General features: G+C 43.2%; 1 long non-coding RNA gene across 2 annotated transcripts; it reads left to right on the top strand.

The window, feature by feature from the left end:
• Window positions 1-19,221: 19,221 nt before the first annotated feature.
• LOC120374327 lies at window positions 19,222-48,522 on the top strand. Of its 2 annotated transcripts, none has more exons than XR_005586008.1 (4): window positions 19,222-19,447; window positions 21,155-21,323; window positions 44,538-44,612; window positions 47,192-48,522. It is a non-coding gene; the product is annotated as an uncharacterized LOC120374327 (long non-coding RNA). The 2 variants fall into 2 exon arrangements; XR_005586007.1 differs by lacking the exon at window positions 19,222-19,447 and adding an exon at window positions 19,765-20,053.
• Window positions 48,523-72,089: the final 23,567 nt, after the last annotated feature.

Here is a 72,089-nt window from a genome sequence, read left to right as displayed (position 1 = left end):
GCAAATAATCATTACCTCAAGTTTGCTCAGCTCAGGCAGCAATGAATGATTAAATGGACTTAAAGAGAGCTAAGCTCAGCGTGACTGAGAAGCCTGGATTGTGATGCTATTGAGTGGGTCAGTCTGGTTCTTATTTTTGTTCTGTGCTTGTACAGTGTCTAGCACAATGAGTCCTTGGCCAGGGTTCCTAAGCACTCTTATTATCATATAAATACATAATAGTCAAAATGTCAGACCTGTTCAGATACTTAAACATAACTTGATCACTGAGCTGAAACTTAATGGGGGGGTGATACTTTCAGTGGTCTAGGGCTTAATTATGGTAAATCCCAGGGGTGTGTTAACAACAGTATTCTATTCTCATTTGTGCTTAGACAGAAGGTTGCAGCCTCCTCTTTCAAATGTAGGACCTTGCCAGAATCATCCATGCTTTTGTTATGCTAAAGGTGGCTTCCTATAATGCACTCTAGAGGACTTCACCTTACAACCATCTAGAAAATTCTGCATGTACGGTGTGCAGCTTCCTACCAGCTGTGTTTCTTGCCAGAAGCAATTCACACCTCTGTAGTGTGCTCTGCACAGGTTTGCAATGCACTGACTAGATACACTTTAAAGAGTTTGTAGCCCAGAAAGCCTGTCTTAATGGGTTGCATCTTAGTTATCTCAGAAATTGCCTTTCTCCTTACATTGTACCAGGGCTAGCACTGGTCATTTTTTTCCAACTAGAGAACACTGCTCACCAGAGCCTGAAATGGAATTCAAACAACATGAGTGTTGCCACTTCTCTGCTGTTAGCAAAAATCCATGTAAGCCCTAGCAAAGGCTTGTAGTGCTGGTCCACGGACAGTACAATGCACTGCTGCTGTCAGTTACTTCGTTAGCTCAAGCAGCAGGTGTGTGCAGTGGAGCTAAACTCTCCAATGCTATGATGAAACTTGTGGGTGTCAACATGATGCCACATGATGGATTGTTTTTGTTTTTCTCAGGTTTTTATTTAAAAAAAAAGTCAAAAATTATGCACCAAAATCCATGTTAAAATGACATTAAGGTTGCAAAAGTTGAGCACTCAAAAGTTAGGAAGCTCTAGCATTGAGCTTGCCCATGCAACCCCAATTTGGCCCCTTTGTCCATAAGTCCTCGGTGATCACATGTGCTTCCCCCCAGCACAGGTCGTCTAACCACTTACATAAAGACAAGTGGAAATTCAGGCCCGCTGTCAGTGAATTGAGGCAATAGGGTTGCATAGGTCAGAGCTGGGCCTGGGATCTCATCACATCCCTCCACGCATGCTGTTGCTTTCACATGTTGACAAATCCTGGTTTTAAAAACAAAACCAATAGTCCAACACACACCCCAAGCACTGGCATTCACAAGGCAAAAAACAGATCCCTCAAGCTGGTTTTTTGAAGAATGGCAGAAGACACACAGCAGACATTTGTCTCCCATTTACTTTTTCTGAAAGCAACCTGCTTCATTCATTCATCATTCCACCGACAGAGAATGCCTGTTTCCAGTGCTATCTAAGTGTAAGATGCCACTGCTTGGTTGGCTCAGCCTCCTTGCAGCACTCTACTATGAATCACTGGAAAGATGAAAAAAATTCAGCAGTGCTGCTTCTGAGATACAGCTGCAGCCATCCGGAGAATCTGTACAATTTTTCAGGCTCGGCATATAGTCCATTTAGAAATTAAAAAAAAAAAAGATTGTTCATTTGTTTCATTACAACAATTTAATAAGAACACCCATCCAAAAAATAGGAAAATGTCATGTGGGCAATTAAAGCTCTCTAGCATGAACGAGATGCATTAAGTTGCAAATTTTAAATGGGAATGATCTTGAGGAAGAAATACATATTGAAGGGATTATTGTGCCATGTGGCTTTTTTTTCCCCCCCTGCTTAGATTTGATCACACACAAGGCTGGGGCCTGGCAAGATAACTAGCAGAGCTGCAGTGCAATGGACTTTTTGGAAGCAGTCTGTTCTCAGCTGCTCAGGGCACAGACACCTTTCTCACAAGTTCAGTGCTTACTGTCCGCGTCGCTTCTGCGCCTAACCAGAGATTAGATTCTAATCACACGTGTACAGGTATAAATCAGGCATAGCTTTGCTGAAGCCAGGGGATTTAATCTTTACAGCAGGCAAATAATATTAGAAGGGCTAACACGGATCTTGAAGAGCCAGTAGCTAAAGCTGTAAAAATAAACAAGCCACTCAAAGCCAGTTCTTTATTTGAGGTAGGTGGGGTAGAGATGTGACGGTGGCATTTTGCTCAAAAATAAAGCTTTGGTTCAAGGAGTGACATGTGCCAGCTGCTTCAGAACAGTGACTTAGTTCTCGGATCCACTCTATCTGGTCATTTACAGGCACTCCAATCCTAGTTCCCTATTCAGTGATCATCTGCATAATGGAAGCGGGGGATTAACGAGAGGCAGAATGCTGGGCATCGATAAATAGCATTGAGGCTAGTTTAAAGAAGATCAGAATATTGCCTCCAAGTAGAAACTACGCACTAATATGTCCACATTCTGATTCCGGTGAGAGACAGATTTTTGTGAGTTGAGGTGACATTCCCAGAACAAAAACCAGCACAATTCTTCATTTATTTTCCTATGTCATTTTCTCCCACTCTGGTCCTTTCCTCTGTGTTTTTCTGGAGGGGCACATGTCTCAACTTTCAGCATGTGAATAGACCTGCTGATTACCCTCAGTGGGAGCAGCTGCGTGCTGAAAAACCTAGTCTCCTATTTACACGTCTAAATGGAAGAAGAGCTCTTTTGAAAATCCGGCCCCGATTGTGGGTGCTGAAGATTTCTGAAAATTCGGATTCTTGTGTATGAAGATGGGATGAAAGGAGCTCTGTAAATGTCACATCCTACTAATTTGATTCTTGGAAGGAATACAAAATGCAACCGAGATGTTCAATGAAGACTGAGAGAGAATTTTGCCCATAATTTCTGCTATGTCTCTTAAAACACCTCACAAGTTTTTTTAGACCGCACTGTACTTGACTCCATTGAAACACATTTCTCATCCTCAGGTCTAGTCTAATGAATTATCCAAATCCTTCTCAATTGGTTTGCTGGGCTCCTCAGTATTCATACTTTCTTCACATTTATTATCTTTGCACTGAAAGTCGACCTTTCAAAGTCCTTCTCCAAATTGTTCACCTGAGTAAACTCATAATCTTTGTAACAAATCAAACATGCCCACAGATCAGTGGTTGACACCATTGACTGTATTGTGTCTTACATTCTCAGTTAACCTTTAGACTTCTACAGTGTGTGTAAATCATACAAGATTTTAAATGTGGATCCAAGTGGATGTCAAGCAAAGAGTAAACCTATACTGTACCAAAGCTATTTAAGGTTAGAGATGGGCCTATAACCCTGAACTTTGAGATAGTTTGGATACAAATCCATATTTGAACTTTGTGGCAAGGGTACACTGCTCTAGAAACTAAGGGTTATGTAAGTACTCCTAACAACAAAGTTTTTCCTCACATTTGAAAATGTCTGATAACTTCTTATTTTAATAATATTTCGTTTCCACATGCCTCTGCATTTCCAGCCACAAACCTGCTGGTTAAAAGGAAGCTTTAGTGGATAAGGTACTAGACTGGGAGATCTAGATTCAACTCCCAGCTCAGCTAGACTTCCTGGGCAACCTTGGGCAAACACAGGGTAAATAACATGACCGCAGTTCCATTGGTAAAATGGGTATAATACCTTTACACCCCAAAGGATCCTGTGAGGATAAAACACAATAATGAATGTGCAGCATTCAAATGCTATTGTGGTAAGGGCCATATTGCTAGATAGAGACTATACATCTCTGCCATTGTGGTATTACTGTGCCATTTTGCAAACCCAAGTGGTTTAGCCAGTTCACGGCTAAGCAACAAACTGAACCTCCAAACGGTTTTGAAGTGACCTGTCCATGTGTGTTAGGTCCAAATGAGACACACAGAAGACTTGCTGCAGTGAAAGAAGTTGTACTCCCTATAAATTGCATGTTTTCTGCTGTTTTAAACATAAATCAGATTTACTTCTTGCTTCAAGGTTCCTCCTCCTGTTTGAGCTGATTGTCTGTGAAAAATCTGTGTAAGTTTGCCAGTGAAGCTGAAGGGAAAAGAAAACCCCAAACCTTCCTGTTCCTTGGTGCTACTTCATGACCTTCACTTCTGGTGGCATGCGGCTGTCACTTTCAGACACTGCTTTTCCCATAACAAACCTGAAAATAGCCTGCTCCAGTGTGAAGGGCTGTGGTGAAGGTTATCGTTCAGACAGGGTGTGCTACAGCATGTGGTCTGGAGCTGATGTGCCAGTGCTTCTAGCAAAGAGAACTTGGAAAGGGGCAGGAGGGAAGGTGCAGACAGGTCAGAGGAAAATCTGAAGGAGAGAGAGTCTTTTTAAATCTCTAGAATAACAGAATTGTCTGAGGTTCTTAGTTCTTCCATTGCTGGTTTTGCTTTTACCTTTGTAAAATAATTGGGTCCGATTTGCCCTACGCAATTTAAGCCTCATTGATTTAATTGGTGTTACTCCTAATTGACACCAACATAAACGAGAGAAGACTCCAATCCATTATCTGAAGGCGGATGAACACAGTTCTCACTGCTGTGTCTAGTCCCCAAATCTCATGTTGGCCCTGACACTACAGAGCATCGGTAGATCTCCTCCAACCCTTGGCTTCTTACACACCTCATGGCGTCCCGGTTTGCTTATTGCCCTGAGTTTTGCCTAAGCAAGGCATTCTGGTTTGGGCTCCTTCATCCATTGTGTGCAGATAATATAGTTTAGCCACAACCCAGCTGCACCTTCTCCCTCCCTCGATGCAATGGCAGTCCAGCTGATCCAAATACTTTAACAAGCAGCTTGACTCCTGCCAAGTCTAGTAAAATCTTTCTCCCTAACAGACACTCTACCTTGTGGAGTTGGAAGCAGCAAGCACAAATGGATTGTGCTTTCCAGGTTACATTGACCACTGGCATGCTGCTTTGACATATATTCCCATCCGCAGAAGCCAAAGACTTGGAAGAAATACACAGACAGCCAAGGACAGGAATATATTTGCTTAGTACAAAGCAGAATGGTCTCTTGACCTCTGCCTGTAATGGTTGAGTTTTGGGGTACAGGGGTATAGATGACAGTTTTACCCTGCCCCAGTTCTCACTCCTGGTGGCTGAAAAGGGAAAGGAAGTTTGAAAAAGCCATTTCTTTAGAGGGAGGAAATGAGAGGGCATGCTACCATTTGCCCCGCCCCCCTTCTCCCAACAATTCATTACCTTAATATTGTCTGAATGTAAGTTACCTGCATGGAACGATGATTATTTAGTGGTAGTGGAAAGACGTGCTAAATGTCAATGCATTTTGCATGTCGAATGAGTGCTTTGGATCAGAGCCCCATGCATTGCATGTGTACGCTGACTTTACTGAGAGACAGACAGCAAGGGCATGAGGAATGAAACTCAACAGGACCAACTATATTTTTCCTGTCCTTCCGGAGAAAAGCTTCCACCTGGAAACCTTGAAAGTGAAGATTGAGGCACAATTCCATAGGTAACTTTCCCCAACAAACACGAGGACTGGATGCTTCACTGGTGTAAGTCAGCACAGCACCATTGACTCCAAAGGGCTTCTAGAAGAGTGGTCACCCTGCAGTTACAGCCATGCAACCTCGCTGCCTTGAAAATAGCAACTGAAAGAAGAATTTGGGGAATTGAGAGAACCAATGATTGTAATTTTCAACTTTTTCCATAGCAGAACCTTATCTTCCATACCAGGAACCACCTCACCGCTAGCCCCCACAAGCCTTCTCCTAGCCAGGATTCCAGTTCCATGTAGAAATATGGGAAGGACAGGGTAGTTGAGAGACTCAAGTTCAGTACTCTTGATGCAGCTCATCCTCCAATCCTGAATTACATGCAGCAAGTATACTCCACCTAGTTAGATTGCTAGGCTTCTGATTGGTCTACTCCAAATATGCAGAAAGCATATGTTGACTTAAAATTATTCTGTGCTCTCTGCTCCCACTACGTGTGATCCAGTTGATGTGACATCTGTAATGAGATCTGTCTCCATGTCCACCCAGGACAGTCATCAGCTTTTCTGAGCCTCTCGTCTCCAGAGAGGCTTTCAATGCCCTGATTTTATTATTTGAATGTGTGATCAAATCTCTGTGCATGTCGTCTTGTCCATAATCAAGATGCACAAGCTGTAGTTGTGCTTTCATGACCATGTTATCCCATTAATATTCCTTTTTAAGAAGAGCTGTGGGTTGCATGGAACAGGGATCAGGATACCATCAGCTCTAGCCTATACTGTTCCAGTGGTCCCTTCGGACACAGGTAAGTCATTAGGGGGAGATTTTGAAAGGCACAAAGAGCGTTAGGTGCCCCATTCTCATTGAAAAAAAATCACTCAACTCCCATCTGTGCTTTTGAAAATCTCCCCTCTAACATCTGTGCCTTAGTTTTCCCTGTCCCTTTCTATCTCACCCAGCCTTTGCAAGACCTCATTCAGTAGTGTTTGTAGGGTGCCTTGAACACAAAAAGCTAGATAATTTGTGTTCTTTATTATTTTATTTTTCAAATCTTATGCATGCAGTATGATGCAATCATAACTGGCAAACTTTCCACCTTTCACAGGTGCAGGCAAAGAGCTCTCCTTTATCAACCTTGGCTGTGTCATCTATTCATATTTTCTCTTCTTCTCCATTTAGCTGGTGAGAAACTGCTACTTATCTATGCTGAAACATCCTGCTGTTTTGACACCCCATCTCCCTTTCCACTCCTTGATGTTTCATCAAGCTGTGGTACCTCATCTTTCAGGCCCTCTGGGGCAGGGACTCATTTATTGTGATCAAGATTGTCAAAAGTGACAAGGGACTTCCTGAAAATCAGGCCTTGTTAAGTTGTTTCTTATAGGGCACCTGTCACGGGGACCTCTGGAGAGCATCCTTCTGGCTGAGTCGGGGGATTAGATCTGCCAGTCTGATGCCCTCTCCTCACAGTTCATCAGCCCATCATCTCGCTCTTTTGCTCTGCAGCCCCCACCTCTTGCTCCTTGGGAGCTGTCATGCCTCATCTTCATAGCTTAGCCCTCTGGCCAAGTCACAACCCTCCTTCCCTTCTGGGGTATTGTCAAAGTCGTCCACACTATCCCAGGCAGCCCTTACATCCACTGCCTCTCCCTCGGTGTCTAAAACAAAACAGTCTCAGGCATGTTTCAAGTTCGCTGCCCAAATTGTGCCACACATTCAGTGGCTGGTCGGGGAACCCAGGTCCAACCCTTACACTGGGTTCCAGTCCAGGGGCCCTATATCTCCAGCAGCTAAGATTTGTACTGCCACAAACCTTCCTGCCATTCCCCCAGACTACTTCCTATCTTGCCTGTCCCAGGCTCACCTTCTCCACCCTTTAGGTAAACTCCTATCCCCCAGGTCAGCTAGACAAACCCTTCCTCTTCGGCCCAAATCCCTTTCTCTCCCTTGTCCCAGAGAGAGTGACCACAACCCCTCTACTGCTACTAGCTTCCGGGCTTTATAGAAGCCCCTCATGTCCCTGCACAAGTGAGCTTCCCTTAATTAGGGCTTTCCTCTTCGCCTAAATGTCTCCTGGTTTGCAGGCTAATTAGACCATCTGGCTTATGTTAACCCCTTCAGGATAATGTGGAGTGAACACCCCATCACAGCACCCAAAAACTAGAGGCAGCTGACATCACTGCCTTGGTGTACACATTTGTACAGAACCTAGCACCAGGGAACTGGGAGGAGTGGTAGATATGCTGGAGGGTAGGAATAGGATACAGAGGGACCTAGACAAATTGGAGGATTGGACCAAAAGAAATCTGATGAGGTTCAACAAGAACAAGTGCAGAGTCCTGCACTTAGGATGGAAGAATCCCATGCACTGCTACAGACTAGGGACCGAATGGCTAGGAAGCAGTTCTGCAGAAAAGGACCTAGGGGTTACAATGGACGAGAAGCTGGATATGAGTCCACAGTGTGCCCTTGTTGCCAAGAAGGCTAACAGCATTTTGGGCTGTATAAGTAGGGGCATTGCCAGCAGATCGAGGGACATGATCATTCCCCTCTATTCAACATTGGTGAGGCCTCATCTGGAGTACTGTGTCCAGTTTTGAGCCCCACACTACAAGAAGGATGTGGAAAAATTGGAAAGAGTCCAGCAGAGGGCAACAAAAATGATTAGAGGGCTGGAGCACATGACGTGAGGAGAGGCTGAGGGAACTGGGATTGTTTAGTCTGCAGAAGAGAAGAAAGAGGGGGCATTTGATACCTGCTTTCAACTACCTGAAGGGGGGTTCCAAAGAGGATGGATCTAGACTGTTCTCAATGGTAGCAGATGACAGAACAATGAGTAATGGTCTCATGTTGCAGTGGGGGAGGTTTAGGTTGGATATTAGGGAAAAAAAATTAACTATGAGGGTGGTGAATCACTGGAATGGGTTACCTAGAGCGGTGGTGGAATCTCCTTCCTTAGAGGTTTTTAAGGTCAGGCTTTTAAGGTCATCCCTGGCTGGAATTATTTAGTTGAGAATTGGTCCTGCTTTGAGCAGGGGGTTGGACTAGATCAGTGCTTCTCAAAGCCGGTCCGCCGGTTTGTTTACCTGCCACATCCGCAGGTTCAGCCAATTGCGTCTTCGGAAGTGGCGTGGGCTGAGCGATGTGCTGGGCACCCTTCCCGCAGCCCCCATTGGCCTGGAGCGGCCAGTGGGAGCCGCGTTCGATCGAACCTGCGGATGTGGCCGGTAAACAAACTGGCCCAGACCGTCAGGGGCTTTCCCTGAACAAGCGATGGCCTGACTTTGAGAAGCACTGGACTAGATGACCTCCTGAGGTCCCTTCCAGCCCGGATATTCTATGATTCTATGAACCCCAACCTGCTTACAACCTCTAAAGATTTCTGCAACACAAATGCTAAATAACAACAATACAGTAACTGAGAATCTGGTTGTCTCTCTGGCTCATTTGGTGGAGGGAGAAGAAAAGGATAATAGTCATCATAATGTGCTCTGGGAGTTTCTAAAAGTCTAGCTAAAAAACAAGCCTTCGTTACCCAAAAGGGATAGAAGCCTTCAAAAGCGGTTGGGTATCGTGCCTTCCTGTGTTCCAAGAGGTTAATGTACCCGAGAGAGGAAAGAACATTTTCCAGCTGAGAAGGTCACCCCTGCAATGGGTATTGCATGTGCATGCACGTTGAGGTTGCCATTCAAACTAAGAGCTGCTGGGAAAGCAAATGCTGAAATGATGATCACGGGCTTTCACCTGCACTATAATTTCCCCTTACAATGTCACCCTTGCACAATAATCTATTTCAGAGGTGACAGCATGGCTGAAGGTGAACTCACTCCTCTAAGCTATAACTGAATGGTGTTGGGAAGGGGGGAAAACCTCATTTTCAAGGCTCTACCAGCTCTCTCCTCAGCACTCCAGGCCCCAAAAAAGCATGACTAATTTTGTAAACATCAGTATGCTGAGTGATCAGGCTGACAGCAGCTTCCTAATAGAGAAGGAGATCTAATGTATGTCGGTGTATGACAGGCCCAAATTCTGCAGTGTAGCCGGCTGAGATTAGTGCATGCCATTTTCTCCCTTTCAGAACTGTTGAAACAACAGACCATCACTGCCTGAAGTAGACAAGCTTAAGCCAGTGCTGTCAGGTCCTGTTATTATTGATAAGGCCTGACAGGGCAGAGCTTTGCTTGATCTTTTTTTAGCTTTTTCATCCAAGTGTATACAACAATTACTCCCCGGTTGTGGTGGTTGTTTCCGCTGCACGGTGCAGCTGGTTGTTCTAAAGGGTAGAAGGCACCAATCCTTCTGTTTGAAACAGAAGGGGCGCAAATGCTATTCAACAGCTTGCAGAATCATTAACTGAGATTTAAAAAAAAAAAGACAAGAAGCCACCACTGACACCAAAAATAGGTGCCCATCAGCATTCTCAATTCAGACATTAAATATTAACATTCACAATAGCAATCTGCTGCTGGGTTTTTGGAGGGCTAGTTCTTTTCTTCTTCCCTTTTTTTTTAAGCTGCAGTTAATTAGCTCTTATCTTCTGTAGGCCTAACTTATCTAGCTGGAGAAGCCATGCCATCCATCACTCAGAAATTTACTCCTCATGTCCTTATTATTCAGCTTTAGAATTCAAGTCATTCTCCCAAAATTGACTCCATATTTAGCTGGCCTTCATTACGATGCTCTGACACCTGGCCAATCAGTTTAAACGAATGTCCCAGAAATGTCATCACTGGCCACTTTAGAGGCAACTGGTGCTTAAAAGTAACAGGTAAAATAGTTTTAAGAGCAACACTACTAGAGAAGCTCCAGTGAACCGATTTGGAGCTGTAGGAGAATTTGCTGTATTTTTTCCCCTGAGCTTTGGCTGAGAAGGAGGTAGGGCCTTTGGGGAAGAAGAAATGGAAATAGAAATAGTTTCTTTGGAATGGGCAGAATCCTTTTTTTTTTTTTTTTTTTTTACTTATTTACCACAAAGATAAAGCAAAAACACACTTCTTTGTAGCTTCAATCTAGTTCCTAGTAATTGAGTTTCTGCAGAAAGGCCTGTGGTTAAGACATTGGTCTGAGACTCAGGAATTCTGAATCCAGTTCCTGGCTCCATTGCAGGTTCCCTGTGGAGAAGCCACAAGGGGCTACGTTTTCCAGCGAGGTCAGAACCAGATTTTCAACATCCACTGCAGCAGCCTTATTTTTTTAAAAAAAACATGCTTTTGAAAGCCTTGCTGCTTACATTGACTGTCTAGCAGGGCCGGCTCCAGGGGTTTTGCCGCCCCAAGCAGGAAAAAAAAAAGAAAGCCGCAATCACGATCTGCGGCAATTCAGCGGGAGGTCCTTTGCTCCCGAGCGGGAGTGAGGGACCCTCCACCGAATTGCCGCTGAATACCTTAAAGTGCCGCCCCCCTCCGGAGTTGCTGCCCCAAGCACCTGCTTGATAAGCTGGCGCCTGGAGCCGGCCCTGCTGTCTAGATGGGAATTGAGCTCCTTTGAAAATTCGTCTCCTGTTGCTGGTGCCGAACATTTTTGAAAACTCTGGTCTTAATCTGTGCCTTAGTTTCCCATCTGTAAAATGGGGGTATAATAATGCTTTCCTCCAACCTTTGCCTGTCTTGTCTATTTAGACTGTGAGTTCTTCAGGGCAGGGAGTCCCGCTTCTTATGTGTTTATTCAGAACCAAGCACAATAGGACCCCCAATCTCAGTTGGGCTTTCTAGGTGATATAATACAAACTATCATCATCATAAGAAAGCCACTACTACAAATGCATCTCGTTGGTCCTTTGGTTGGCATTTGCAGCAGAGACGCCAAGGTGGATGAAGGCTAATATATCCTCAAAGAGTGGTCCATTCAGGGCAAGGATAAACCCATTAGCAAGGTGGTGTTGGAGGAAAGCTTGCCCTGCTACCATCTGTGCTGCACCTGTTCAGTGGATAACCAGAAGGATTTCAGTCTCCGGGACTGCCAGGCTGGCATCTTTCAACAACACAAAGTACACGAAACATTATCTGAAGGGGAAGGGAAAAAAAATACAAAAAGAAGAAACAAATGCACTTTTGGCAGCTGGGTTTATGAAAAATGTAACTGCAAATTAAAATCTTGTTTGGTGAGCAAGAGTCCAGTGCTGGTCTCATTTCACCTTCTGGCATCTGATGACTGCTTATGTAATCTCCGGTCTGCAGACCCGGGCTTTCTGCGGTTTTTGGCCATGTGCTTGGATTGTCTGACTGTCACAAGTGAACGACTCAGAAGAGAGAAAGCAGTTGGGAATGGGGAAATAGTTTAACAAATTTGTATCATTTCTCCTGTCCTCTAACTGGCATCAGAGAGTCATCAACAAGGGCAGCAAGTGCTTCTAGAGACATTAGATTCACATCATCATTCCTCAGGTCAAACTTCCTTTGCAGGTGCCTTCCCACGATACTCAGCATTTCAGTGTGTCTGGGTGATTTCATGTACTCACAATGAAATGTCTCTAGCTGGAATAGTAGGAGAACTCTCAGCTCTCCTGGCTGGTGCATCCTGTGCACAGGATAATGAGGTCTGCTGCTGTCCAAACTTGTTGACATCAACCTTGCAGGGAGATATTAATTGATTCCTGCCAACCCCTGGTGATCAGCCACTATATCAGTGTGGTTGGAGTGGCCCTCTGGGGAGAGGAGATTAAAGTGTGCTGGGTTTCTTTGTTTTGTGTGGTTGTAAAGCTGATCCCTAGGATGGGGTGAGTGCTTACCTTTCACCGTATATGCTCATTGTTTTGGAACACTATTCACTTCTGCATTTTCAAAAGGAAAGTCAGTCACACCGAAAAGAGGAATCTGGGTGGGATTTGTAGAAATGTCTACGTGATTCAGGGACACAGATCCCACTGATTTTCAATTAGGCTTGTGTTCCTAAATCACTGAGGAGCTTTTGAAAGCCCAACCTGCTACCCTATGCTCCTGTCATGTGCTTAGAAGGGGAGGCTTAATGTAGTGCATGTAGCTTGGTAGCTTTCCAGGTGTGGCGTGGATAGAGCATATGGACCTGATACTCCTCTCAAGCTAGGAGTGACTCCACTGAAGTTATACTGGTGTGGCATGTATAGTTTGTGGAGGATTATTATATGAGACACTATCCAGCCCTGGAAGGACATTGGACAGGGTGATTTTAACAGGTCTTTTCCAGCTTCTATGCCTTTCTGTAAAAAGCCAATTCCAAAATGGAGGTGGGGGTCAGGGCCAAATCCCTAGCCCTGTATGTTCCCTTCCTAAAGAACCGTGAGAGCAAGTTCTAGTTGTATAAAGCAACGTCGGTGGGACAACTTGTGTGTGTAAAGTTAAGTATGTGTATGCGTTTGTAGGCCTGGAACCTGTTACAAAATCTTCTAAACACATATATGTATATAATCAATGGGTATAAATCATACTCCTAGGGTGTTCTGTGTTTATACTAAGCTGTTTACTAACAGGTAAACTCTCAATAACCCCCATTCTTTGTATGGCGGAACCTGTCAGAAACCAGATGTATGTTCTATATTAATTGTGGTTAGGTACCACTAGGACAAAACAGTTCATGTCACTATGGTCTGATGCTATTTGCACTCTATAGTTTATTAACATCTGAAAGGTTATTGTGTATGGTTGGTATAGATGTCCGTATATTTTTAAAAATATATATGAAACTAGATAAGGAAAGGGGAGTAATATGTGTTATTCTTCTATGTGTCATAAACCTGTACAGTATAAATATAAATCAAATCAAGTTCATACTTTGGGATAGATTAGCTGCTGCAGGACTGTCTTCCAGGGATTGGTACCTATGAACCTCTCTGTGCTGATTCATCTCTGATTAATAAACATGACTGAGTCAACTTATCTGATGTTTCATTAATCAATAACCAAAACCAAACTCTAATAGACCTAAGTCTCCAGGTACCAGAACGCTGCTGATTGGATGGGCTGATGGTTTTTCTTAAAAAGGCTGTTTTTTCTGTCTGGAAGGGAATCTTCTAGCTCTCTGTGCCTCAGTTTAGCCATCTGTAAAATGGGTATTGTGCAGGGCCATTGTGAAAATGAACTATCATTTGCAAAAAGCTTTGAGCTCCTGCTATCATTTAAAAAGTAAAAATTTTAGGACTGTTCAAAGTTTTCTGGTCTCATAAAAACTAGGCTCTTATAGATATGTCTACACTGCAAATTGGTGCCTCCATTCTACAGGGTACTGTGACCCTTGTGAACAAAATATGCTTACGTACTATAAAAGTATAGAGAAGGAGTAAATTGAGAGTGTTTGAATCTACATCTGGATTAGCTTTGGCCTAGTTCTGTGGCTAAACCATAAGCAGGACTGAGGGTTAATGGAACCAAACTCTCATGAGCTCTTCATAAATGAGACATCGGTACCAAAGAGTAGAAAAGTTAAAAGAGAATCTACTTTTGCCACAGTCCTCCTATCTGAGACCACAAGATTGGAAGTCTTGAACTGGATGCCTGAAAGCGAGGCTCTAGCCCAACCAGAAGTAATGACCTCATAAAATAATGCCTGAGAGAAAGTCTGTGGCCTGTGTTATGCAGGAGGTCAGACTAGATAATCACAGTGGTCCCTTCTGGCCTTAAATCTAGGAGGACGGATCTAAACCAGATCAAAAAATAGACCTCTTTCCAGATCTGATTCAGAATCAAACTGTGGGGCTGATTCAGTGGCAGTGGGGAGAAGACTGTGTTTGACTTACCATTGGCAATTAAGACCACCTGGGAGACTCTAAAATGTAATCGTTTGGGGTGAACTCTCCAGAAGCAATAGCATGGCTTCCTCAGCTGAGCATGCTTGCATCAGGCATTTGCTCTAGTTCTTGGGCCACCAGAGTGGAAGTGTAGTCAGCCTCAGGGTGCAGGTCATATTCATTCAGTTTCACGTTTCTTTGACATTCGCTTTTGTTCTTTAAGTCTGCTTCTTTATTACCGGATTGACGATATGGCTTCTTTAGGAGACAGCAGTGCTGCTTGGATGCTACTGATTGTGGGTAATTTCACGGGATGGGAGGCTAATCTGATACACTATCTTTGCACACTCAGGATTCTGGGCTACTCTAGTGGCATAAATTAGAGTAGCCCTGAGGCTGCTCTCTTTTATAGTAGCCTCTCAAGCCTCCGCTCCATAGTGCAGAATCTTCATAACAATGTGTGCTATTGAGATTCCTCCTTCTGCATTGGGGTTCAAGAAAGGGGAACATATGACTGCTATAAGCAACCTTATCCTGTGCCTGCCCAAGGGGAATTTTTCCCCAGCCTCTTGTGGCATGGTTCCAACTCCTATGTGTCATTGGAGTGGTGCTTAGGGATCGAGTTGCAAATTATAATACTCTAGCCTGGAGTCTGAAGGCAGGATTGACTGTAGCCAGTCATTCATTATATGATGGCGATGAACGCGATATAAATCTATACAGCATAGATTAGAATTTGCAAATGGCATCATCACAATTTGTATTTTAGCCTCCGTTACGACAAACAAACGTGATAAGACTGACGCTCTCATAAAAGTTTCCCTCAAAAAATATAGAATGAAACTATAACGATTGGAAATAGTGTGCTGTCATGAGTACCCAATTTAAAACTTCAGCCAGGGTAGAAACTGAAATTTAATATGCAGCGATAAAAAGATTGTTTTTTCCTGTAAATGTGCATGTAGCCATTAAAAGCTTTTCTCTTTTCTTAAAATGACTCTGATGTTTTGCCAGCTAAGCAGTATGCAGGCAGCTAGGCCACATTGGGCAATGAGCTTGTCAGATCTTAAGCTAGGCTGGCTCAAGATGTGGATGTGAGCCCTCAAATGAAATCTCATGTCCTATTGGAAATGGTGTTGGTGACTTCAGTATGTGGCATTTTTCCCTTGTACTCTGTATTCACAGGGGTCTGATTCACTGCCAGGTGAAGCTGCCCGCAAATCTATCCCTGCCTTCAGTGGGTTCTGGATTGTGAAGGTTTTGGCTTTTTCCTGAAATGTAAAACAAGTTCCTGAGTATTTGTGGTTATGAAAACTCCATGAGAGTCTATATAAGAGTTGGGAGTATTTTTATCCCAACTGCTTTAACCAAATTCCACCTCAGGAACTGCATTCTGCCTATCCTTAAACCTGACTGCCGGCAGTCCCGGTGGCATGATATGGTAATTCTCTTCTGAAATGTCTTTATTCAGAATTGTTCTTGGTGCATGTTCTGAGAAGCCCCTTCTTTTTTATAATTCCTCTAAACGCAGAACATTTGAGGTTATTTTAGACACAAATCAATTCCCTTTGACTTTTGAAAGTATTTTTAAAAAAAAATGTCCCAAGATTTCCTCTTCTCAAAATGATCACCTCATAACTGTTAGCCATTGGGACCACTCACTGAGGGATGGGTGGATTTTCATCAATGGATGTCTTTGTAAAACATACACTGTGGCTGAATCAGAAGTTATAGGCTTTGGTGCAACCATCTCAGGGTACGGTTCTTTGAACTGTGTTATACAGGAAGTCAGAATAAATCATTATAACAGTCTCTTCTGACTTTAACATTTATAAATCTATGACTTTTTGTTCTCCTCCCCACCCCCAAAAAAAAGCTACAAATTCACAGTCCAAAGGTATAAAAATTACATTGTCCATAACCTTTTGAGCAACCAGCTTTTTTTCAAACACAGTAAATTATAGATGCTATTCTAGGGAAAATTAATCAATATATATTTCTTTTGATATATAGCTGCAATAGCAAGCTGCACATTAATTTTATTAAGTCTTGATCATTTTCATTCAGTCCTGGGAGCTCTAAATTTTACTAATATTTGGCTGTGTCTCAAAGTGGAGAATCATTTGTAAACCAGAAACACATTTCATTCCTTAAATATGCAATTAATATTTGATGCAGTCTGGGTGCAGTTGCCAAATTCCCAGAACTATGCAGCCAAAATGAGTAAGTGGAGACTAATTTAAAGTTATTTAAAGGAACTTTGGTAAACTTCACTTTGGTTTGGAGAACTCGGAAAGCTTGGCTGCTCATTCGTAACTCCTGCTCCCGCCAACTTGGACCCCTGATCCTGCAATGTGGTGAACCCTGGCAAACTCTTCTGCCTAACACAGTGACTCGTTCAAACTCTCTTGCTCCCTTCATAGATTCATAGATTCTTAGATTCTAGGACTGGAAGGGACCTCAAGAGGGCTTCGAGTCCAGTCCCCTGCCCTCATGGCAGGACCAAATACTGTCTAGACCATCCCTGATAGACATTTATCTAAGCTACTCTTAAATATCTCCAGAGATGGAGATTTCACAACCTCCCTAAGCAATTTATTCCAGTGTTTAACCACCCTGTCCCTGACAGTTAGGAAGTTTTTCCTAAGGTCCAACCTAAACCTCCCTTGCTGCAGTTTAAGCCCATTGCTTCTTGTTCCACCCTTAGAGGCTAAGGTGAACAAGTTTTCTCCCTCCTGCTGATGATACCTGAAAACTGCTATCATGTCCCCTCTCAGTCTTCTCTTTTCCAAACTAAACAAACCCAATTCTTTCAGCCTTCCTTCATAGGTCATGTTCTCATCTCCAACTGGATTCTTCCATTCCTCATCCTTGAATCAGCTTTCTTATCCATATACTTAGCACTTCTAGAGTATCCTTCATCCTGCGCTCTTAGCACCTTTTACAGACATTAGTGAACCACCCCATGCAACATCCTTTTGAACTAGGTACAGTAAGTATTGTGGTCCCTGTTTTACTAATGGGGAAACTGAGGCACAGAGAGGTTAATTAACTTGTTCAAGGGCACATGGCATGTATGTTTTTGAACTGGGAATAGATTCCAGATTTCCTGTTTCCCGCTTCTGTGCTTTATTTACAAGCACAGTTTTGCAGTCCTGTTCTCTAGCTTCAAATTCCCTTTTCTTAGATCCATGTGCCCCTTCTCCTCCATGATAACATCACAGGGTCTGGTCTGCCAGACCCTTTGGACTGACCTTTTCAAATCCTACATGTTCTGGGACTTTCCAGACCAGAGGTCTCCCTGGGAAGCATGAGATGTCTCTAGCCAAGTAACCCCAGCATGCATCAGATTTAAATAGAACAGTACATCAAAACTGGGAGGGGTAGGAAAGGCCTGGCTGAGTTTATGATAGGTCTCACCCAACGAGCCTGTTGGAGGCTGCAGACAGAATGATATAAAAGTGGGGCACTTTTCTAATATCACCTATATATTCTGGAATTGATATTTGTCTAGCTCACACTCCAAAGATTGGGCAAACCACACTGAATAATATAACCACTGTGGAAATGTCACACACCGGCCAAGTGTCTTTGTCACTCTCTAGTGGATGCATCAGGTAGAAGGTTTGAGCTGGCTGTATCTTCAGGCTAATGGGCCACAGACTATTTACATAATGGACTAGATCACTTGGCTTGAAGGTAATAACTGACTCAAACTTCTTGCACAGTGCAGCCACTACAGGGGGACAAAGACGCACTTGGCCAGTGTGCTATAGAAATATTGGGATTCATCAGAGGTGCATTTAAAAATAAATAGGTTCTATTGGATATATAGTAGTTATATCTTTGAGAAATGCTTATTGTCTGCTGTGATGCAGTTCTTTTCCGTTGAGCATATCATCAGTAGAGCTGTTGTGCCTTGTTCTCGCTCATTCATTAGGTGGACCTGCTGCCTACAAATAATACATCACACGATGCCAAAGGTCCAGTCAGTGCAGATCCAGCCTAAGAAACACTCAGCCATAAGGTCTGCCGGAGCCCAGCTGCTCCAGAATCAGAAATCTTCTTGGGAAGAGGAAGACATTCAAGCAGAATACCGAGCTCATTTTCAAAGGTTCCCTGAAGCTGACAGGCAGTGAGGAAAATTGCTGTTTTGTGTTAATCTGAGCTGGAGATAAGGTAAATACATCTATTATGCTTGTATAGATAAGTCGGTTCAAGAAAAAAGATTCTATGGGCATGTTACAATAGGTTTGATGAATGTGTCACCCCGAGAGCTAACCCAATGTTTGCATGGTATAAATCCCCCAAAGCTAACCCAGGATTTGCACTCTGAAGTGGTGCAAAGCCCATGTGAATCCATAAAGTGGCTCAGCAGAATTAAAATTCCTGGATACGGACTGATCACTTTCTGATGCAATAATCTGGGTGGGGTAAGATACATTTTAAGAACAAACTCACTGAAAGCCTTTTGAAAAGGTGACAACCCAGGAGCGGAGCATGCTCTATAAATATAGCAGCAGACGTGGTCAGGAGATATGTAATGGCAGAAGCCCAACATATATGGAGAAGGCAGGTCTGATGAGGTGTGCATGCCCCATGCAGAGCAGGTGAAGTACTGCAAGGGAGATCAAGCAATGAGCTGGTCCTGCTCCAGAGAACCTAATTTGCACCAGATGGAATGAATGTGTTTCAACTGGGTTTAGCAAAGCTGGGGCTTGGAGCCTCTCAGGTAGAAGGAAGGAAGGACTCTTTCCCTTTCCACCTAGCCCAGGCTGAGCCAGGAGCCTGTCCTGCTGATTAGCCAGGAGAGCTGGAGAAGATGTCAGTTTCATCTCTGCATGAGGACTGTACGTGGCCAGAAGATAGGACTGCTTGTTTCTGTTGGCTTACAAGGACTGAAAGGCCCCTGCCAGGCATGTCCCAATAGACTTTTCCCAGTGACCAACAGCTGAGGGAAGCATGAATCTATTTCCCTGGAGGAAGTGTGAGAGGATGTCCAGCAAAAGGACAGTGACATCACACACATAAAGTAAAAGAAATGTGTAAATACTAAAGAATCTATGGTTTGGATGAGCAGCTACAATGATGCACAGGTGATGGTGCTGGGGAAGCCATCACCCAGGGATGGGCAGAAGCAGCAACAGCTTCAGATGCAGCTTCCCAGGTGTTCCAAGCGTTTTTCATTGGTGAGAAATAGTGCCAAGGTAAGTTTAAATTGGAAACAGGTTCATCAGCTAAAGTACTATCCGTGGAAGTACCTAAACAGTTAAGGTTCACATGCACACTCACAGACATTGATCATGGAGATAAGCTATGCCCAAGAAAGGTGCAAAATGTTTACAATATAAACTTATAAACCAAGAAGCACCATCAGAGCATGTTGTGATCTGAAACTGATCTAATTGGGAATTGCAGGAGAAACCTCCCAGCTCTAGTGCTACTAGCACCTGAAGATGATAAAATACTGCCATGCTGTATTTATGGAGTAGGGCAGATAGGCTTTCTGGGGGATACAAACTCAGGTTGGATGTCATGGTCTGGCAATGCATGAGCCATGAAAAAATCCCAGTTGTACTGAGAGACTAAAAGTTTTGCTGTTAGGAATAATTGCTGTGACTATAGATTTGGGAGGATGTCATGATGGTGGTAGAGAAACAGCACAGAGGGAGAGCTGTGTCTGTGTGCCTTGGCCGATGAGACATGAATAAGGCAATCAAGTTTTGCCCAATACTTGCATTTAATGATGTGAGGAATAAATTGGCTGCTGCCCAGATTTTCAGCCTCTTGGAGGCTGGTCCCAGTATTTGCAGGTAAGACTGGATCCAGGAAATTCATTGTTAATGCTGTTAAATTTCCCCAATGGGAGATTGTCCCAGTTATACTTCGTTCATTTATCCTAATAAATGTTTCCAAAGGAAATAAAAAGGATATGTGCCAGGCTGTGGCCCCTGTGGATGATATATTGGTGTTTAAATTACTATGTTCTAATTCTCCTGGTTTACCAGTACAGTTTAAGGCATTGATTTTGACCTATAAAGCCCTAACTGGCCTGGGACCTGCTTAACTGAGATGCCACCTCTTTCCCCTGCCACAAAGGTGTTTGAGCTGGAGTCCCTGCAGCTTAAAGAAAAGGTGGCAGCTGAAGGGCATTTTCAGGGATGGGCCTTCAACCTTAGCACCTACTACTAGACCGTGAAGTTGTAACCTGCCTGAATTTCCTGTCCTTCAGGGCGTGCTGCCCGGACCGTCTTGTTACCCGGGCTTTGGGGAAGCAAAGGGATAAGTTGAACTGGTATCTGTGTGAGGATGGCATATTGTTTGGACTTGACTTGATGGTCGGTCTCTTTCTCTGGGCCTTACAGGCTTGAATAGATCCTCTCCCCTCACTGGTAGAGAATAAGGGCAATGTTTTGCCACCCTTAATCATGCGAGTAACCCCTTGCTACTTGAATAGTTCCAGTGGTGCTCAACGGGGCTGTTTGGTCTGAATAAGGATGGTGGAATCTGGTCCAATGGGACTCTTAATGGAATAAGTGATTAATGATTAAAGAGATCAGGATCTGGTTCCAAACAAACTTCATACAGGCCCACCAACAGCTCTTAGGTGGTACCAGATGCCATTTGTTCCTTCACACTAGGCCTCTTGAGGCCTCTCTTATTACCAATCCATGATGCATCTGGTTCACCATCCCCTGCTAAATTTAAGCACTGCATATTTTTGTGGCGGGGATCCAAATGCTTCTGCACGCTGAGCCACTGCACCTGATTTCTTGCGGCAAAGCGGAGTGCTTATGCGCTGCTCATTTTTTATTTCATGCAATTATTAAAATGTTCCATTTGCATACAGCAGACTGTGAAAGGAGCCTGCAGCGGCAGTTCTTGCAATATTTCACTATTGATTTTTTTTCAAGGACCTGCTGGCTGAGGAAATGATGATTGTGGAACTGGACTACAAACCAACACTTAAGAAACATGATCATGATTTGTCCCTCGTCTGGAGTTCAGCCATTCCTTTAACAGGAGGAATATCTGTGCCAGTATAGTCACAATTCCACGATTGTGTTTATACAGTGTGCTGAGGTAGGCTCATTAAATCAACTGTCTAGATAGCCAGTTCATACATACTGTCATGCATTGGCATTGTTTTCACCCACTCTAACGGCGATAGGTCAGCTGCTGGGTACCCACATAGAGGTGGGGTTGAAGGGATGATTTTGGATGCATTATGCTACATCCTATTTGACTGTACAGGGCAAGAGCTGTCTCAGGCTATGAACAACAGGGGTGGACAGGAGTGAGAATTTCAGTCCCTGATTTCTGAGATCCAGACCCAGGCTAAGGTTTTTCCTCCTTCTGTTGTTAGTACGGTGCAGCCTTATGGTAACACTAAGACCATGGGACAAAGATGCCCAGGGAACAAGTAAAACTGAAATAAAAAGGTTAGTGCAATACAATAGGTGAAGCTCTTTCTTCAATCAGTTGCCTCCCCAAACTCCACTTCTGCAAGGATGGCCATAAAGAAATGAGTTGTGGTTTCTCTTTTCTAATAGTAAAAAAGACCTTTTTTTGTCCCAACCCCTGGATTCCCTAGTGAGTTTTGTCTAGCCTGTGTCCATCGGCTCTTCAGTGCACGGTCTGCCTCTGTTATGCGTTGGATGCATTGTCACTGCTACACAACTTATAAAGAGAAATATTACAGATGGGCTTGATCTTCAGGCGTGTTGAGAGTCCAGAAGTCCAGTTGCCATGTCTAAATTAGGAAAATAGGATTTCAAGACACCTGTTAGTTAAGGCATTTTGACTAATGTGGTCAGGGAAGCCTTAGCAAGCTATGTTTAAAGGCAGGATGCCCATGACCAGCTAATATATTCTTAAACATAATTTGTCTTGTCTATGCTAGACAGGAAGCAAAGACCTGTTAGTTAAAATGTTTTGGCCAGCATGTTGGCCACAAACTATTTTTCTAGTCCAGACACAAGTGCATACTTTGGGTACATGCTCCCTCTGAAATCTATCCCTGATGTTATAAATAGTTTAAATCAGTAGCCACATTATCTACTGTAACACCTTCTTATCGCTATAGAAGAAATTCAAGATGGCAGTACGCTACCCCATCATTTAAGATGTCAGGGTGGCACTTGGGGAAGTTTCACAGAATAAATATAACAGTTTGCCAGAGATTCTGGAGCATCTGCCTCTTGAGTCAGAGTATGGGGAAATCAGACAGAGGATTACTAATCCTCGATTGTCCAACCCATAAGATGAGCAGAGTTTTAAACCATATTTGCGACTTCAAGCCATGGCCCATGATGTGGGTTGTGTGAGTGGCCCTGGCAGTACTGTAATTCCCAGGAGAAAGTCTGCTGAGCCAGGTGACAAAGCAGGTATTCCTCCTGGGGCTCTGAAGTAGCATGCACCAGAGCAACTGCTCTGCAAGCCTTTGAAGGGTGTAGCTTCATCTTCCCAAAGCCAGTGTAGATTCCAGGCTGCTCTGCAGTGCTCTGTGGTACAGACTCCCCCTACTACACTAGCATTTTTGATGGAGCTACAAAGGGCCACTTGAGAGCTCTGTGCTGTACCAGCACTGGGGGAATTCTCCCCTGGCACCTCAATGTCCTTTATGCACTTCCAGAATGATGTATACGGGCTGGGAGATGTAAATAACATCACTTTTACTGAAGTATCACAGTGCTGTAGAGGAATGTGAGATGGAAAAATGGCCCTCCACTATGGTGTTTGTTTGTTTGTTGTTTTTTCCAACGTGGTAAATGAAGATGGGTTGTCAGTTGTTAAATTAGTGTGTGCTGGGTGAAATCCCGGCCCCAAGTTGAAGACAATGGGACCAGGGTTTCACTGTTTTAAATACAGCACTCTGATGCTTTACTTGCTAAAATGTCTGCTATTTGTAATTCAAGTTCCTGGAATAAATTTGCCAGTTACTTGCCTGGAATATTTGTCACTGTTACAGCTATACATTATTTATTGCTAAACTTATTTACAGTCTCTCTGCTTGTAAAGGAAGCAGCATGAGAGCTAAGAACATTATAGTGGGCTGTTATTAGACAAGAACAGAATCTTGGAGTTCCTTTTATGCTCACAGTATCAAAAGTCATAGGTTAAGTACCTGTAGTGCAGTAACCCATCTAGGCTGATCCAGTATCTGTTATATTCCACAAAAGCTCCCAATGACAAGTGTGTCTTCTATAATGCTAGCTAAGGAGCAGTTTTGCCCATTTTTGCTATTGGGGGAGGGTTGTGGTGAAGGGGTGGATTATAAAACTGTTACGTCTCTGCAAGTCAGCGCAGCTGAAGTCCTTGCACTCCCTGGAATGTAGGAATTCCCTTCCAGCACAAGACTCTCCTAAGGCTTCTGTTTCCCCCAGCTCCACACTGACCAACAGGGGGAGTTATAGACGTGAGAGTGCACATAACTCACTGGTCAGGGTATGTTATCCACCTGCTCTGTGCCCAATCCACAGAGGATGTTAATGTGTTAAGGCAGTGGTTCTCAAACTTTTCTACTGGTGACCCCTTTCACATAGCAAGCCTCTGAGTGCGACCCCCTGCAATAAATTAAAAATATGTTTTAATATATTTAACACCATGATAAATGCTGGCGGCAAAGCAGGGTTTGAGGTGGAGACTGACAGCTCACGACCCCCCCCCATGTAATAACCTAGTGACCCTCTTAGGGGTCCTGACCCCCAGTTTGAGAACCCCTGTGTTAAGGAGAGTCTTTGATTAGCTCAAGCTATGGAGACTCATGCTTTTAATTTTGGAGGTCCCCAGTTCAATCCACAGGGTTGGCAAAGATGGCAGCTGTCATTCATGCTTCATCCTGTGCACCAATATGCTTCAGGAGGAGACCTGTGGCAAAATTGCACCTGAAACTCCTCTTGGAGCATGGTGGCTCTGCATAGCGCTCAAGATCCTGGGTTTTTGCTGCCTAATCAAGTCTCCTGAGCTAGGGTCTCAGCTGGTGTAAATCAGCAATACTCCACAGAAATCAGTGCAATTTTGCAACTTTACACCCACTGAGAATCTGGCCCCGTGTGTTTGAATTATACTACATGTTGACTTGGTTATAGATATAACATGTGCGTATCATTTAGAAATAGCCCGGAGATGTCGATTTCAGCTCTGGGTGTAAGTTTTTTCCAAAGATTGATCCCAAATTGTGGTTTATGCCTATCTCTAGTTTCAATAAACCTAACTTTTAAAAAAATCCTCTTGAGTTCTTCTAACATTGCCATGGGGGGGGTGGGGAGGAACCAGGACAGAGAGATCCTAATGGCCAAGGTTAGGATTTTTCCTTAAACAGTGCACAAATGAAAACTGTCAGCTCAGTTACTTGGCAAATTGTGAGTTGAGTCAGCTAGTCCTGAGTTCTAATCCTGCCTCTGCCACCTATGGCCTTGGACACATCCCATTGCCTTTTGGTCTTTTCCCTCATCTGCTGGAAATGCCCCTATATGTAGGGGCATTTCCAGCAGATCGAGGGATGTGATCATTCCCCTCTATTCAGCACTGGTGAGGCCTCATTTGGAGTACTGTGTCCAGTTTTGGGCCCCACGCTACAAGAAGGATGTGGATAAATTGGAGAGAGTCCAGCGGAGGGCAACAAAAATGATTAGGGGGCTGGAGCACATGACTTATGAGGTCTCAAGTTGCAGAGGGGGAGGTTTAGCTTGGACATTAGGAAAAACTTTTTCACTAGTAGGGTGGTGGTGAACTGGAATGGGTTACCTAGGGAGGTGGTGGAATCTCCTTCCTTAGAAGTTTTTAAGGTCAGGCTTGACAAAGCCCTGGCTGGGATGATTTAGTTGTGAATTGGTCCTGCTTTGAGCAGGGGGTTGGACTAGATGACCTCCTGAGGTCCCTTCCAACCCTGATATTCTATGCTTCTCATCTGTAAAATGGAGGTGATATTTGCCCACGTATATTTGCCCAGGAAAGGTGAAAGAATCTAGAATTTAAGAATTTAGGAGGTCTGTTGAACGTTCCTCTGAATCACTTGGTGCGGACCAGTGTCGGATATTGGACTGGATGGGCCTCAGGTCTGATCCACCATGGCAATTCCCATGTTCCTAATCGAGGCTCAGAGCCCCATTGTGCTAGACACTGTATAGAAAAGTAACAGATGATAATCCCTGACCCCAGAAGTGCCTATGTTTTCCAATATGATGAATTTGGGTTCCTCAGCTTCCTAAGGGGTCTCTTAATGCAGCCTGGTTTTCAGAAAGTAATGAGCATCCATCCTATGAAAATCAGGCCCCCAAAATACTTAGGCCCAGATTTTCAAAAGCAACTAGTGAAGAACCTGATGCTGATTATCTTTGTGGCGTAATAAACAAATACTACTACAACACACTACTGAAGCTAGAGACAACTCTTTATTTAAATGTATGTAATTAAAATGGACAGACGTAGGCTATATCTACATTTGAGCTCAGAGACTTGATTCCCAGCTTGCTTAGATGTACCTGCACTAGCTCGGCTCGAGTGAGTGTCTAAAAATAGCCGTGTGGCCAAGTTAGCACAGGCAGTTGCTCGGGCTAGCCACTCCAGTACCTACCCACTTGGACCTGCAGATGAGTACTCAGACAGCTAGTCTGAGCCGCCACCCATGAAACCCCAGGCCACGCTGCTTTTTTTTTTTTTTAGCATGCTAGCTTCAGCAGAGCTAGCACAGATATGGGTACATCTATGCAAGCTGTGAGTCACATCTCCCAGCTGAAATGTAGATGCTGCTTTATAGTGTCCACCACTCTAATTTCAGCCATTTTAGCTACGGCTACAAAACCATTGTGAACACTCCCTGTAAGGCTGCAGGATGATGGTATGGGCAGTATAGTCAGTTGTTTCTTACATGTGGCTTCATGTTATATTATACAGTAGAACTGGAAATATTTGGTGTTCATTAATTTTTGCCACTTCTGCTGATTTTTTTTTAAATCTGCAAAAATTGGCATATAGTGACTATTTCTAGCAACATTGCTCCCCAGAACAGTCCGGCCATGAGCAAGACAACCACCAAATGTACGTATGTGGGCTGCCTCTATTGTATGTTAAACTACAGGCTCGAAAATGAACAATTGTACTTTAGCCCCATTTGTCTCCATGCTTTTGGAAGTTGTTGCTTTCCCCAGAATGGAATGGGGAGACCTGACAGGAAGGGGAAGAAGGATGGCTGGTAAGAGAAATTATCCTTTTTGTGGGATGAAATGCTCTTTGGAAAAAGACCAAGCCACGTTATTAATGAATTGCGTTGTGTATGTTGTTTTGAGGTCATCGATGTGAGGTGACCTATGCAGACAGTGTGGCTCTTTGTCTCCCTCTGTTGGCTGTAGTGATGTTTGTGACTGCTACTGCCTTAAAGAAAATGGCCTTTGTCCTTTCCCTCAGGCAGTAGAGGTTTATAGAGGTCCCAGGTTCAATCCCCACAGATGAGCTGTGGAAGGGGTTATTCCAATAGTGTTAGAGATAAAGGAGCAAGAGTGGATGAAATTGGCTCTAAGTTAGGGTTCAGTTCCTAATATATCCCTCTAACTCCTTCTGAAGTCGGTGGGATTTGACCCTTAAACCCAAACTGACTTCAGCGGCGCTACAGTACCAATGTACACCAGCTGAGGATCTCTGGCCCTGTGTTTTCTTTTTGTTTTCATGCTCCTCAGTGCTATCTGGCTTTGACCAAGGCCAAAAGGAGGAATAACAAAAGCTTCCAGTAAAGATGCTCATTTGGTGTTTCTTGCTTGGATGAAGAAAGTGCTGAAAAACCTCATAGGAAAATCTTTGTTTGTGTGATTTCCATACCAAAGAGCTGGGAACACTCAACCCGAGGAGACCTTTGGAGGTTCACCTATTGCTACATGGGGCAGTTAGAGCACTCTAAAGTGTTGTACTCTACAAATCACACCCCCAGAGTCTGAGCCGTTGCTTCCTGTAGACAAGCCATAAATCTCACTTATTTTAAATAAGGAAGAATATTAAAGTGTAGAAATCTCTTTCCTTTAAAAAGATAAGAAACTAGAAGATTTCAGCGGTGCAGAAGCATTAACTCATCTCCCTGCAATTCTTCTGCAGTAATTGGCAAGCTATATATACTGCACAGCATTAAATTGGGCACCTAGGTTTAATATCTGCTCAGCCTAATCTCAGATTATATGAATCACTAATGAATATTACTTTGCTTTCTTTCGTGCAGAAAGAATCAATATTGTAATTACAACCTGTTTAATAATGTGCCTTTACCTTTCTTTTAATAGGGCTTGCTAGCTTATTTAGATGCAAACATCTAAGGATTTTTATATTCCCCAAGAGCACTTCCTCTTTTAAATACTTAGTGATACAGTTACTTTAAAGCAATAAGCAGTACAAGCAGAGCTAGCATGAAATTACACTAATCTCCAGAGCTTTGTAGTTATATAAGAACTCTTAGCCTATTCAGTTAATTAATGGAATATTTACAGTAGGTTTTTGAAGTTATTATTTTTAAGCAATTCAAAGTTTTTTAATTGTCACATGTCTGTGGATTGTTTTGGTTATTTTATCATTAGTTAAGGCCAGAGGAATGAGGGATTTTATGTGCTTTTCTGTGTTTGTAGCTTGGCTGGAGGATGAACAGAATGTATTGTTATGGGTGGTTTTTTCCCTTCAATCAAATGTCACTCCGTATTCTTTCTGACACTGCAATTACAAACATATGTGAGCAGCACCAATAACGCATGAGGCTCAATTAACAGTTTATGCCATAAATTTGCTACACCAAATCTTGCAGTTTTTCGGTGTAGGCCTATTCTTTTTGTAATATAGAACCTAGTGCAAGCTGGAAACCTTAGAAAGTGTTCCCATATGATAAAGCATTGCACTGATTTAGAAGCATTCACTTCAAAATAAATATATATATTTACTTCCTGTGCTTGGAAAAAGTGCAATATATAGTTTGACTTTTTTTTTTCTTCTAATTTTCCTTTTGTATTCAGAGACGGGGATGGGATTCCTGAATTCTATTCCAAGCTCTGACACAGACTATCTTTGGCAAGGGATTTAAACCTCTCTGAATTTTCTTATCCATCTGTAAAATGAAAAACAGAGTTATACAAATGATTGATGGAAAAGATCTGTAATATTAGATCTAATTCCCCCTTGCTGCCAGCACAGGGACGCTGGGTATAATAACACTGTGCCTCACAAAAGTGTTTAACAAATATTGATGAATTAATTTTCAAATACCTCCAATGAAGAGTGACACAGATATGCAAAGTATTGCTGCTTCCTGCTTTTTCATTCTAGATAAATCACATTAATTTGGTCGGGAAGAATAACAAAATACTAAGACTTGTTTGTATACCTTAGAGCTAATGCAAACAAGCTAAATAACAGTGTAGCCGTAGTTCTTTGGATTAGATATTCATTCCCTTCTTGTCCCTTTGCTAGACGGAAACAGAATTCTAGGCCGTGTAAGCCTGCAGCAGCAGAAATGGGGAGACACAGTCTGGGTATTAGTGTAGTTTGTTTACTGATGAAATGTCTGTTCTGTTTCCTCAAACAGAGGTATAACTGCACTGAGAGAATATTCTCTTGCCAAAAATTAAGGCCTCACTGCTCTGTCCCAAGAAGCAGCTGCTTTGGAATTCTCTGTCTCTCCAGAACTCACACCAAGTTCAAACAAACTGAAGTGCTTAAACTTAGGGCTGGTCTACACTGGGGGCGGGGATCGATCTAAGATACGCAACTTCAGCTACGTGAATAGCGTAGCTGAAGTCGAAGTACCTTAGATCGAATTACTTACCATCCTCACGGCGCGGGATCGACATCCGCGGCTCCCCATGTCGACTCCACTACCGCTGTTCACGTTGGTGGAGTTCCGGAGTCGACAGGAGCGCGTTCGGGAATCGATATATCGCGTCTAGATGAGACACGATATATCGATCCCCGAGAAATCGATTGCTACCCGCCGATACGGCCGGTAGTGAAGACGTACCCTTACTCTGTGCCCCTCTTCTTCCCTCAGCCCTGCATTTTATACCTCGTAAATCCCTCTCCCAAGCCTCCCCTCAGACTCCAGAGGTCTGGAAAAGATGGCGTGGCTGTTTACTCTCTTTTTGTGCGTCTGCTCTGCAACACACCTCTCTGAGGGAGCCACTATTTCATGGCATCAGTAGGTCTTTCTATGAGAGCTTCATCCTGGGTGCTTGTATATCAATGGCCCCTGATTGTGCAAGCCACTGGCATCTTTAACCGTAACCCCACTGTGCACCGCTGCCATGAACTGTTCATAACTGTTTCTCGTCAGAGGTAGTTGTGCTGCAATCCTAGGAGAACCGATCCTAGAAAAGGGCTTTGGGATGCCTGCAGAAGTTTGGATTCAGATCAGATTCTAGATCTGATCTGCACGACTTGGGCCTATCTCTCCTCAGCAGGAGCTACTTAGGAGATGCCAGCGGTGTCTCTTCCAATTGAGATTATGGCCTTTTATTTAAATGGGCCTCTTTTTACAAACTTTTCAACTACAATGGTATGAAAATGTTCCATCGAAACTTCTTTGTCTTAATGAAAAGTGGCCTTTTTACTAATAAAATAATAATTACAGAAATACTTCACTTAAAAAAAAGGCGTTTTGGTGGAAAAAGTTGTTTTCTGAGGAAATTTTTCTCTCCATTTTTGTCCTGACAAATTATTTCCTGCCAACACTATTTTTAGTGCAGCTTTTTAACTCAGGGGAGGAGCCACTGTTAGCAGTGAGAATGTGCTATGTGTGAGGGTCCTGAGGGTCCTCAAGCACAAGGCCAGATAGGAGAAGCCAAGATGGCACTCCTTTAAAGTGACAGCCCTGTCACTTTCTTGCAGCTGCTGACAGCAGTGTCAGTGAAGAAGTAGTAAAACAGGCAAGGCAAAGATAGAGTTCCATATCCAGACTTTTCCAAAGCTCTAGAGTTGGTATTTTCAACTCTGGCAGAGTAACACAATAATCTTATATAAAGCCAGCACCCCACCTCGCACTCCCCTGAAGGGTTTTCTTCTGCCTATCTTGGGTGAGTGTGGGGGGAAAATGACTGGAAAAAAATAGGCTCTTGCCCTCCAGAGATGCATTATCAAGGGACTCTCCATAGTTCTCATTCCCTCTCTCAAGCCTCTGACTGTTGTCAGAGGTTCAGCCAGTCTTAAGTTGTGGTATTGGAGCTCTATACGGTTGGGTAGCTGTCTTCAGTCTCTCTTAGCTTAGGAGAAAAAAGGCAGAATTTTTCCTTTCATTTTAGTGGGGGGAAAATCCCCCTTTTTCATATTTTAATCTTGCTTCCATTTTTATTCATTGGAAAAAGGTGGGGAAAATAAGTGTGTGTTTTTTCCCACAATTTTTAAAATGAAATACTGTTCAAATAAGCCTGATTTACTACGTGATCCAGATCATTCTGAAGAAGTGACCTGTCATCCTCATGCAACCTTGGGGAAGTCATGGTAAATATGTAGGAAACCAGTAGCGGAGTCAGAAAAATACTCAGAAGCCCAGGAAAAGAACCCAGATTTCCTAAGAGAACAATTCTCCTTAATGGAACAGTCATTTAAAATATTGACTAGAATGCACAAAACCTCTGCATTGGCTGAAGACATGGTACATTTGAAATACGTCTCTTGAAACCTTTGAAAGATGTTGACCACAGTCAGAAAATAAGTGGTGTCTTTAAAACACTGGCTAACGTTGTTGAATATCACTTAGCACTTAGACAAAGACAGTGTTTAAAAACGTGTTTGCTGGTCATGGTAATCCTTGACCAAACTCCATCTGCACTAGATGCTAAGTCACATTTAACTGTGTTAGTTTACATTTTTAAAAACACACCATTCATTTCCTCAGTATAGACAAAGCTTGTGTAGTCCTTGGGGTCAGTCCTGACTTTGCGGGGTGGAGGGGTGAAGAACACATGGGAAAATCTGAGCATAACATGAGACCTAAACTGACAATCCTTTCATGCCTCTGGCACTTGAAATACTATATTTTTGGTACAGGCTACTGTATATTTTAAACATCTTTTTTTCTCACTTTTAAAACAAGCCAGTCTCATCTGACATTCATCCCACGGTTTTTTTGTTTTTGTTATTTTTTAATGAAACCCTTTATTATACTCTGCACTCTGGAAATCATGAGGCTCATAAGTCCTTGCTATTGTAATTCCTTCCCTGTGTGACACATGTTGCATCCTATTATAGAAACAAAGGACGCACATGCTTCTTTATCTGCGCTATAGAAGCAAGACACCGATTCTCATTGTGATGAGTGCAGACAGCAGCAGCCTCCTGCCAATTCTTCTCCTTCCGATTCGTATTCACTTTGTTATGTCTAATTAGAGACCTGGAGTACAAAGAGGCTTAGGACCGCTTTACTTGCAAGCTTCTCTGCCTTTGCCTGATAGTACACCTTTTGTGTGTAACATTTGGGGATTGTTCAGAAGCGGTTTACAGTGACAGACTGCTTTTATACTTTGCTGGCTACTGTCCATTTCATTTCCATTGTGTGTTTCATCATATGTTTCAAAGGCAGTTTGCTAAAGGATAAGGACACCCCTAATTTATAGCAGGACTTAAGTAGGGGGGGGTGCTTTGTTTCTTCCCTCAGATTTCCTTAATGCAGGCTTCAAATAGGCAAGGATACTATAGAAAACTGATAGTGTTTTACCGCATTGTCTCTTTTTTCCCTGGGAGCTTGCTGGATTTGGATCCAGAAGGGATACATCTTAAATGGTATTGGGTGGGTTGCTTGTCTATTGGTCATCCCAGACCCAACGTGCAAATAAATCAATGTTTTCTAACTGTCAGCCCTACAAACTTAATCTGGGATCTGAGAGTCAAGCTCTCTTCTTTCCTTGTAACATCATCACAGGTCATAGAGATTCTGTGGGCTGTGAATGGCCTCACAGGGACCACCTTGCTGCCTTCAGAGGCATCGTGAAGGTGGAATTCCTTGAATTTCAATAACTCTCTCTGTCAATGCCCATGATGCACTAGGTGTACGCCTATGGGTGTGTTGGTTCTGCTGGGTTACCAGGAGTGAACCGAGTAGAAATAACTTGTTCATGTCACCAAAGTCCACCGGTGTGACTCTGAATACACACTGGGGTGTGGAGGGGGGGAGATCCCCTGCAGCTACATCTGTATAAAATCAGTGCAATGGAGTGGGGAATCCAGATCCAATTTGTTCAGAAATATGATGCCATTTCTGCAGTTAGTTATCGGGTGAGCCCTACTGTAAATGGAGATTGTAAAATATATTAAAAACTCTGCAGTTTAGAATTTTCAAAGCCTTTTAAGGGCAAAAGGATGCTCCACCTCTCTAGAACTGAGGTGCCATCAGACTTGGAACACTGTCTTCAGATCTGGCTCCCTCATTACCAGAAAGATAGTGACAAATTGTGGGTGCTCAAGGAAGAGCAATGAGAAGGGGCTGGAGGGATTGATTTTTGTGAGGGGTTCTTAACAGGGTTTGTTTTGGCTGGGATCTAAAAACCTAGGCACAGGTGTCCATGGCAAACCTGCCTGGTTCCATCTCCTTCTTCTCCCTTATCCACCCCCAGCCACAGTAACTGGAACTGCCATTCTGAACTGCTGGCAGCCTGCCTCTCAGGCTTGGTAGGAGCTTCTTATGCCATGGGGCAGGACCACTAAGGGGGCAGGAGAAGTTCTGCCACTTAATGCCACTATCACAAGTGACTGGGACTGATGTGACCTGGGATAGGCTTATAAAAGCTAGGACATGGCCTGGCCTTCTGATGGGATTCTAACAGCTATGGTAACAGCCAAAGAAGGCCCCTAATGCAGCAGGGGCAGGGAATGGAGGATGGGACCCCCATACAAATTTCAGAGATTTGGGGCTAGAGATCTTAGTTTTACAAGCTCACCTGGTAGGCTACACAGCATGTTATACGTTCTATCCCCTTCAGTAAAACGATCACCTTTTTCTTGATACAGTTGGGTGTACTACATAAAGGTGTACTATCAGCTCTACTGAGCTATTGAACAAGTCTATTTTCTTCCTTAAATGAGCAGTTTCCGTTTTAGCTTTACTTTTTCTTGGCCACTGAAGTCACTCGCAACTCCACTATATACCTTGATGAGGTTCCTGTCACGTTCTGTCTGGCAGTGAGCCATGGATCAGGTGTTGCACTGAATGCTGGGAATACGTTGTGTCAAGGCTTTTGATGAAACCGAGCTTATAGCATTTGAAAGGGTCCGTACGCACTACATAATTTTGCCTATAAAGATGGCTTGACACACTTGCAATAGGAAGCAGCAGATCCGGGTATGGACTGGAACCAGAGCGGCAGTGTGTTTGTGTAGCTGGGCCTTGCATATTGTGTATATTCAGTAAACCCAATCATTTGGCCCTTGCTGTGCTTGGCTGGTTCCTTCATACTGTGTGTGTTATGTAAAGAACAGAAGACACATCTCCCCGCTCCAATCAGCTCAAGAAAGCTTGAGCTGAGGGTTTTTGGTGAAACTCCATCAATCATTAACCCTTCCCCTCCCGAATTTAGCCAAAGGGCAAGCCTGCTTGCCTTCCCTAAGAGGCTATGCATATCTTACGCAAGATCAGACCAGAAGTTTTACAGTGATACCACCTCAGCCAGCCAACCTGGTCTGTATGGTGGTAGTCATCAGAAATCTACAAAATTAACATTAACCTGTTTCAGTTGTTAGGCTTTGAGACCTTAGTCCTACATAAGAATGGCCCTACTGGGTCAGACCAAAGGTCCATCTAGCCCAGTATCGTGTCTTCCAACAGTGGCTAGAGGGAATGAACAGAACAGGTAATCATCAAGTGATCCACCCCCTGTCGCTCATTCACAGCTTCTGGGAAACAGAGACTAGGGACACCATGCCTGCCCATCCTGGCTAATAGCCATTGATGGACCTATTCTCCATGAATGTATCTAGTTCTTTTTTGAACCCTGTTATGGTCTTGGAATTCACAACATCCTCTGGCAAGGAGTTCACAGGTTGACTGTGTGCTGTGTGAAGAAATACTTCCTTTTATTTGTTTTAAACCTATTAATTTCATTTGGTGACCCCTAGTTCTTGTGTTATGAGAAGTAGTAAACACTTCCTTATCTACTTTCTCTACACCAGTAATTATTTTATAGACCTCAATTATATCCCCCCTTAGCCGTCTCTTTTCCAAGCTGAAAAGTCCCCGTTTTATTAATCTCTCTTCATACAGAAGCTGTTCCATACCCCTAATCATTTTTGTTGCCCTTCTCTGAACCTTTTCCAATTCCAATTTTGAGATGCGGCGACCACATCTGCACACAGTATTCAAGATGTGGGCATACCATGGATTTATATAGAGGCAACATGATATTTTCTGTCCTATTATCTCTCCCTTTCTTAAATATTCCCAGCATTCTGTTTGCTTTTTTTCACTCATGCTGCACATTGAGTGGATGTTTTCAGAGAACTATCCACAATGACTCCAAGATCTCTTTCTTGAGTGGTAACAGCTATTTTAGACCCAATAATTTTATATGTATAGTTGGGATTATGCTTTCCAGTGTGCATTACTTTGCATTTATCAACATTGAATTTCATCTGCCATTTTGTTGCCCGGTCACCCAGTTTTGAGAGATCCCTTTGTAGCTCTTCGCTATCTGCCTGGGTCTTAATTATCTTTATTAATTTTGTATCATCTGCAAATTTTAACACCTCACTGTTTACCCCTTTTCCAGATCATTTATGAATATGTTGAATAGGACTGGTCCCAGAACAGACCCCTGGGGGGCACCACTATTTACCTCTCTCCATTCGGAAAACTGATCATTTATACCTACCCTTTGTTTCCTATCTTTTAACCAGTTACCAATCCATAAGAGAACCTTCCCTCTTATCCCATGACAGCTTACTTTGCGTAAGAGCCTTTGGTGAGGGACCTTGTCAAAGGCTTTCTGAAACTCTAAGAATGTATATCCACTGGATCCCCTTGGTCCACATATTTGTTGACCCCCTCAAAGAATTCTAGTAGATTGGTGAGGCATGATTTCCCTTTACTAAAACCATGTTGACTCTTCCTCGAAAAATTATGTTCATCTATATGTCTTACAATATTGTTCTTTATTATAGTTTCAACCAGTTTTCCCGGTACTGAAGTCAGGCTTACAGGCCTGTAATTGCTGGGATCATCTCTGGAGCCCTTTTTAAAAATTTGCGTCACATTAGCTATCCTCCAGTCATCTGGCACAGAAGCTGATTTAAATGATAGGTTACAGACTACAGTTAGTAGTTCTTCAGTTTCACATTTGAGTTCCTTCAGAACTCTTGGATGAATACCATCTGGTCCTGGTGACTTATTGCTGTTCAATTTATCAATTTGTTCCAAAACCTCCTCTAATGACACCTCAGTCTGGGACAGTTGCTCAGATTTGTCACCTAAAAAGAATGGCTCCGGTTTGGGAATTTCCCTCACATCCTCAGCCATGACAACCGGTGCAAAGAATTTATTTAGTTTCTCCACAATGGCCTTATCATCCTTGAGTGCTCCTTTAGCACCTCGATCATCCAGTGGCCCCACTGGTTGTTTAGCGGGCTTTCTACTTCTGATGTACTTACAAAAAGTAATAGCAATTTTTTTTTGTCTTTGGCTTACTGTTCCTCAAATTCTTTTTTGGCCTTCCTAAAATTGTATTTTTACACTTCATTTGCCAGTGTTTATGCTCCTTTCTATTTTCCTCACTAGGATTTAACTTCCACTTTTTAAAGGATGCCTTTTTGCCTCTCCCTGCTTCTTTTACTTTGTTGTTTAGCCATGGTGGCTCTTTTTTGGTTCTCTTACTATTTTTATTAATTTGGGATGTACATTTAAGTTGAGCCTCTATTATGGTGTCTTTAAAAAGTTTCCATGTGGCTTGCAGAGATTTCACTTTTGGTACTGTACCCTTTAATTTCTGTTTAACTAACCTCCTCATTTTTGTGTAGTTCCCCTTTCTGAAATTAAATTCTACAATGTTGAGCCACTGTGGTGTTTTTCCTGCCACGGGGATATTAAATTTAATTAAATTATGGTCACTATGACCAAGCAGTCCAGCTATATTCACCTCTTGGACCAGATCCTATGCTCCACTTAGGACTAAATCAGGAATTGTCAAGAAACTTTATCTCTGCATCCTGTCCTGAAGTGACATGTACCCAGTCAATATGGGGATAATTGAAATCCTCCATTATTATTATTGAGATTTTTATTTTAAGAAACTCTCTAATTTCCCTGAGCACTTCACAGTCAGTATCACCGTCCTGGTCAGATGGTCTGTAATATAGCCTTACACTATATTATTATTATTAGAGTATGGAATTTCTATCCATGGAGATTCTATGATACAGTTTGATTCATTTACGATTTTTTATTTCATTTGATTCTACGCTTTCTTTCAAATATAGTGCCACTCTCCCACCAGCACGACCTATTCTATTAACTAACAGCCTAAATTTGGCCTCCAGGACCTCTCTCCTATCCTTCCCTATGTCATTGGTACCTACGTGTACTACGACCACCGGCTCCTCCCCAGCACTACACATAAATTTATCTAAATGTAGTCACCATGCAGTTCTCCCGGTCATCACAAACCCAGCTGTCTATGTTTCTAATGATCGAATCACCCATTACTAATACCTGTCTCTTTCTAATAACTGGAGTTCCCTCCCCAGGAGAGGTATCTTCAGTCCGAGAGGATACCACAACATCATCTGGAAGGAGGGTCCCAGCTATGGGATTGTTTCCCTCTGATCCAGTTAGAAGCTCTCCTTCCCTGGGACTTTCATCCTCCTTAACTGCACAGAGGCTGTCAGACCGGGGGTAGGACTGTTCTACTGTGTCCCGGAAAGTCTCATCTGTGTACCTCTGTCTCCCTCAGCTCCTCCAATTCAGTGACTCTGGTCTCCAAAGCCCATACGTGGTCTCTGAGGGCCAGGAGCCCCGTGCACCAAATGCACACATACACCACCTGCCCACAGGGCAGGTAATCATACATGCTGCATTGGGTGCAATAAACTGGGTAGCCCCCACTCTGTTGCTGGACTTCTGCCTGCATTCTCTTTTTACTCCTGCAGCTGGTTCCTTTGTTGTTCTTTTTGTTTATATCAAGGGGGTGTTTTGGGCTTTTAAGTTTAAAGAATGTTTAGTTCTAGCCCCTGCTTCCACTCCCCCTTTAGACTCCCTCACAAAATTCCCCTGTTAGCCGCTCCTGTTGACTAGCTCCTCTGGTCACTTAGGAGCAGGCTTTTTAAAGCCCTGGTCTCCCTGAGTAGCCCCGCCCCTTGGTTAAGGGTCGATAGGTGCTAAAAGGCTTAGGGATCACAGCCTCGTTAAGAAGCTCTCAGCCTTGCCTAGCAGGCCGCTAGGCTCAGCACACACACGGTCAGCACACGGTCCCCCAAACACGGTCCTATTCTAATTAATACAGCATTCGGGATCTCTTTCTGGGGATTCTCCTCTGAAACGTGCGTCATGGTAGCAAGGGTCCCCTGTGAGGCCATCATTATCTGGTAATTAACTTTGTTGATACGTGTTAAAAGCACAGTTGACTTTGAAGCAAGAAGCTTAAGCTAACCGATACAATCAGTTCTCTCTCAGGATAATGTCATCAGTGCTGTAAAAACCCTTTGATTTATAAACTATCTTGGCTGCACAGCTAAATTAAATAAAGGCAGTGCCCTGTGCTTGCTGTGCTGCACTGTAAATAAATCAGTGTGCAGTCACTGTGATAAGAGAACACTCTTCCCTCTTCCCCTACCATGCTCTGTTCTGCACCTGATTTTGCAATCCGGGTAACTATCCACTCTAAGCAAAATTCTGGGCCAGATCAGCCCCTCCAAGGAAAAATCCTCAAGCAGAGGCTCCGAAAACTCCACCAGGTTCTCCCTCCTGCAAGGGACAGAGACTCAGAGGAGCCAGTGGGCATCCATGGTGACATAAGGGTCTACTTGTGCAGAGTCACTTGCAGGATGGATGAGTACAGAGGGAGGATGGCGCAGTGGTTGGAGCATTAGAGTGGGACTTGTGAGAACTTGTTTAAGTTCCTGCCTCTGCCACAGATTTCTCATGTGGCCTTGGGCTAGTCACTTTGGGTCCATCTACAAGGCAAGGAGAAACTTGCAGCAGTGATTCTTGGAGTCCAGGGCTATAGACTTGGACTCACTCTCCGATGATAAAAATAGCTGTGTAGATGCTCAGGCTGGAGCTCAGGCTCTGAGGCCCAAGGAGGGCTAGCCGAGTCAGTAGATCTGGGTTCTGAGAGTCGCTGTGGTGGGTTTCCACTTGTCATGTAGCTGTACCCTTAGTCTCTCTGTGCCTCTGCTTTCACATCTTTAAAATGGGGATAAATTAACAGCACTTTCCTACCTCACAGCAGGGTGGCAGGATAAGAACATTAAAGATTGTGACATGCTCAGATATTCTGCTAAAGGAGGCCATAGTACTGCCTGAGAATAGATTTAGTGACAGTCGGCAAGAACTGCAGTTGGAAAAATTGGGAGTGTTGTACCAGATCGAATGCCAGGTTTGGGTTGGTTTTTCTGTGGCTTGGCCTCTTTAAAAATCAGCAAGTCCCAGAGACCTCCACAGAGCACAGGACCATTTTATCCAGCTAGAACTCATGTTCCTCATAACTTAACCAAGGACCTGTAATCAAACTTAACATTTTCCCTGCCTGCTTAATATTAAATGAATACAAGTGAAAAATGCAAAAGTAAAGCCTGCTCTTGAATGCAAGGAAATGTAATCAAAGAAATTGAGGGAATGGTTTAAACAAACACTTAACAGTGGGGAAAGTCTGGGGTCTGATTCTGCTCTTCCTTTACACTGGAGTAACTCCACAGAAGACAATGGAGTCACATTGGTGTCAAACCAGCGCTGTGCGAGAAGAGAATCATGCCCTCAGATTCTGGAAGCAAACAAAAAGATTTGTTCAGAGAGCAGCATTGAAAAACAAGCGCTGCGTAAAAAATCAAAATGTTAATTTAATATCAAATCTATCTCTACAACAACTGGCTATTGATTTTATACACACACTCAGGAGTGAACATTTGCTGCACTGATAAAAATTTTCCAAAACATACTTACTCCATCAAGCTGAAAGTCTCAAGCGTCAAGGCTCCTGTTTCTGAGCTGTGTTTGAAAAGCATGAATCTTTAAGGAACAGCCAAGCATTGACATGGAACAGAAGAAGAAGCCCTGAAACCTCAAATGACCAGCTGGCTGGATTAAAATAAACTTTATAAAGCTTCTCTTCAGCTCCCAGTAAACAAGGAACCTGAACAGATAAATATTCCACAAGCAGCGTCTTTATTGCCATAGCTATAGTTCTTAGCTTTCTCAGTCATACCTGTGTTTAAATTGGGGTGGGGAAAAGGACAAGCAGTGTTGTATATGCAAGCTGGTTGAAATTTTTTTCCCCTGTATGGGAAATTTTGACTGCACGGAAAAGCTGAAACTATTTGACTGAACCAATTTTGAGACCTTTTCCACTCCGCTGATCCAGAACACCGTGTCCAGTTCTGGGGGAACACGTCATCCAGTTCTCTGAAATCCAAAAAACTCAGTTCAGCCCCAGCTCCTCACTCAGGTTACTTTGTTAAGCATGTAACAGCTCTTTGCCTATGCTGGCCAGGCCCAGATGCAGGCGGGGGTTAGGTACAGGGTGATACCACGGCTCCAATTTACGTTATACATCTCTCCTAGCTACTAACATCTATACTTGCATTAAAGAGCAATCACTTCGCAGAGGGTGTATGGACCAATCACTTTGCAGACTGCATAAGGCAAGCTTATCAATTCAGGGTGCTTCTCCTAAGTTTGTTTACAGTGAAAATACCCCACAATAGTAAGCTTAGTTAGTTTCTGCCTCCCTTATTTACTACAAATATTCTCAATAATTCGTTGTTTAAGTAATTACTTGTTCGGGCATGGTCAACAGTTTCTTGTTCAGGCATGTCTTGACCTAACTTGGGCCTGCAAGCCAGCCCTACAGCCAAACCTTTGGTTTGGAATCATAGAATAATAGAATATTAGGGTTGGAAGAGACCTCAGGAGGTCATCTAGTCCAACCGCCTGCTCAAAGCAGGACCAACACCAACTAAATCATCCCAGCCAGGGCTTTGTCAAGCTGGGCCTTAAAAACCTCTAAGGAAGGAGATTCCACCACCTCCCTAGGTAACCCATTCCAGTGCTTCACCACCCTTTTAGTGAAAGTGTTTCCTAATCTCCAACCTAGACCTCCCGTACTGCAACTTGAGACCATTGCTCCTTGTTCTGTCATCTGCCACCACTGAGAACAGCCTAGCTCCATCCCCTTTGGAACCCCCTTCAGGTAGTTGAAGGCAGCTATCAAATCTGTGAACTTGCTGAGGGTGCAATTCATCCCATCATCCAGATCATTAATAACTCCTTGGGCACTCTGCTTGATACCGGCTGCCAACTAGATATCGAGCCATTGATCACTACCCATTGAGCCTGACAATCTAGCCAGCTTTCTATCCACCTAACAGTCCATTCATCCAATCCATACTTCTTTAACTTGCTGGAAAGAATACTGTGGGAGTCTATATCAAAAGTTTTGCTAAAGTCCAGATATATCACATCCACCACTTTCCCCATATCCACAGAGCCAGTTATCTCATCATAGAAGGCACTCAGGTTGGTCAGGCATGACTTGCCCTTGGTGAATCTGTGTTAACTGTTCCTGTTCACCTTCCTCTCCTCCAAGTGCTTCAAAATGGATTCCTTGAGGACCTGCTCCATGATTTTGCCAGGGACTGAGGTGAGGCTGTAGTCCCCCGGGTTCTCTTTCTTCCCTTTTTTAAATATGGGCACTAGATTTGTCTTTTTCCAATCGTCCAGGACCTCCCCTGATTGCCATGAATTTTCAAAGATAATGGCCAATGACTCTGCAATCACATCAGCCAACTCCCTCAGCACCCTTGGATGCATTAGATCTGCATGTCCAGCTCTTCTAAATAGTCCTTAACCTGTTCTTTCACCACTGAGGGCTGCTCACCTCGTCCCCATATTGTGTTGCCAAGTGCAGCAGTCTGGGAGCTGACCTTGTCTGTGAAGACCGAAGCAAAAAAAGCTTGGAGTCCTTCAGCTTTTTTTCCACATCATCTGTCACTGTGTTGCCTCCCGCATTCAGTAAGGGTCCCAGGCTTTCCCTGACCTTTTTCTTGTTGCTAACATACCTGTAGAAACCCTTCTTGTTACTCTTCACATCCCTTGCTACCTGCAACTCCAATTGTGCCTTGGACTTCCTGATTACACCCCTGCATGCTCTAGCAATATTTTTAAACTCCTCCCTAGTTGTCTGTCCAAGTTTCCACTTCATGTAAGCTTCCTTTTTGAGTTTAAACTCACCGAAAATTTCACTGTTAAGCCAAGCTGGTCACCTGCCATATTTGCTATTCTTTCTGCACATCGGGATGGTTTGTTTCTGCACCCTCAATAAGGATTTCCTGGACTCCTTTCCCCCTCATATTAGCCTGCCGGGGATCCTGCCCATCAGTTCCCTGAGGGAGTCTAAGTCTGCTTTTCCAAAGTCCATGGTCCGTATTTTGCTACTCTCCTTTCTCTCTTTTATCAGGATCCTGAACTCAACTATCTCATGGTCACTGCTGCCCAGGTTGCCACCCACTTCTACTTCCCCTACCAATTCTTCCCTGTTTGTGAGCATCAGGTCAAGAGGACCACGCCCCCCCCAGTTGGTTCCTCCAGCACTTGTACCAGGAAGTTGTCCCCAACACTCTCCAAAAACTTCCTGGATTGTCTGTGCACTGCTGTATTGCTCTCCCAGCAGATGTCAGGGTGATTGAAGGCCCCTATTAGAACCAGGGCCTGTGATTTGGAAACTTCAGTTAGTTGCCGAAGAAAGCCTCATCTACCTCATCCTTCTGATCCAGTGGCCTATTGCACACGCCCACCATGACATCACTCTTGTTGCTCTCGCCTCTAAACTTAACCCAAAGACTCTCGACAGGCTTTTCTCCAGTTTCATACTGGAGCTCTGAGCAATCATAACACTGTCTTACATACAATACAACTCCTCCACTGCAGGAAATACCACTGCAGTGCTTCATGGGAGTTGTAGCTGGGGGCATCTAATACTTCTCTGTGGGCCAGATTCCCTAGCCAATCTCCTAACCTGTGGTGCATTGCTGCCTGTCAACATTTTCCTGTGGAAGTTCTGCAAAAATTAGAAATTTCATTTTCATTGAAATGTTCTGCTGACAATTTTGACTCTTCAACAAAAAAAATGCAAACCCCAAAATATTTCAGCCGAAACCTAAATATTTTTATTCCAAAATGCCTCTGTGGGACCTCTTAGGAGTAGCAGCTCAGAGGCCTCATGCTCCCGTTCTGCTGTATAGCCCGGGCTCCTCCGTGCACCTCATGGCAGAGTTGGACCTTAGGTTCCAGTGCTTGTTTAGGCTTTGTTAGTCTCTGGCTTGCTTACTGTGTGACCTCTGGCTTTGTGTGTGCTGAGCATGTTGCTGGCCAGGAGTGTATTTGTCATGGGGGTGGAGATATTTGCTGAAGACTGTGGCTCAGGCAGGGCTAGAACCTCCCTTTAGACCAGCCCTGGGAAATGGGTGGCACATAAGCTTCACCTCCACGTGTGTCATGGTGACTCGTTGAATTTCTTCCTTGCTTCGTCTTTGCTTTCAGCAGGCAGTTACTTAGTGATGGTCTGCACTAGCAGCAACTCCCTACATCCCTTTCCCTCCACGCTAGCCTAGTTGTTCCCACCCACTGTGGGTGAGGGTGGAGCCAAGGCTCTGCCCTTTCTTCACTCCTCCCACGTCACCCACTCCGGGGAGCAAGTAGGCGATTCTACTTGCTTGATTCTATGTACCCGGACCACAGGTTACCCAGGTAGCGCTCTGAGGGTATGTCTGCAGGGCATCTGGGAGTGCAAGTGCCGAGCAAACTTGGGACTTCTAAGTTCACATCCGCAGTGTCCATATGGGGATATGGCAGCACAGGACTTTGATGTACACTGCTCTTTACTCCCCTTTAGCCCAAACTCTGGGCAGTGTAGACATGCCCTTAGTTTCCTGAGTCCTCAGCCCTTTCTGTAGGGAAGGGGAGATTGAGGAAGTAGCATTTAAATATTACGTATATACTCATCAATTAGCCCATTCATTTATAAGCTGTATGACCCTTTCATAAGCCCACCCTATATTTCAGGGTTTGGCAAAATTTGGCTCCTGGCCCATTAGGGTAAGCCACTGGCGTGTAGGGACATTTTGTTTACCTGGAGCATCTGGTAATTCAGCAAATTCATCTGCTGGGCCATGGTTTGCTGTTCCCAGCCAAGAGGAGCTGCGAGAAGTGGCACCACTTCCCGCAGCTCCCCTTGGCTGGGAACGGCAAACCGCAGCCACAGGGATCTGAGGGGCTCCCTGCCTGCAGACGCTCCAGGTAAACAAAGCAACAATATATTAGATATTCAGCTCAATAATTATGGAGTTTTAAATCATCAAATTGTGGTGTAGACCCATTTATAAGCCGACCCCCGCTCTTTGATGCTTCACCTTTTTACCAAAAATATTCGGCTTATGAACGAGTATATGCGGTACTCGTAATTAACCTGTTCAGGCAAACCAGTTGCAGCAATCCACTTTGGGAAGAAGGCAAACAAACATGACCCAAAGGAACACACCATCAAGATGGAAAGCAGGGCCCAGCAGATGAATTTGCCTTTGGTTTGTCACGCACATGCCTTCATTCTTCATCCCGTTCAGGCTTTTTTTTTGCTAGGTAGTAGCTCTCACCCATTCTGGCAGGCTGGGAGATCCCTGTTATCTCCTCAGGCTCTGTGAATTTTTTTTTCCTTCAGTAACCAAGACAGGTGATTATAAACACCTGTTAGTCTTTTAAAAAAAAAACAGGATTATTAGTTCAAGTATATTATTTCAGGTTCACTTAAACAAAGACTCTGAATTTGCAGTCACAAGAATTCTGTAAAGGCCCTAGGCCTGTAAGTCTGTTGGTTTTTTTTTTATCCAGAAAAGGAACAAGTGTTAGACCCTGGAGAATGGGAAGACATGAAGGGGAAAATGGGAACACAATGGATGTTAACATCAATTCTAAGATTCTGTGCTCCAAAAAGTGTTCAGTTGTTTACCAAGCTAGGGGTACAGCATAACAGTAAAGCCAAGCCCTGCCTTCCTCCCTGAGGCACCCCCAGAAGCAGAGAAGGGGTATAGTGTTGACGTCAATTAGCTACTCTGAGGTAAAATCAATCTGTGCCTTATCCCCACTAGGATTGTACAACAAGACGGCTATCTTGGTGTAAAAACTGAAGGAACACAAAACGGATACCATGTAGAATCAAGCAGGTGGGTTTATTATGCACAGCACTGGCGGAGTGTCACCTTGCTTATTAGGCTCAGAGACACTGCCAATCAATCAATTACAGTAGATTATATGGATTTTCCATGGGCGGAGGAATGTGATGGGGTAGGTAGTCCCAAACCCCTGGATTAGGTCTAGCAGCAAGACAAGATCAGCACAGTAGCCAATAGTCAAAGATTACATAATGTCTCCGCCCATGGTTTCAGGTTAACAAGTAACATACAATTAGTACTTCAAACAATGTATAAAATATATAAATGTTGAATTCTGATTTGGGGTCCATAGGAATGAAGTAGCCCTTCTGATTGTCCAACAGGTACATACGTAGGGGTTAAAACAAAAAGACAAATGAAAAGCACATGGCAATAAAGAATGTTTTTCAGTTGCTCATTTGTGTTTCGAAGGCAGGCACTGGTATCTCTGGGAAGCAGAAGAAAGGATGTCATATCTCATACTGACATACTTGAACCCTTTCCATAAACTCAAGGTTGATGTGTGGGAAGAACATCTCTTTCTACAGAAAGAATGGACACAGGCATAATAGGCCCCTTTCATTCCTTTGGCCTGCTTGCAACTTCAGATAGAGACACCAATTATGGTTCCTCACCTGGCTTTTTGCTGACCAAGCTTATCTTAGCAAAAAGCAAAGTTGTCTTGTGTTTGCTCTGCTTCTCTTAGCTAATATTGTTCACTGTTTACTAGGCCTCTGGCTTCTTGACCAGACTCTGGACTTTGGGCCTATAAAAAGAGCTGACCTAATCTAGATCAAGTTGTAACATAAACAGCACATGGATTTTGGCCCTTCAAAAACACACCTCTTTTTTGCAGGAAAGATGTAGCCTCAGTCAATGGGAGTGTTGCTAGAGTAGGGAGTGAATAAGGTCAGCTAGATTTGGCCCTGTGTTTTGGTACCAAGCGATAGTCACTTCAGTAATTGAGCTTCAGTGGAGCCAGGCTCTTATGTTCGCTCCACCCCATGGGGCCTGGTTCCCGATGGCTTAGTCAGGTTTTATGCTGATCATTTCTGTAGCGTTGCACTGCTTTAAAATTGGAGTAGCACAGTAGAGAATCAGGCTTTGGTCAGAGAGGTAAAATCCTATCCTACTGTAAAAGCTATGTGAGAATGGAGGGAGGGGGAGCATTGGTAATGTAAAGGTTTTCCTTGGTAAATGCTTCTGGATATGAGACAATGGAAACCTAGCTGGAAAGAAGAGGAGAAGGAGTATCACTTGAGGTTCTCCCACCTGGGATGCAATGTCTTTTTCCTTTACTCTAGACACGTAGCCAATGGAGGACTAAGGACTGTTCTGTAAACTTTGTTTGTTGCACTTCTAGTTAAATACAAACGTTGCCTGCTAAGAGGTGCACTAATCCCACCAAATTACTGCAATAAGAGATTTAATAAATACATTGGTCTAAAGGAAACAGGATAGCAACATTTAATATCTGTTATGCTTCACAGTCAATACATTTTTCCCTTTGCAGTGAAAAGATAACACTCTTTTTTCCATAACTTGTCTCAGGATTCTTATATCAGTAAAGAGCAGAAGAGAAATGTACCCACTGAAAGAAAGCTCAGCACTATGCAAAGAGTGATAAACTTCTCAGAAGGTGTTTACAAATGCATTCAGTGAAACAGAATTTTAATGAATTGTGCCACATAATCTCACAGTTAATGAGCTGTAAAAGCCTTTGTCAATTACAGTGACTAGGAACTAACTCTTTCAGTTTCCAGATCAATAATGGGACTCCTGTCTACACAAATTCTTAAGGAAAGATTGGGCTCTGAAAAGAAGAAAATGTACCTTTCTCATATTCTGCATGTCAGAAAGGTCACTCATTATTACAGCAGAGCCATCTATTTTCTTGTTTGTAAAATCAGCTCTCAGCTACATTAGTAAAAGAAACAAGCCTTTAAGATCAAATGGCACCACTGGTGCAAAATGCCAATAGCAAAAATAAAAGAGATTAAATGACTCCAATAATAACTAGTGGCCTTTTCAGCAGTTTATCTTGAGTTCAACTGTTTTGCACAACCCTTTAGAAAACAAAAATTAGTTCGCTCTGCCTTTGCTGTCCTCCATAATTACTTTGCTGGTAGAGTGTGACCTTAAAGCTTTCTAGCAGACTGATTTGGCCACTTTTTCTCTTCTCCAAGGGAAAGAATCATGTCTGTCTATGTATTTTTCCTGTTGAGCTAATGTCAGTATTCATATGTGGATGTGCAAGGTATACAATTTCCAAGCTATCACTGATACTGGGAAGGGATGGATACTGTGATCAAACATCAGAGGGGTAGCCGTGTTAGTCTGGATCAAACAATTCAAACTACCACCTACCTATCCAACAGAATATGCATTCCAGAGACAAATGTTTAACTCAACATCTTAACTTCTTTAAATCAAAATGCGGTAGTATTTGGGGGTTTGGTTCTGATCAATCCCTGGTAAATATGAAAGAAAAATATGGGAGACCGTTTTGTGAATTGTAATTATTTATAGCTCCAATTTATGATGTGATTTTTTTTCCCCTGTAAACTTTCTATTTGTTTCCTTTTTTAAAGGTTTTTCTCTACCTCCTGTTTCAGTGTGAAGGACACATTAGCAAAGAAACCATATAAAAAGTAATTTCAAGTAAAAACCTTTATGGAATGTGAAAAATTAAAGCTGCATTCAGCTCCACCATTAAGAAAAGAAATTGCCTACAGGCATCCACTATGTGAAATCCATTGCCCCTGAAAGGCTCCAGAGTTTATGCCTCACTCACAAATGCAATTTCACAGCACAAAGTGAAATGCTTAAACAAAGTGAGGGAGGATCTTTTCCAAGTTAAAGGCGCCTGATGGTGCCAGTTTTCTACGTGTGAACTGTAAGACTGTGTGAGTTTATAGATCTGCACCAAGAGGCTTTCTTGGGCCATTTCTGCTTGTGGATATTATATGCCGCAAAAGCAGGGCTTTCCTCTGAACACGGTGGCATCTTTATTTTGTTGTGTTACAGTAAGAGCTGGAGGCACTTGCTTGCTCATTTTCTGTCTGATTTAGGCCCCGTCCTGTAATTTGGTGCATGTGTGTGGACGCCATGCCTGCACGGAACATTGTGCCACTGGTGCATTGTAATCTGCAGAACTGGGTCTTTACATTGTTGAGGCCAGGATATGTATCCCCCATTTCATGTTGTACAGGCTGAACAAATAATGGGAGAGGAACACTACAACATACCAATGTTAACTTGGATGCAAAATGGACACAAGGATAAAGCTAGGAGGCATTGTTCTGCTGTGCTATAATTCAAAAGTGGCTGACTATAGCATTCATCATTTGTCCCCTGGGCCCAGTTTTGATGGTGATTCCCTCAAGTGTAAATCATCTGCAAATTCAGAACATGTGTTCCACCAGTCTCCATGCAGCTCCCAACCCACACATTGCAAAACCTGTTCAGCAAGCAAACTGCAGCAAGCCACTGCCCGTGGGGGCTTGTAATTCTCTTGTGGGGAGTGAGGTTGCCCTACAAGACTAGTTTTCATGGGATACTCTGCCTCTTCCAACATAAGGTATCCTGAGTGACTCAAGCTGTCCTAACCAGTTCTAAAACCATAATATTGTAATAAATCTGTGGTCACCTAAGACTTCATGGCTTCTATTACTGTGCTGCATACCATGACTACACGAAACTTGCTATAGCATTAAGGACGAGTCTCAGATCCTCCAACTCCCAAGAAGCATAGGCCCGTGGCACTTGATGTAGAGGGAGAATCTCCATTAGTTTTTTGGAAGCCTATAATCTGATTTACAATTGAGCAGTCCTGATTCCACCCAGTAGGGGACAGCGATGACACATGCACACTAACCAGATCATTACAATATTGAAGAATCCCCTTCTAGTTGCCAGATTCATCGTCATTTTCTCTCTGCTCCAGACGGTAAGATACCACCAAGCTTGTAAATGGCTAATAGGGAGAGCTCAGATGCTAACTGGCCTGCTTTAAATGTTCCAGCTGTAATAAACAGTAATTTTACTGTGCATAAGAGCCAGAAAGAGAACCACTTTTCCAGTTTGGGTATCTCACCTACTTGTAGATTAATGCAATACCTGGAGAGGAGAAGAAATAGGAAATAAAACTGAAAACCAGCCAAGGCCTGTGGGCAAAGAGATCTTTAAAGGCTACCAGGGAGAACATATCTGTGAATGTAATGAGTGCAAAAAGCCCACAAACCTGCCAAGAATTCAGGTTGCCGGCCCAGCCAGGATTATGAAAGTGTCCCCTGCCCTCTGGCACATCTATTATGGTTATTTCCTTAATGGAACTGTATGATAATAGTCTAGCTCAGTGGCATGAAGACAATATTTCAAGAGCCTGGCATGAGTCCACCAAAGACAATGGCAATGTATCCTGCTGTATTTCTCCTTGGTTTAGGACTTTCTGGTAGTGCGTCTTTGTTGGAAATCAAATGTCAAGGGATTCTGCATCTTAAACTTAAACTGAAAGTATCACTCATCAGTGAAAGTCCCAGATCAATGTATTTTGCCCTGAAATAGGCCAGGTCTTGGGCACATGTTGCTTTCATTCCTGGTTAAGGTTCATACAGTACCAACAATTCCAGCCTATAAGGCAGCAGTTCTCAAATTGTGGGTCAGGACCCCAAAGTGGGGTCGCCAGGGCTTGCTCAGACTTGCCAGGGCCCAGGGTCAAAGCCGAACCTTGATCCCCACCACCCGGGACCAAAGCTGAAGCCCGAGCCCCACAGCCCAGGGCTAAAGCCAAAGCCCAAGGGCTTCAGCCCTGGGTGGCGTGACTCAGGTTACAGGCCCCCTTCCTGGGGCTGAAGGATGGTGGAACTCGGGCTTTGGCCCAGCCATCTAGGGCAGCTGGGTTCAGGCTTCGCTCCCCCCTCCTGGGGTCATGTAATAATTTTTGTTGTCAGAAGGTGGTCGCAGTGCAATGAAGGTTGAGAACCCCTGCTATAAGGGTACGGCTACACTGCAGTTGAGACTGTGCTTGCCTGCTACGGCAGACAGAAACATGCTCGCTCTGCTCAGGCTAGTGCACTCAAAATATCAGTGAACCTGTAGGTAACACGGGCCGTGGCTTGAGCCAGTCATCTCAATATTTACCTGGGCAGGTGGGTGGATTTGTACTCAGGCAACCATCTTGCCTGCCCATGTTCCAGGACCTTGAATAACTTGAAGCCACATCAGTATGTTTTTTCCCCAGTTCTCCACTTCTGAAGAGTTTCTTCAGTTCCTTTGACAGACTGTCTTTGTCTAAAATCATCCAGTTCCTCAAATTACTGGTCCATGCAACTGGAAAGTCCTACAGTTCCTGAATCCTTCAGTTTTGCAGTGATTCTCAGGTCCAAATCCCAGATGTTTTATGCTGTGTATGGAAATGAAACAATACTTGCCTGAAGATTTTAATTGGCTGAACCCTTTCCAATTTATCAACATCCTTTTAATTGTGGGCATCAGAACTAGACACAGTATTCCAGCAGTGGTCTCACAGGCATTAAAATTACCTGACTAGTCCTACTCGAGGGTCCCCTGTTTAAAGCATCCAAGGATTGCATTAGCCTTTTGGCTCCAGCTTTGCATGGGAGCTCATAGTCAACTGAACATCCACCATGACCCCCAAAACTTTTTCAAAGTCACTGTTTCCCAGACTGGAGTTCCTCATCCTGTAGGCATGGCCTACATTCTTTGTGCACAGATATACACATTTACATTTAGCCATATTAAAATGCATATTGTTTGCTTTCCCACAGTTTATCAAACAATCTAAATCACTCTGAATCAGTGACCTGTCCTCTTCATTATATATCACTCCCCCGATTTTTGTGTCATCTGCAAACTTTATCAGTGCTGACTTTGGTTTTTCCTCCACGTCACTGATAAAAATGTTAAATAGCATAGGACCAGGAACTGATCCCTTCAGGACCCCCACGAAAACAGACCTGCTCGATGACAATTCCCCATTTACAGTTCCATTTTGAGCCCCTATCAGTTAGCCAGTTTTTAATCTATTTAATGTGTGCCATATTAATTTTATATTTTTGTAGTTTTTTAATCAAAATATCATGTGGTACCAAGTCAAACACATTACAGAAGAATAAATATATTATGACAACACTATAACCTTTATCAACCCAACTTTAATCTCATAAAAAATCTAGTTAGTTTGACCGTGTGGTGTTGGCAAACCAGGTGCCAGCTTATAACAAGGTCCCTGTGCTTTGCTTGAATGCTAACAAACACATAGCTGGAACCAGTCTGGTTCACCTGTGTGTTAGTATTGTTAAAATAGGCATTAGAGTTATAAAATGTTTTTTGTGTTTAGACTTTATTGTATACTTGCAAGAGGCTGCATACATTAATCTCACTTATAACATCTGTATCCCATATTTGTAAAGTAATATTTGAGCATTTGCATTGTAAGCCTCTGTAACTGTGTAAATCACTAGACAGGAGAGTGACATTAGTGTAAAATGCTGGCCTCCTATAGCAGGTGTTACGTCCTGCCCCACAAGAAAGGCCCATAGACACCAGATGAACTATTGTGGAACATCAAAGAGGACAAAAGACTTTGATTGCTCTCCCCCTCCTCCCATGGAGAGGAGACATGCAAGCGAATTCCTCCCATCTGCTGAGTTTGTAACTCGAAGCAGAAGGGAGGAAGTGATTAAAAACCCCTAACAAGGAGGAACTGTATTTTTATGATGCTTGGACTCTGAGGGACAAGGATTACTAAGCATCAGCAAAAGATCCCCAGTGCTTGGCCTGGGTTAGCCCTAAAAGACATCTAGATCTTGCTTATTGCAGAAGCTTCTATTACTTTTTGAAACTTAAGATTGGAAATCATTTGTGTGAATATACGTTTACCTGCTTTCACCTTATAAATAACTCTTGTTTCCTTTCCTAGATAATAAATCTCTAGGTGGTTTATTATAAGATTAGGTACAAGTCAGAACATAAGAATGGCCGTACTGGATCAGACCGAAGGTCCATCCAGCCCAGTATCCTGTCTACCGACAGTAGCCAATGCCAGGTGCCCCAGAGGGAGTGAACCTAACCAGTAATGATCCAGTGATCTCCTGCCATCCATCACCACCCTCTGACAAACAGAGGCTAGAAACACCACTCCTTACCCATCCTGGCTAATAGCCATTAATGGGCTTAACCTCCATGAATGTATCTAGTTTTCTTTTAAACCCTGTTATAGTCCTAGCCTTCACAACCTCCTCAGGCAAGGGGTTCCACAAGTTGACTGTGTGCTGTGTGAAGAACTTCCTTTTATTTGTTTTAAACCTGCTGCCCATTCATTTCATTTCATGACCCCTAGTTCTTATATTATGGGAACAAGTAAATAACTTTTCCTTATTCACTTTCTCCACATCACTTGTGATTTTATATATCTCTATCATATCCCCCCTTAGTCTCCTGTTTTTCAAGCTGAAGAGTCCTAGCCTCTTTAATCTCTCCTCATATGGGACCCATTCCAAACCCCTAATCATTTTAGTTGCCCTTCTCTGAACCTTTTCTAATGCCAGTATATCTTTTTTGAGATGGTGAGACCACATCTGTATGCAGTATTCAAGATGTGAGCGTACCATGGATTTATATAAGGGCAATAAGATATTCTCCGTCTTATTCTCTATCCCCTTTTTAATGATTCCTAACATCCTGTTTGCTTTTTTGACTGCCGCTGCACACTGTGTGGACGTCTTCAGAAAACTATCCACAATGACTCGAAGATCTTTTTCCTGATTAGTTGTAGCTAAATTAGCCCCCATCATATTGTATGTATAGTTGGGGTTATTTGTCCCAAAGTGCATTACTTGAAATTTAATGTGGATAAATGTAATTTGCCATTTTGTTGCCCAGTCACTTAGTTTTGTGATTTCTTTTTGAAGTACTTCACAGTCTGCTTTGGTCTTAACTATCTTGAGCAGTTTAGTATCATCTGCAAACTTTGCCACTTCACTTTTTATCCCTTTCTCCAGATCATTTATGAATAAGTTGAATAGGATTGGTCAGAGGACTGACCGTTGGAAAACACCACTAGTTACTCCTCTCCATTCTGAAAATTTACCATTTATTCCTACCCTTTGTTCCCTGTCTTTTAACCAGTTCTCAATCCATGAAAGGATCTTCCCTCTTACCCTGTGACAACTTAATTTATGCAAGAACCTTTGAGGGACCTTGTCAAAGGCTTTCTGGAAATCTAAGTACACTAGGAATCTGGGACAAAATCAGTACTTGGTCCTGCTAGTGAAGGCAGGGGGCTGTACACAATGACCTTTCATGGTCCCTTCCAGTTCTATGAGATAGGTATATCTCCATATATTACTACATCCACTGGATCCCCCTTGTCCACATGTTTGTCGACCCCTTCAAAGAATTCTAATAGATTAGTAACACATGATTTCTCTTTACAGAAACCATGTTGACTTTTTCCCAACAATTTATATTCTTCTATGTTTCTGACAATATTATTCTTTATGATTGTTTCAAGTAATTTGCCTGGTACTGATGTTAGACTTACTGGTCTGTAATTGCCGGGATCACCTCTAGAGCCCTTTTTAAATATGGCGTTACGTTAGCTATCTTCCAGTCATTGGGTACAGAAGCCGATTTAAAGGACAGGTTACAAACCATAGTTAGTAGTTCCGCAATTTCACATTTGAGTTCTTTCAGAACCCTTAGGTGAATGCCATCTGGTCCCAGTGACTTGTTACTGTTGAGTTTATCAATTAATTCCAAAACCTCCTCTAGTGACACCTCAATCTGTGACAATTCTTCAGATTTGTCTTTGGTGTAAGGTGCAACTGATCGGGGTAAGTAACTGGTCCTTTGGGACTGGGAGTAACCTGGTCATTGCTCTGATATTTGATGTAAGGGGCCTTGTATCACAAAGGTAAACTTACCTGGGTGGCAAGACAGATTGATGTACTCTCTTTGACTCCATGTTAAGACTATTATAGTGTCTGAGGAGGTTACACATGATAATTGGTTGGTGAAATCTAAGTATAGAACTCACAGCCAATATGGGATTTGTGCCTTTTCCTAACAATCTTAACTAAGGCTGGTACCCCCGCTCTTGAGCCACTGCAGGACAGGATCCATTGACGGATAGGATCCATTTTCCATAAACCCAAGTCGTAATGTATTTAGTGCAAATCCCTCCTTTAGTTCTTAATCAAGTCTTGTATCAGCGGCACCATTATTTTGCGCGGGATCAATGTCAGGCTGATTACCCAGGTCATCGGGGTGGGGAGGGGCAATATAAATGTAAAACATTAATGAAAGTTACATATTGGAGATAGGGCCTAATTCTGACACGTTACACATGAGCAATCCTATTAAAGTGTATTGAGTTGCACAGGTGTAAGAGGGCATAAGCTGACTTATGATTATAATTGAGAATGTTGATGGGAGAACTTAAAGTGAGAGCAGGCATAACATTGAAAACTATAGCTCAGCCTCTGTAAGGACCGAGTGGAGTGGTAAGCTGGTACAGTGATTAGGGTTCTAGTCTAGTACTTGGGAGGCCTACATTCAAGTCCCTGTTCCACTGTAGACTTTCTGGGTGACCTTTAATAAATCATTCAATCTCTCTGGCTCAGTTCCCTGTCTGCAAAATGGAGATAGCAGGTACTTCCCTACATCACTGGGATGTTGTGAGGCTAAATGGAGAATGTGTGGTGCTCAGATGCTGTGGTAATGAGGGTGTGTAAGTACTCTGGATGGATTTGGCTGTCACTTACCCCAGTGTAACTCTGAAGTCCATCAGTGAATTTGATTCTGCATAAACGAGTGGAATCTAGCTGTATTTGACCAAAGTTACTGATGTTTTGAGAACTTTCCTGAAATGTGATTTTACCCCCTCCCCATGGAATATTACTTAGAGTAGCGTAAACCCATATTTTTCTGATGGAACATGCATTTATTTCTTATGGCATGAAAACAAAAAATGGCTGGGAGGAAATCTTAGACTTGCAGTCTCTTGAATGGAAGGATTACTTGGCAATGGCTCATCTTGTCTATGCATTTCATAGATAGAGCCAGTTAAATGAAAGGAATTAAGCTTTAAATGGCCAGGCCAGTTTATCTGGAAATGTCACTGTTCCTCCATTGCATTTTAAAAATAAACCTGGGATGGTTCCTGTAATGAGTTGGGTCACAGAAACTCCCTCAAGACTGTCACTAGATGTGCTGGGATACCACTGAGAACAAACCCCCCTGCCAGAAAAGGCTTCCCTCCACTCCTGTCTGGCTGAGCTAGACATACCAGTCTGCTCCAGCACAGACCAAGAGGTTGGGCCATGCCCCCCTCCACTTAGCCCTGGGGCTTCTCAGTTAACTTTCCTAGCACCCAGTATTCAGTCTTCCTGGGAGCCTAAATCCCAAATACATCCATTTTACTCTGTGTAAAGCTTATGCAGGGTAAACTCATAAATTGTCCGCCCTCTATAACACTGATAGAGATGCACAGCTGTTTGCTCCCCCAGATATTAATTACTTTGCATTAATTAATAAACAAAAGTGATTTTATTAAGTATAAAAAGTAGGATTTAAGTGGTTCCAAGTAATAACAGACAGAACAAAGTAAGTCACCAAGTAAAATAAAGCAAAACACGCAAGTCTAAGCCTAATACATTTAAGAAAATGAACATAGTTAAATCTCACCCTCAGATGGTCCAATAAGCTTCTTCCACAGACTAGACTCCTTCCTAGTCTGGGCCCAATCCTTTTCAGACTAACATTGTAGTGTATTGCCTGGGTCCAGCAATTACTCACCCCCCCGCCCGTACTTACAGTTCTTTGTTCCAGTTTCTTTCAGGCATCTCTTTGGGGTAGAGGGGCCATCTCTAGAGCCAGATGAAGATAAAATGGAGAGGCTTACAGGGCCTTTTATATTCTCTCTCTTGTGGGCAGAAACCCTTTTGTTCTTCTGTGCAAAATCACAGCAACAAGATGGAGTTTTTAGCCACCTAGACAAGTCACATGTCCATGAATGATTCCGCTTTTTACAGCTAGAGCAGCCATTGCTCACATGCTACCTTGAACGTTCCCAGGAAGGTTCCTCATATGTGGATTGGAGTCTCCCAAGGGTCAGTGTCAGTTAAGTATTTCTTGATTAAGCACTTAATCTGAAGAGTCCCTCCACGATAAGCTGGCCAAATGCTTCACTGGTGCTACTTAGAATCAAACACATTGAGATACAAGTACATAGCCAATAATCATAACTTTAACTATAAAAGATATATGCATACAAATAGAATGAATATATTCAGTAGATCATAACCTTTGTAGAGAGATGTTACATGGCATATCTAGCATAAAACGTATTCCAGTTATTTACACTCTTAAGATATTTCTAAACAGCATTATAGAGTGCAGTGTCACAGTTCCCATTTGCATGCCAGTCACGGCTAAGAAATTCCGTAGTATGCTGCATCAATGACATGCTGTTCTTGTTCTGTATATAGTTTGGGTAACTTCCAAGCCCATGCAGCAGATTAAAAATGGAAGAGAAACCAGTGGTTGGTGGAGTAAATATCAGTCACAGCTGTATTATTTTATCCTGATTTCTCTACACTGCTTTGGGGACATCCAGCTTGGTTCACTGATTGGCAACTGCCACTGATGATGCTCAAGTTGGCATGGGTAGAAAAACCTGTAAATATTTTTTAAACCTACACCATTCAACTAGCATTTCAGTGCCCAGGGTCAAAATTGTTAATGGGGCCTGCTGGGAATTTCATTTAGTTTTATTTTGAATAGATTTAGCATCTGCTGCATTGGAAGTCAGACTTGCTCACATTTAAAAAATAGGCCAACATTAGCATATATCAGCCAAGTTATACGGAGATTCAAATTTGGTGTGGGTGAGTATTTACAAAGGAAATGCAGCCAGCGTGGCATTCCTTGGAAACTTGCACTGCTCAAAAATGGAGACCATACAAATCCTTCCATACTAGTCAGACAAAACACAATATACCCAAAGGGACCCATTAGAGGTGAGCCTTAATTGGTGAAGGAGTGGAAGGAACATTTGCATTGGCAGAAGCCACTTAGGAATGGCCACACTGGATCAAACCAATGGTCCATCTAGCCCAGTATCCTGTCTTCTGACAGTGGCCAGTGCCAGAAGCTGGTCCATGGATGGAGCGAACTTCCGTGAATTTATCTAATTCTTTTTTTAACCTGGTTATGCTTTTGGCCTGCTGAGAAGATGGCTGATTTGCATAGAGACATTTGTTTAAGCAATTTGTGATTTATATTAATTAGTTCTTTATCGTTTGGTTTTCTATAATGATTCCAAATGCAGCAGCTTCACTCAAGGTGTCTCTTCATATTTGTGCCAATGAACATCCTTCATTGAGGAGGAAAAAAACCTAAGTGAATACATGGGTTCTATTTCCTTTATAGCCTTATTCCTCTTGTCATTTCTAGCCTGTGCTAGTTCAAAACAATTTATTCATTTTGTTCTTTCAGGACCATAATGTTGCTTCTCTGTCACTGCATTGATTATGATTATCTTTAATGTGAAGGAAATTGTCTCTGCTTCTCTGTGATCACTCCTACATATTTAATTACACCCTCTAAGTTTTACAGTTGTGCTGTTTTACAGGGGCTCAGTTCTAATCTCTGATCACCTGATGCAAATTCAGAGTAAGTCCAGTAGAAATCAGTGGAGATAGTAGCACACAGCAGTTGCAGACCATATCGGGCCCTGTTGTGTTAGACACTGTACATACACGTAGTAAGAGACTACAATCCAAACAGATAAAACTGAGAAGGGGTGGGGGAAAGGATGCATTATTACCTCATTTTACACTTGGGGTGATACTGATACATCAGGATTTGGCCAAGATGATCCAGGAAGTCTGTGGCACAGTCGGAACTAAATCCAGATTGCCTGAGTTCTAATACTATATACCCAGCATAATGGAGCCCTGGTATCAGTAGATACCCCTAGATGCTACTGTGAGACAGTAATAATAGTTTTCCCAAATACACAAGTTTGCTGGGTCTCCAATGTGCTTTTGACCTCAACTCATAAAAAGTATCTGGAAATTGGCCATAAAGAGGTGACGATTGGAACAGTATGTTGGCCAGCCAATGGTTCTTGCTCCAAACAACTTAAAATCGAAATAGACAAAACAGACAAAGGGTGGGAGGGGAAACAGAGAGGTAAGGTGATTTTTGCCCATTGTCACCAGCAGATCAGCAATCATTACCCCATACCTCCCTTCAGGCCAGCATTTCTCAACCCATTGTACATGAATCAGAAGTAGGTTGTGTGCCCATCCTGATTGGCTCAGGCCCCAAGAGCCTTCCACCAGATCTTTCACCATCCTCATGATACCTGAAACCCTCCCATTATTGTGTTGTGTGACACAAATGTCTACAATCCTTTATAGAGTGCGATGGCTTGAGGGACAATTTTGGGGAGCCATTTTGTGGGCCACAGACATGGAAGGCTGAAAAAAACATTACTGTATAGGAGCCCTTAACTTGTGCTTTCTTTGCCTAGTCTTTGATATACTGCAATCCTCAGGACCAACTGCCAAACCTAAATTAGTGTAAGTAGTCCCACTGAACTCTCACTGGAGCTACTCGAATGAGCAAGGACTGTTTTCAGGATCAGGGCTTTACCCTGCTGCTGCTTTCATCCCTGCAGAAAACAAATGGGGGGCAGCATTTGATAAACATCGTGGGTTTCAAAAATAATTTGTTCAATCTTTAATGAGATGTAGGAAGGTGACATATTCATTCATCTGTATTTTACCAGCAGAATTAACAACACATGGAATTAATGTATGGTGCATTCAGTTATTTGCATCTAAGCATGGAAAATAAATACATGATGAAAAATGACACACCTGTCACTGGATAAATGCATAAAAAAATAAAAACAGGGACAATGGAAGTGCCTCACAGAGTGCCAGAAAACTAGCAGGGACACTTCAACGTAAAATAATAATTTGGGATGTTGACAGCACACAGATAAGAGTGAAGAATCAGTTCTTTTATTCGACCCGTTTTTCCAAACAATAAAAACATTTTTCACTTTCTAGTTGTTTGTTTTTGAAAGTGTTTGTTGCTCTTACAATATGCTACAGGGTGTCATTTGAGAGGCAGCGTTCTCTAATGGGTAGGTTCTGCCACTGACCTGCTGTGCAAGTCTCTCTTCAGTTCTCCTTGTTCAGTTCAGTGCTTTTGTTCCACTATCCCATCCTTTGTCTGTTTTTTTTTATGTAGATGGTAAATTCTTTGCATCAGGGACTCTCTCCTATTATGTGTCTTAGCACAATGGTGTCTTGATCTCGGTTAGCACCTAAAGGTACTACCGGAATATAAATAATAATTTGTGGAGGCACTGGACATGCAAAACTCCCCTGAAAGTCAATAGGAGCTGTGGGTGCTGTTCCAATAAATAACTTTCTAATAAGGGGTGATTATCTTGGGTCTGTCTCTCTAGGCTCACACAAAGAACAGATGCTCAACAACTCTGAAAATAAGACCCAGAAACAACATAATCATATTCATCTAAAGCCCAACCCTACTATTAAAGTCAATGGAAAGACAGCACAGGCTGACTTCAATGGCACATCAGGCCCATAATATGTTTCTTAATGCAATTTCTTAATTGCAAAGTTATTTACAAAGTCAGTCAACCATCAGGGATAATCTAGGCATATTTAGTCCTGCCTCAGTGTGGGGGGATGGGGTAGATGACCTGGCGAGATCTCTGCGTTTCTTAGCCCTAGGTTTCTATGATTCTGTATATGAGTTTCACCTGAAAGTAAGCCCATCTCAGCTGGATAAATATGGGTCAGGGTCCCCAAGTAAAAGTCCAGCTTAGAATGCCAACAAAATAGCTAATATATTTCTCTTTATGTCCTATTTCCCACCTCTTTTAAAAAGTGGAGTTGGGGAGTAGGGGAACACAACTGGGACCCATTTTTTTCTGTTTGGGGAGTTTATTTGATTTGTATCACAGCAGTGCCTGGACGTCCAACTGGGATGGGGTCTCAGTTATGATGGGACTTATGCATGAGAGACATCCTGAAGAGCTTACAATCAGAATAGCCAAGACAGACAAAGAGCCAGAGACGGATTGCTTTGTTATCCCCATTTTACAGACGTGGAACTGAAGCACATAGGGAGTAGGATCTTGATCCTCAAGTGTATTAAGCAACTAAATACCCTTGAGAATCTGGGCCTAAGTGATTTGCCTAAGTTCACCCAGGAGGTCTATGACCAGAACCAAGATCTTAATCCAGATCTCCTAAATACCAGTCTACTGCCTTATAAATGTCTCAGCCATCATCCAGGTTGGGTTTGAAGGAAATGACTTTGATGAAGGAGATGCTTCTGAACTCCAGTATTAGCTTTACCCAGCTCCATGTTCAGCACCATACTGTAGTTTGCTGTTTGTAGCTGCAATGAACCGTTTAGCCATTACTCAGTTGTTTTATTTCATCCCTCCTGATATCACTTCTTTTGTCAAGGTGGATTTCCCCAGGCTCTGCTTGGTATTAATTACAGTTCTGAATAAAAAACTATAGAAACCATGTAAATTTACAGCAGAATAGAACTGAGTTTTGGGGAGATCTCCTAATGCCATCATCTCATACTGAGTTACTTCACAATTCAGTGCCTCTGACAATTACAAAAGTCTGATTTTTTTTTTGCTTGGTTGGTGGCTCTGATTGTTGAATGTCCACTAGTCCCATTCAGCAGCCTAATAACCAAATTCACACTCTTAAAGCTTATTCCTTAGGCTTGCTCATTTGAGTTGGTAATTCTAGAAAAAAATTCTTGACACTTTTGTAAAGATGTCTGAAGACTGAATAAAATGGCTGATCTATTCCCTCCCCTCACTCCCCAAGTTTTTATCAGGAAAAGGTTTAACCGTCTGATGTGAAGTTTTTACCTTATTAGCCAAAAGGTAAACAGTAATGCATGCACTTTATCTGCGCTAATTTATGGTGAATTATATTAACTAATGTGGCATTGTAACGAGGCACTTTCAGAAACATTGTACATGTTAATTACGATTGCTTCTGCCACAAAGAATTCCAAATGATTTAGTAAAGTCGGTGCAACTTTTAAATACAAAAATAATTTTTTTTCAGAAAGCTCAGAGTTGCAAAATACATAAATCGCATAAAATATAATTGGTTAAAGGCGCTGATCCAAAGCCCTTTGAAGTCAATGGAAAGCTTTCCATTGGTTTGAGCAGGCTTTGGATCAGGTCCAAGAGCTACACTGCTAAAGGATACGTCTACACTGCAGTCGGAGGTGTGATTGCAGCACATGTAGACATACCCAGTTAGTATCTACCTCTCCCCCAGTCAGACACTAAGCTGGGGGCAGATGTAGATACACTGGAGGGTAGGGATAGGGTCCAGAGTGACCTAGACAAATTGGAGGATTGGACCAAAAGAAATCTGATGAGGTTCAACAAGGACAAGTGCAGAGTCCTGCACTTAGGAAGGAAGAATCCCATGCACTGCTAAGGGCTGGAGACCGACTGGCTAAGCAGCAGTTCTGCAAAAAAAGGACCTGGGGATTACAGTGGATGAGAAGCTGGATATAAGTCAGCAGGGTGCCTTGTTGCCAAGAAGGTTAATGACATATTGGAATGCATTAGTAGGAGCATTGCCAGCAGATCAAGGGAAGTGATTATTCCCCTCTATTCGGCACTGGTGAGACTCCACATCTGGAGTATTGCATCCAGTTTTGCCCCTCCCCCCGCTCCCCAAAAGGATGTGGACAAATTGGAAATAGTCCAGCGGAGGGCAATGAAAATGATTAGGAGGCTGGGGCAGATGACTTACAAAGAGAGGCTGAGGGAACTGGGCTTGTTTAGTCTTCAGAAGAGAAGAGTGAGGGGGAGATTTGATAGCAGCCTTCAACTACCTGAATGGGGGGTTCCAAAGAGGATGGAGCTTGGCCGTTATCAGTGGTGGCAGATGACAGAACAAGGAGCAATGGTCTCAAGTTGCAGTGGGGGAGGTCTAGGTTGGACATTAGGAAACACTATTTCACTAGGAGGGCAGTGAAACACTGGAATGGGTTACCTAGGGAGGTGGTGTGATCTCCTTCCTTAGAGGTTTTTAAGGCCCAGTTTGACAAAGCCCTGGCTGTGATGATTTAGTTGGTGTTGGTCCTGCTTTGAGCAGGGGGTTGGAGTGCATGACCTTCTGAGGTCTCTTCCAACCCTAATCTTCTAGGATTCTGTGATTTAGCTTTGCTGTAACTAGAACAAAGCTATCTTGAGTAACAACAGGAGTGAACTGAGGCAGAGTATGTAGCCAGGTCCTGGGTAGGAGGGCAGGGCTACCCTATGCAACTACCCATGCACTGCAGTTTTGCTGGTATTGTTAAAGCTAAAGGTCAAAGCTAGCTCGAGTATGTCTACAGCTGCTGCAGCCACACCTCCTGATTGCTGCGAAGGTATACCCTTAGACTGCAACTCCAGCCATGCAGGGAGGGATGAGGGAGCAGGGACTGCTGGCCTAATGCTCCCTTGTGAGCAAAGTACCTGTCTCAGAACACACAGGGTGCAGGCTGTCATCAATGAGGCTTCAGCACATATTTAATGGCACTACCTAAGGTAGAATCTAACTTTTGCCATCCAATTTCTGCCTTTTTCTGACTCTTTTTCCTGTGCTCTTTTCAGTGAACTTACCAGTCAGGAAAGGTGCTAAATTGGTAGTCCAGGAGACTGACTTTCTCTAGAGAGACCTCGTGACCTACTGAATACACCACTGAACTTGTATTTGGGTGGCATGGGTTCTATTCCTAGCTCTGCCACTGGATTTCTGGGTGACCTGGGTCAAGTCCATATGCCCCCATGCCTCAGTTTCCCCATCTGTAAAATGAGGATAATGATGCTTACCACCTCTGAGATCTATGGATGTAAAGCATTATAATAGCTAAGTATTATTATTATTATTATTATCTGCAGAATAAGTACAGTGCAGGTAGGGGACACTGCAAATTTTCATACCCTGGCCCACAAGCTGTAACATAGAATCATAGAACTGGAAGGGACCTCAAGAGGTCATCTAGTTCAGACCCCTGCACTCAAGGCAGGACTAAGTATTATCTAGACCATCCTTGACAGGTGTTTGTCTAACCTATTCTTAAAAATCACCAATGATGGAGAGTCCACAACCTCCCTAGGCAATTTATTCCAATGCTTAACCGCTCTGACAATTAGAAAGTTTTTCCTAATGTCCAACCTAAACCGCCCTTGCTGCAATTTAAGCCCATTGCTTCTTGTTCTATCCTCAGAGGTTAAGAATAACAATTTTTCTCCCTCCTCCTTGTAAAAACCTTTTATGTACTTTAAAACTGTTATCATGTCCCCCCTAAGTCTTCTCTTCTCCAGACTAACAAACCCATTTTTTTCAATCTTCCCCACAGGTCATGTTTTCTAGACTTTAATCATTTTTGTTGCTCTTTTCTAGACTTTCTCCAATTTGTCCACATCTTTCCTGAAATGTGGTGCCCTCAGCATCTCCTCATAAGTCATGTGCCCCAGCCTCCTAATCATTTTTGTTGTCCTCCTCTGGACTCTCTCAAAATTGTCTACATCCTTTCTGTTGTGGGGGGCCCAAAACTGGACGCACGGTCTTTGAAAAACTGTCAGCTGTCTTCAGTTGTTTTTCCCCTTAGACTTGCTTACCATTGGATTTTACCTACCAACTCCCTGAGTTTGCTAAAGTCTGCCTTCTTGAAAGTCATAAGAACATAAGAACAGCCATACTGGATCAGAACAAAGGTCCATCTAGCCCAGTATCCTGTCTTCTGACAGTGGCCAATGCCAGGTGCCCCAGAGGGAGTGAACCTAACAGGTAATGATCAAATGATCTCTCTCCTGCCATCCATCTCCACCCTCTGACAAACAGAGTCTAGGGACACCATCCCTTACCATCCTGGCTAATAGCCATTAATAGACTTAACCTCCATGAATTTATCCAGTTCTCTTTTAAACGCTGTGTGACAGACCCAGGCCAGTGGGGTACAGAAGTCTGGTAGAGGGCAAATATACTGATCACTAGATGAGTAGTTTTCTGTTCCCTGAGTGACCAGAGCAGGGGCTGCACTAGAGTAATCAGGAACCTGCTAGAACCAATTAAGGCAGCCGGGCTGATTAGAACACCTGCAGCCAATCAAGGCAGGCTAATCAGGGCACCTGGGTTTAAAAAGGAGCTCACTCCAGTCAGGGAAGGGGGAGCCAGAGGAGAGGAAGTGCATGTGAGGAGCTGGGAGCAAGAGGCGCAAGGAGCGGAGAGGGAGAGGGTGAGGGTGTGCTGCCGGAGGACTAAGGAGTACAAGCGTTATCAGACACCAGGAGGAAGGTCCTGTGGTGAGGATAAAGAAGGTGTTTGGAGGAGGCCATGGGGAAGTAGCCCAGGGAGTTGTAGCTGTCGCGCAGCTGTCACAAGAGGCACTATAGACAGCTGCAATCCACAGGGCCCTGGGCTGGAACCCGGAGTAGAGGGCGGGCCCGGGTTCCTCCCAAACCTCCCAACTCCTGATCAGACACAGGAGGAGTTGATTCAGACTGTGGGGAAGATCACTGAGGTGAGCAAATCTGCCAATAAGCACAGGACCCACCAAGGTAGAGGAGGAACTTTGTCACAGCTGTTATAGTCCTAGCCTTCACAACCACAAAGCCATTGTCTTTATTGTGCTGTTCTCTCTCCTACCATTCCTTAGAATCATGAACTCTACCATTTTAGGATCACTTTCACCCAAGTTGCCTTCCACTTTCAAATTTTCAACCAGTTCTTCTCTATTTGTCAAAATCAAATCTAGGACAGCCTCCCCTCTAGTAGCTTTCTCCGCCTTCTGAAATAAAAAATTGTCTCCAATATATTCCAACCTCCAATACGTCTCCAATACATATTCATAGGCTGCAGACAGACACAGTTATTATACATCACAAATACACATGAGGTGTCCCAGACAGTATGTGTGGTCCCAAGAGTACTTTATCATCAGAGCAGGTCAGAAACCAGAGGGTTCCCCCCCCCCCAGGAGACATTTCAAATAAAAAAAAATAAAAATCTTCATTTGAAACTTTTTGGTTGAAAATATATCAGTTCCCTCATGGGAACTTTGACACTATTTGAAAGAAAAAACATTGTTTTGTTTCATTATTTTAATCAGAGAGACTTAAGCACATACTTAACATTAGACACTTCTTAAATGTTTTGCTGAACAGAGAATTAAGCGTGTGAGTGAATGCTTTGTTGAATGAATGCAGTGCTTTGCCATCTAACCTTCAGGTGATCTCTACATTTTTAGCAGACTTCTCTGTTTTTCTGTGAACGTTTAATGGGTCTACATCTCCAGTTTGAATTTTACTGCTCTAATCACAGGATTCAGCTATTGCTCTCCTTGCGCACATTTGTCCCCTTTCTCTGCTAAGAGGCAAATGACAAACTTGACTATAGGACCAGGGCTGTTAATTCAAGTGAGAGCTAAAAGTCATCCAAAGGTATTTTAGAGTAGACAGTGTAGCCAAATGAAGGCTATGTTTAAACAAATCCCAATCCTGCTAATTTCAGGACGTTGATAGGGTCTTTTGCCCTTGACAATTCAAATAAATAAATGATTGAGGCCAGGGAATTAATCTGAAATATTAATTAAAATGCAAATTAAATCCAGACTCCATAGACTTTAAAAAGTGCTCTCTGAAGTTTCCATGAATATAAAGTGTGTGGCAAACCACTGTTTTAAATAATCCACATAAATATAAGGTGTTTAGAAATTGTTTGACTCGAGAATACTTTATTGACACTGCAAATTATGAGAGAAAAATCTTCAGCAGTGATAGTTTTTGTTACTGAGGGCGCCGTTCCCCTGGTGTTGCACTGTGGTGGAGAAAAACAAACTTGACGTGCATGTCTGTTCTCTGCCCCTGCCCATCTGTTGGGGTGGCATGCTGCCTGCACAGGAGTTGGCATGGCAATTTTGGCAGGGCAAAAGTACCAGCATCAAATGGTTTTCACAGGAGAGCTTCAGAGCACAGACATTGACACCTCTTTCAGTCGGAGGATATGCCTGCTGGCAAAGAACTCTGAATTAGAGCAATGTAGTTTGTTACATGTTGCTACATTACGTTTTTTGGACAGACCAATGGACATAGATTCATCACAGAATCGTAGAAATTAAAAATTGGGATCACCTAATGCACCCTCCTGTGAATGCAGGTATGTTCCCTACAGGATGTTTCGAGGAGTTTTGCCGAGTCTTGTTAAACGTGTAGTTCTGCTGTTCCTTTCCTCCCATCTCTCTTTCTCTAGCGCATCCCTGAGTGTTGTGAACTCCTGAGTGGAGAAGGAAATATATGCGCAATGTATATATGTGGAATGTTAAAGCAATAACATTCCAGTCCTCCATAAATTCTGTCTTTAAGTGACCATCTCGCTCATTGAAAATTAAGCTGCACATGGCTGATATTGCCCAGTGTTTCACTGCTCTGTGGGCCTCTCTTGTGGAGAGCAAGCATTAGGTCTCTTGGGAAATGTTCGAAGCTGAAGAGCCACCATACTGTGGACTTCTCTTCCCAGGTTGAGTTCTGAGATGAATCCTGTCCAACAATGTCTTTTCAAATGTTGGCTGAGCAAATGCCCCTTTGGGGGCCCCTGCAACCTCTTCAGCAAGGCAACATGGCCCAGTTACTAGGACAATGGACCGGGATGCAGGAAGCCTTCTATTCTCAGCAATGCCACCAGCCTCCTGAAGTGAACTTGGGCAAGTCACTTCACCTCTCTGGGCGTCCGTTTGTTACCCACACAAAATTCTCAGTTACACACACTCTAGGGCACCCACCTTTACCTTTCCATGGGCTCAGGGCATAACCCTGTTAATTTAGGCACCACCACCCTTTCCCACTTCCTAGGGATGTGGGTATAAGGCACCCAACTTTACCCTAAATGTGTTGCCCACACGCTCATCTCTACCTAGGACATGCCATCTCTACCTAGTTCCTAGGGCTCAAGGCATAACCCGGTGGATCAAGGCATCTTTACCCAGAGCCAACAGAGGATTAGAGCCCAGAGCCCATGGAGTGGTAAACACTCATTCCCTGTGGACTCAGGGCTTAATCTTTTGTGAGTTTACAGGGTATTTTACCAGTGAAAGAACCTTACACAGTAATATCATACTTAACCTCTATTTATTAACAATCACCAAAACAGACTGCACATGCTAAGCATACAACGCTCACCACTCCCAATAAGGCAGATGAACTTTTCTTGATGGCCAGTCAGGATCAGGTCTTCTGGGGGACTCCAGCTTCTGCACGGTGTGGTTGGCAGGGTGTTTGAGGTCTGGCAGCTCTGATCTTGGGGCTGTGTCCTGGCATTGGTTCCAGAGAACTTCCTTTTGGACCTCAGTTTATATAGCATACTTGAGTCCCGCTTAGCTGTACCTTAACCAATCACTTAACTAAAATATTACTAAACAATTTTCTAACCAATCCTAACATATTGTAAAACAATTCTTTAACCAATCATACCCCACCACCTTAATTGATTTACACCTAGCAAAATTAGCTATGTAAAAAATGGAGAAGTAGGGACCATAAAAGCAAAACAATAGAAGTATAGATTTTACAATCACAGCTGGTGATAAGTGATTTCTTGCTGGATAGAATATTATCAAACAAAGTTTTCTTTAACCCTCCTAATATCTGTTTCTTTATCTGGTGATGGTGGGTACTATTACGACAGGATCGCCTTCTTAACAGACTGATAGGACGTTGTTTAAATGTATTTTAGATGGAATGTGAGGATGTGACTCTCTGCTTCTTGGCGCATGGCTTCCGCTCTCCTAATATGGCTGCAGAGAAAGGGCTCAGACCTTACATGTTTCCTATCTGTAAAATGGGGGTAAGAATATTCACCTTCCAAAAGTGTAGTGAAGGAGCCTGCTGTCTGTTAGATCCCTGCTTCATCTGTCGCGGAAGCTGGTTGGTGTGTGCTATTTGAAGTACTGGCATGAGCAGATCCAGGCATGTCCAGACTAAAGGTGCTCTCTCTCAACTAAGGGGGAGGGACCACTAAGTCCAGGCTTCATTTAATTACAGGGGACAAAGGAGAAAACAGAAATGGGAGTGATGTCAAAGGTTAAAAATCAAGGAATCAGAAGGGGACACCAAGCAGAGAACCCCCGATGGTGCCCATTACTGCTCAAAGGTATCTAGGGAGTTAGTGGACTCTGTCCAGAGGCATAGTCAGATAAGGGTCCATAAATAGGCACCACCTCCTTCCAGCTTCCTCTTCCTGGTACTATGGATGGCTGTCTTGGCCAGTGGTAGGAGGAGGTTGATGAGGAAGTCCTGCGACTTTGTGGGGCCATGAATTGGGTGTGCATACATCAGGAGGTGCAGGGAAAAATGCCACCAGAACCTCCACAAGAGGTTCTGGAGGCACCAGAATAGGGGTTGCAACATGACACGCCCTTAGAAGGTGTGTAGTGAATGCAACTGGGGATTGATTGGAAAGGGTGATCTCTTAATAAAGGCAGTTGAACGTCACCATAGAGAACTGGATTCTACTCGGCCTCTGCCAAAGAGTTGCTGTGTGACACTTGTGACATCTTTGGCTTGTATCTATGTGCCTGGGGGCAATAATACCACCTCACCTCACAGAAGTGCTCTGAAGAGAGATTCATTAATGTTTATAAAGAACTAAGGTACTATGATGAGGGTGCTATAGAAAAGCCCACAAAGAAATTAATAATTCTGTATTCACTGAAGGCTTTGGCTGGTGTGTAGTAAATAATGCATGAGACCACACACTGTATGACAAGGGGAAAAAATATTGAATAGTTAAACATTCACTGAGCACCATCTATTCTGTGCACTGAGCGCGGCAGGGGTCCTGCAGAAAAAATAGTGTGTGATCATGTAATTAAAGATTGTGTCATACTGCACACACAGAAAGAGGCCAAATTAAGGTTGCAGCAGTAACATTAATTCTGGAATTTCCTAACTTTTGTATACTTGATTTTGCAAACTAGACATTAGTTTAATGTCATTTTTATGTCATTATCATACATGACATTTTATAAACCATGCCTACGTACACAACTGTAGTGTTGCTTTGCATCAGCATCTGGAGGAAAAAAATCTCACCCCTGTTTATCCACTGTTTTATCATGTGTTCGATATTACCTATAAAAACTGTTGTTTTTAAAGCGATAAGCCTTTAAATATGTATGTAACTTAACTGAAAATAAAGCATCCCTGGAGTGATATACTCTGCTCTTGATGCACATGTATAATTTAATTAATGTTAATTATGCACATTCATCAAGGGAAGAAGTATATTACTTCAAGTGTGCACTTGGATACAATGACATAGCCAAGTATACGCCTCCAAGCAGAACACTCACTGGGACAATGCAAATCTGTCTAGCTAACGCCCAATAGCTAGAGAACCAGCTTTAGAGCATCGGAAAATGATCCATATTATGTGCATATCAAACAACTTGCAGTTATCTTTTTTTAATCAGAGGGAGACTGCAAGTGAAATGTACAGTGACCAGATTAACATGCTGAAATCTCGAGGCTTGATTTAAACCAGCTGAGCAGCTGGTCCCTAATGTCTTGTTTTGAAAGCCTGGACATCTTTCATTCCCTCCACCATGCTTACAGATTCATTCAAATTTGCCAGCCTCTTTCTAGATGATTGGCCTTTAACTAGGGCTTTATTGGACAACTGCAACACAATTTGCTGCAGCTGTGTGACCCTGACTTGCTTTTGGAGCCGAGCAAAAAGCCAGTCTGGAGACTACCTGCCTCGCAGCCAAGCCATTTAGAGAGCACAAGACTGAACCATGCAAACACACTGGCAGGTGGTGGAGATGTGGTGTTCATTTTTTCTGATCACCAAATTAACACGTTGATAATAATCAAACAGAGCTGTGTGCAGGGGGCATTTATTGTAAATGTCCTTTTGCAGGTTTGAGCAGCACACGGGGTACTGTCCAATCTGGTGTTCGAGTTCATATGGAACTTCCTTTCAAGGAACCTTTTGGTTTATTTTGTCTGAGGTTTCATTGGAGAAAGGGTTGTTCTTATCCTGGCTTTTTACTTTTTAACAGAACCCAACATCTGAAAATTCTCCCTTGATAGGCTGGTCTACTCCCACCCATACCAATGAGCCCAGCTAAGAAAATAGGTTACTAGGAAATGCACAATGGCAAACTGTCAGCCAGTATAACAGTGGAACAGGTGCACCAGCTGTTTTGAATGCTCCTGTGACAGGGCTCACTCACCATGGCGGCATCTCCTGCTGGCTGTCCCAGGGATTAGCTCCACTAGCCAGTGCACCCTCTTTTGGTGGTGTCTCGCTGCCATCACTTCTGCTCCAGACCCACATCGCTCTCAGGACCATGGCATCCTCTGCATGACACAGCCCTCTGGCTGTTCTCTTTCTCTTCGGGGGGAACCGCAGTCCACTGTCCACCCACTTCCTTCAGTGGCAACTGCACCCAATTGTATGGCCACTTCCTCGGTGGCTGTGGGGAGGGACATCAGCCCACGGACCCTGTAAATGGCCAACACTTGCTGGGTCCTTTCTGACTCCTCAGTTCATTCCCCTGGGCCACTTCCCCATGCCCTTGCTTCAGGGCTTCAGCCTTCCAGTCTTTGCAGCTAGCCAGGAGCTCTCTCTAGCTTCCCTGATCCTTGCTGGCAGCACGGCTGTCCAGGGTGCTGGGACTCCTTCCTCCTGCTAGGAGCCTGATTTTACCTCCTCAAGCTCCAGGCATCTATTCAAGCTGCCCTGCCCTGCAGATCTTCTTGTATGGGCCTGCCAGGCCCTGATTGGCTGCTCCTCTCAGTCCTTCTCTGATTGGCTGCCTCCTGCCCAGCCTCCCTAGGGCTCTATTAACCCCTTAGAGTCCAGTGTGGGACAGGCACCCCCTCACAGCCCCATTGTAGTACTTCCTAGTGCCTGTTGGGATAACAAAAATTAAAATGTGGATAATTGTACAAACATTGAGATCTTTCCTTCCTTATGTAACATGTTGGCTTAGTGATCATGACCATGGTTCTCTTGAACAGCTGGCCCTGGAGACTGACAGTCAGCTACTTACTCACAGCTAACCGAGTCCTTTAGATGATGTGGTAAGGAGCTAAAAGTCCCTGGTTCATTCCCCATGGATAACCGTGGTGTCCATACGTATATGGCTCTGATGCATTATCACACAAAAAACACACACCTATACCATTCAACGTAAGTATATTTAGAGCCATAATGCTCCCTTTGCATACAGGCTATTGCCCTAAACACTTACCATTCATTTACAGACACACCCTTGAAATATTCGCCTATTAGGGCCTTCCTTCATTATTAATGTTATTACTTATTTACCGTAGTGCCCGCTACATCCTATGTGCCTTTCAAACATTGAAGAAGGACAGGGCCTGCTCCAAGGACAGACAAACAGAAGTTAAGGGAAGAGGACCAATGACTGGCAATGTATACAATAGCTAGCTCATTTTCAGTCAGTTAGTTGTTTTTTGACCTCTCCCCTGCTCAGTTACTTACCGAACAGAGGATGCTTAGTGTTTTAAGCACTAACCTGAAGTACCCCACATGCAGAACCACAGGTTCAAATCCTAGTGGATTAACTTCAAAATTCCAAGTGGAGAATGCTCAAGACCAAAAAAAAAACAGATCTAGTTTTCAGTCATTGTCTCTCTCCTCTGGAGAAGGCCTGAGCCCCACAGTCGAGAGTCAGATCCAAACAAATCATGAAAATTCAAGGGCATTCAAATCATGACTTTTGGTTCATCCAGTTGTTATGTTCTAATTTCCTCAAAGTTCAGGGGTGTTTGGATCAAAGATTTGATCCAAAGGCCTATTACAAGCTTTAGTTTTGTTTTTTTTCTATTTTTTTCCCATTTATTTATTCCTATCAATACTTAAAGCTGTGCTAGGCAACACTCCAGACAGATAGGAGGCATGATTCCAGACCTGAGGAGCTTATCTCCTTGTTACATCACGTCTACTTTACTCTGTAACAGTACGGTGTGGGGCGGGACGTGAAGATGGAGGTGGCATACAGTTGCTAGGGCTCAACCTGCAGCATTAAAAGAAAAAAAACACCTTTTTCTATATTAGCTAATTTTGTGGGGGCCTCAAGACAGAAGTGGCTTGCAAGAGTGGCTCTTAAGTAGAAACTTCAATGTAATGGGAGCTGTGTATCAACTCAGGAAGGACCTTCCAGTTATGCCAGGGTGACAGAGAGAAAAGAGCATGAAGATATTTGTGGAAAAAGCAGATTAGTGGGGTATCCTTGGCAGAGCAGTCAGCATGAGGGGTGAAAAAGAGACCAAGTCAGCTAAGGAGGAGAGTCCAGTTAGGCAGAGCTTTGAAAGTGAGGACAAGAAGCTTAAGTGTGATGCAGTGGAGA

The sequence above is a fragment of the Mauremys reevesii genome, linkage group 11 (assembly GCF_016161935.1).
Source record: "Mauremys reevesii isolate NIE-2019 linkage group 11, ASM1616193v1, whole genome shotgun sequence".
Classification (NCBI taxonomy): domain Eukaryota; kingdom Metazoa; phylum Chordata; order Testudines; family Geoemydidae; genus Mauremys; species Mauremys reevesii.
The sequence above is the reverse complement of the archived record's forward strand: the minus strand, read 5'-3'. Positions and strand labels throughout refer to the sequence as shown.